The sequence below is a fragment of the Macaca nemestrina genome, chromosome 17 (assembly GCF_043159975.1).
Source record: "Macaca nemestrina isolate mMacNem1 chromosome 17, mMacNem.hap1, whole genome shotgun sequence".
NCBI lineage: Eukaryota > Metazoa > Chordata > Mammalia > Primates > Cercopithecidae > Macaca > Macaca nemestrina.
In genome coordinates this window covers 21,139,610-21,210,228 of record NC_092141.1, presented here as the reverse complement: position 1 = coordinate 21,210,228, position 70,619 = coordinate 21,139,610, and the positions used below count along the sequence as shown (strand labels likewise).

General features: G+C 56.4%; 1 protein-coding gene across 1 annotated transcript; it reads right to left on the bottom strand.

Annotated features, from left to right (window-relative positions):
• Positions 1–18,593: 18,593 nt before the first annotated feature.
• On the bottom strand, positions 18,594–61,150 carry LOC105493309 (potassium inwardly rectifying channel subfamily J member 12). The gene is made up of 3 exons (XM_011760861.2): positions 60,926–61,150; positions 29,611–29,732; positions 18,594–23,095 (listed from the first exon to the last, which is right to left on the bottom strand). The coding sequence occupies exon 3, from the start codon at positions 23,037–23,039 to the stop codon at positions 21,738–21,740; it is 1,302 nt and encodes a 433-aa protein (XP_011759163.1). The 5' UTR covers positions 23,040–23,095; positions 29,611–29,732; positions 60,926–61,150; the 3' UTR covers positions 18,594–21,737.
• Positions 61,151–70,619: the final 9,469 nt, after the last annotated feature.

Sequence of the window (70,619 nt, the reverse complement as noted above, 5' to 3'; positions counted from 1 at the left end):
GGCAGAATCTGAGGGCAGAGGCAGCAGCAGGAGCTGGGTTGAGGCCGAGGCTGCTTACCTAACCCCATCATGAGAGTAGGAAGAAAATGCGCTAGGAATCTCTTAATCCCACTATTCATTATGACCCTCCCTCCCTCCCACACCTGCAGGGGCTCCCTGCTGCCTGCAGAGACAAGTTATTCAGGGCCTCATCAGGAGATGACTTGGAACCCCTGGGGTCCTGCTGAGCCAGGCCATTTAAACCACATACACTGAAACTTCCTGCTTTTCATCCTTTGCTCCCAGCTCCTCTCCACAACCCCACTTGTCCCGAGACTCTCTCCATGGGACACAGAGGCTGGTTTACTCCCTCCCATCTATGAGTTCTCTTAGAATATCTTTGTGTAAACAAGGTCTCTGTAACTAAATCCTGTTTCCATCTCCCTGCATCAGTGTTCTCTGGCTGGGTGGGCGGAGCTCCTTTGGCTCGGTCCTGCTGATGTCCTTAAAAGCCTCAGCCCATGGAGTCAAAGCCTGGGGCCAGCGGCTGCAGGATTCTAAACACTGTGGGCGCTCAGTTGTGGGGCTGGCTGTGGGACTGTGTGATGGCAAGAAGCATCCAGAGGTGGATGAGGCAAGGATGGGAGGAGCCATTGGAGAGATGGGCAGGACAGCGACCAAGTTCCCCAGGAGAGGCGAGTCTTAGGAATTCAGGAATTCAGCCCCCATGACCGTGGTGAGTGAGGAGGAAGAATGTGGAATTGCGAGACGGAAGATAAGGAAGGCATTGGCCCCAGCCCTGGAAAGCCGTCCCTCCTCCTGTCCTGAAAGCCGACTTCTCCCACCTGGACGTGTGTGCCGTCTCCTCGGGAGGCCCCCAGAGCATGGCTGTACTCTGGCCTGCGCCCTGCCCCATGTAGCACGTCCCTCTTGTCGTTGCCATAGTCACTCAGCAGTCGGGCAGTGGCTTGTGGGGCGTCTCATGCAATAGATGCTCACTCCATTAGGACGAGTACAGTGTCTGTAAATTCCTGCCTGGGTTCCCCTTCCTGTCACACATGCAGAAAGGAAAGTCGTTCCGGGGACTCCGCAAGATTCTCTAATTCCAAGAGAGTGCCCAGGAGCCTGGGAACTTCTAGGCAGGGAGGGGAGGCCAGGAGGCTGACCATGGCCCAGTCAAGTTATTGAAGAGTTTTGAGGGTTCTTTATAGGTTCTGGATGTGGGTCCTGGGTCAGATTCCCAGCCTGTGTTTAGTCATTTCATCCTCCTAAGAGGGTCTTTCATAGAGCACGAGTTATTTTGATGACTTCTGATTTATCCGTTTCGCTTTACAGATCACGCTTTTGCGGTCAAATCTTTACAGATCTTTACCTAGCCCTCGATACCTAACTTTTCCTTAGAATCCTTTTCCCCTAAAGTTTTCCAGTGCTGCGTTTCACATTGAAGTGTGTGATCCACCTCGAGTGAATGTTTGCACAAGGTGAGGCTTCAGAGTCTAGGTCAAGGGCTTTCTCTCTGCCTGCCTGCTTGCTGTGCCTGTGATGTGCGATTTCCCTACTTCCATTTGACAGAGAGGCCACCTTTCCTCTGACGAATTGCTTTTGCACATTTGTCAAAAATCAGTTGGGCACTTTAATTTGGTTTCCATTCTGTCCTGTTGATCGAGGTGTCTGTCCCTCTGCCTATGGGCACAGTATTTATTTGCCGTATAATAAGTTGAAATAGGGGCAACTTTATTCTTTTTTTTTTTGAGTCAGAGTCACGCTCTGTTGCCCAGGCTGGAGCACATTGTTGTAATCTTGGCTCATTGCAATCTCTGCCTCCTGTGGTAAAGCGATTCAGCCTCCCAGGTAACTGGGATTACAGGTGCGTGCCACCACACCCGGCTAATTTTTGTGTTTTTAGTAGAGACAGGGTTTCGCCGTGTTGGCCGGGCCAGTCTCCAATTCCTGGCCTCAAGTGATCTGCCCACCACAGCCTTCCAAAGTGCTTGGATTCCAGGCATGAGCCACCTCCCCTGGCCTTGTTTTTCAAAATTGCATTAGCTTTGCCAGTTCATTTGCCTGTCCATATGAGCTTGTTTTAAAAGGCAAGTATGCCTACTTTCAGGCAGGGCTGTCTTGTGGTCGGGGGAAGGTGGTGGGCTGTGGGTTAATTTCCATGTCTCTAGCATGGCATTAGCTCCTTCCAGGGGCTGGAGAGCAAACGTGCTACTGGAAGACCTGTGGGGCTCCCTGTGCTCTTTGCCCCACCTGGTAACAGCTTCTCCTTCCACTGCCAGGTGTGCCGGGGCTCTGCTCTTCCTGCCTGCCGCTCAGCCTCCCTCCCTGCCATCAAGACACAGGCTGGGCCAGGAGTGCTGCGTTCCCACACAGGGGGCGGGCAAGGGAAGCTCGGGGTCAGCTAAGGCTAAGCTAAGAGTCGCGGAACAGTTCTGGTGACCCCAGCCTACAACTGGGGTGGATGTGATCTCGGGGGACACGTGAAAGCAGTTCTCCTCCCAAATATTCAGTCATGGCCATTGTTCCTCACCCTTCTGAACTTAGAGCCTCAAAACTCCCAAATCTTAGCTCCATGTTTGGGATAGGTAAAGGTTCTGGTCTCTTTTTGCCCTGGAGACTGAATAATAGAGGTGTGACCGTCTGGTTCCCGTGCAGCCCCGGCACCCTGGTGACTGTGCAGTTTGGTAGAACAAGGGCGCAGAAGGACTGACAAGACCGGGTCCTGACACTTGTTCTTTGATGGGTCTTCTCACTGTCTAAGTCCCTGAGTGCTTGGGTTTGTTTGTTTGTTTGTTTGTTTGTTTGTTTTGTATTGTTTTCTAAAGGCAGTATTCACAGAGACAAGTGAAGAAACCTGGGATGACCATGGGTGACCCACGCGGCTTCAAACCCCCTGCCAGGTGCTGGTCAGTTTCCAGAAGTCCAAGCCGGCTCTCTGAAACAGCTGAAGCCAACCTTTTCCCCCAGCTCCAGGTCCTGGGATATTCTAAACTTCCCCCAAACTCAGCAGAGAGAGGAAAACACACTGTCCTTCCTTGGTGAAGAAATGCATCCATTCAGGAAGGCTCAGTGTGACTGGCAGTGAGAAGGAAGGCCATCATTTTGCTGGGATTGGGGATGGAGAAGCACTTTCTGGGTGACTCAAGGGAACTGCCAAGCGTGAGCAGGTCCCATGGCCCTTCTGCTCTGGTTCAGGCTGTCAGGGCCTGGCTGGGAAAACATTCCCTAGAAGCCTGGGAGTGGGTAACTGCAAGGTTGCTTGGTTTCTCGGACGCTGCCTGTGACCTTCTTACTGTGGAGCTCTCTGATACTCAGGCACACAGAGGTGCAGCCCTCTGCCCTCTGCTGTGCTCGGGGAGGTTGGTGCCCTGTAATCACAGGGTGGCTCTGCCTGGGCCCTGAGCACCCCCTTGGGTGGACTTCCATGCCTTGTGTTGGCTCCAGGCATGAGCCTGTCGTCCTCTGGAGGCTCCAGGCAATGGCTCACTTGTCTCTGGGTGTCCATATGCCCTTTGCCCAAGAGAGAGCTTTGATGCTCAGTGGGCCTGGGCTCTGCCCAAGGCTTCGTGCCATGGGTGGGTTTACCCTTCCTTCTCTTCAGCACAAGAAAGCACTGACACTAATTTCCTCTTATTGGATCCCATGGCAGGAACTGGGGTGCAGGACCTGCCCATCTTCTTGGGCGAGGGATCTCGAGTCCTGCATGCCTGTTTCTCCGCCCACTGCTAAGGGTCTCTTTGGCTGCTCTTGAATCGATGACAGACTCTCGTCCTGTTTGCTGCTCTCTGCAGCCTGCGGAGCCTCTGCCAGCCTGTGAGCAGAACGAGAAGGGACATTCTCACAGCCTGTTCGCCACGGAATCCAGGAGGCAGGTCCGTCTCGGTGAGTTTGAGATCCTGAGAGAGTGGGATTAAGAATCATGTGATCGGCCGGGCGCGGTGGCTCAAGCCTGTAATCCCAGCACTTTGGGAGGCCGAGATGGGCGGATCACGAGGTCAGGAGATCGAGACCATGCTGGCTAACACGGTGAAACCCCGTCTCTACTAAAAAATACAAAAAATTAGCCGGGCGAGGTGGCGGGCGCCTGTAGTCCCAGCTACTCTGGAGGCTGAGGCAGGAGAATGGCGGGAACCCAGGAGGCGGAGCTTGCAGTGAGCTGAGATCCGGCCACTGCACTCCAGCCTGGGCGACAGAGCGAGACTCCGTCTCAAAAAAAAAAAAAAGAATCATGTGATCAACAATCTTACATGCATTTCATTGAGATCTGTCTCATTTCCATGTTACTCACTTTTAAAATTGATTGATCCTGTGTATAGTGTAGTTGGAAAACTAAATAAAAAATAAATACATACATACACACATAAAAATTGATTTTAAACATACGGTCTTCTGATCCTTCTCCACCGATCTCAAATAAAGAATTCTTTTCTACATGGATTTCTAAATTGTGGGGCACGGAATCTCAGCTGTTCAGGCACATGCAGGCTGCATTCTGCAGGGTCTAGCCCCTGAGGACAGCTCCTGTGGGTCCCACCAGCCTTGCAGAGTCCAGCAGCACTATCCAGCCCAGCCCACCAACAGGGAATGGCATGGCCCAGAGACTCCCGCAGTGGGCAGGTGGCAGGGGGCAGGGAAACTGGTCCACAGCCTGCACCGCAGTGTGGGGCCTCACCCTGGAAGCCTGATCCATGCCTAGCAGGTGCTCCCTGCTCAATCTATTCTAGACTACTGCCCTGCTCAACCTCTGCCCTGCTCAACCTGTTCTTGACTACTGATGTTTAAATCTCCCAAGAGTTCCCATCTCTAGGTCTTTCCATCCCAATAATAGATTTAGAAAAATGGGAGTTGGGAAAGGAAGATGAAAGCCTACTGCTTCAGTGGACAACCCCTGGGTTTCACACATTACCCGATTTGGGTACATGTTTTTTCCAAACTGGCAAATGCGGACACCACCGAATGCAGTGAGATGGCAGAAAGATGATCCCAACGCCATACAAATGAAAAAATGGAACGAAAGCTCCAGGACTCACTAAAATTCAGGAGAAACCAAACAAAATGCTTCATTATCTGAAGTTCTCACAGTAACCTCAGGCACCTGAGCAGAGAATGTGCTCTCCTGACTTGAGTTCAGGCCCACATCACAGAGCGGCAGGATGGTCACGAAGCATCCTGAGCTCAGAGAGGGGATGAAGGAGGCAGGTGAACCCTCCCCACCATCCAGTCCAGCAGATCGCCCAGTCCGCCGGGCCACCAGATCCTCATATCATGTGTCACTGGAGAAACAAAACTCAAATGAGATAGCACTTCACACCTACTAGGATACCTGTAATGTTTTTAATGGAAAATAACAAGTGTTGGCAAGGATGTGGAGAAATTGGAACTCTTGTATATTGCTGGTGGGAATGGAAAATGGTGCATCCGCTGTGGCAAACAGTATGGAGGTTCCTCAAAAAGTTAAACATAGAATTACCATATGGCCCTGCATTTCCACGCCTAGGTATAATCCCGAAAGCATTGAAAATAGGGACTCAAACAGATACTTGCATGCCAGTGTTAATAGCAGCATTGTTCATAACAGCCAAAAGGGGTAAACTACCCAAGTGTCCAGCATCAGATGACGGAGTGCGTCAAATGTGGTGTATACATACAATGGATTGTTATTCAGCCGTAAAAAGAATGAAGTCCTGGCCGGGCGCGGTGGCTCATGCCTGTAATCCAGCACTTTGGGAGGCCGAGGTGGGTGGATCACCAGGTCAGGAGATCGAGACCATCCTGGCTAACATGGTGAAACCCTGTCTCTACTAAAAAAAATACAAAAAAAATTAGCCGGGCGTGGTGGTGGGAGCCTGTAGTCCCAGCTACTCGGGAGCCTGAGGCAGGAGAATGGCGTGAACCCTGGAGGCGGAGCTTGCAGTGAGCCGAGATCACACCATTGCATTCCAGCCTGGGCCACAGAGCGAGACTCCATCTCAAAAAAAAAAAAAAAAAAAAAAGTCCTGATACACACGACTACGTGGATGAAGGATGCTGAAAAAATGATGCTAAGTGAAACAAGCCAGTCACAAAAGGCCACATGTTATGTGATTCCACTTACACAAAACAGCGAATGTCTTAGTCTGTTATGTGTTGCTATAAAGGAGTACCCGAGGCTAGGTAATTTATAAAGAAAAGAGATTCATTTGGCTCACAGTTCTGCAGCCTGTACAGGAATCATGGCACCAACACCTGCTTCTGGTGAGGCCTCAAGGAGCTTCCACTTGTGGCAGAAGGGAAAGGGGAGCCAGTGTGCACAGAGGTCACAGGGCGAGACAGGAGACAAGAGAGAGAGGGAGGAGGTGCCAGGCTCTTTTTAACAACCAGCTCTCCTAGGAACTAGTAGAATAAGAGCTCTTTCACCCTAAGGGAAGGCATTAATCTATTCACGAGGAATCCACCCCCATAACCCAAATACCTCCCATTAGGCCCCATTGCCAACACTAGGGATAAATTTCAATGTGAGATTTTTAAGGGGTCAAACATGCAAACTACAGCACATAGAATAGGCGGATTGTCCCCTATTGAATGCTACCAAACATTTAAAGAAGAATTAAAGTCTATCCGTTCCCCTCCAGGTGGCTGTCTTCACAACATGGCTTTTCCTCCTTCAAGACCATCAGGAGAAGAGCCTGTATCTTCGCATCTATGGAAATCGTCTTTGTCATGTGATGTGCCATAACCACGGGAGTGACATCGCATCACATCCCAGGGCCACTGCTAAGGAGAAGGGTGAAGACCATGACCCTCATCTTCAAATTCTGCCCTGCCTGGCTTCCACTCGTCCTCTTCGAAATCCATTTTAACTCATTCCTTTGGTGCCTGTTTTTACTGCCTAAATTTTGGCAATAAAGGGAGGAATAAAAACACATCTTTTTTTTTTCTTTTTTTGAATTCTCATTACATCCACACACAAGAAATGTGTCACATGAAGGAAGTGTATTTAGAATACCAGTTTTCCTATTTGGTTCATGATATTTTTCCAGGGTAAAATTGCCAACAGAATTTGGAAGCCCAAAACAGGACATGATATAAATTAATGCTGGTGATCTGTAAATTATATTTTATTTCATAAAATGGTAAATTTTCCCCTTTAGTCTGGTCAATTTTATGCAATTTGGCACCACATTTTATAAATGTATTACCCTTTTGAACATTTACTGAACTGAATGCACAAAGAGAAGTATAAAAGAAAATCTGGAAGCACTTGTTGGTTTTATTTTAAGGTTGGAAAAGAATATAAAATGGAATGCATGTATTAATTTTGGCATGGGTATATTCATTTCCTGTGGTTGCTGTAACAAATTACCATAAACTTGGTGGCTGAAAACAACAAATATTTATTCTCTCACAGTTCAGAGGCCAGGAGTCCTAAACCTGCCTCACTGGGCTGGAATCAAGGTGTCAGCAGGGCCACGCTCCCTCCACAGGCTTCAGGAGACCCCGATCCTAGCCTCTTCCAGTTTCTAGTGGCTGCTGGCCACCTCCACCCTCTGCCTCCGTGGTCACATGACCATCTCCTCTTCTGTCTGTAGTAAAATCTTCCTCTGCCTCCCTCTGATAAAGACACTTGTGATTGCATTTAGGACCACCAGGGTAATCTATCATAATCCCCCATTTCTCAAGACCTTAATTTAAATCACATCTGCAAAGATCTTTTTTCTGTGTAAGGGAACATTCCCAGGTTCCAGGGGTGAGGGCCTGGATAATTCAGGGGCTGTGATTCCACCCACTGCAACGTGTCTTCTCTGACCCTGCTTGAGTGTGCCGGCCAAGGACTGCTGCCTTGTCATCCATTCGTATTAGCGTCTGCAGCATTTGGCAATATGGTGTTTCTATTGAGAGAAAGTCATAATCAAGTAAAGTTCTTTTTTTTCCTTTGCCTCAGAGAGAAAAATCTCCATTCCACTATTTTCTCAGATGAGCTGCTTTTGGAAGGCAGGGAACATGGCAGCATCAGTGAATTCCACAAGCACTAACCCATTGCCACATTCCTTTGATATACAGTGGCTTCCTGAGTCAGAGCAATTCTGGGTGGGACACCATGATGGTGAAAAGCTCTGTGGTTAACAGATCATACTGCCATGGAAGCATTACAGGCAGAGAAGATAAGCCCATATTCAGAGTAAGTGCCTCTTCCAGGGAGAATATCTGGCTGCCCTCTTCATCCTGGAAGTGATCAGATGCAATCAGTCTGCCACGGGGATCCTGGGAAGCGGTGTCACCTCTGGTTTTTCCTTGGCTTGTAGATGGCGTCTTCTCCCTGTGTCCTCACATGGTTGACCCCTCTGTGCACACCTTCATCCTAATCTCTTCTTATGAGGACATCAGTCTGGTTGAATTAGGGTCACCCTCATCACCTCACTCCACTTTAATTACATCTTTAAACACCCCATCTTCAAATGCAGTTACATTCTGAGGCACCGGGTTAGGGCTTCAACATATGAATTGCAGGGACACAGCCCATGGCATGAGGCAAACAGCTCCCTTGCATTTGGTGGGCGAGCGCAGGAGGAGCCAGGGGTGGCAAAGTCTTTTGATAAGTGGGGGATGATTCAGATGAAAGGGACAGAAAATGCAATTTAGAAAGTGGAGTTCAGGTGCAGACTCAACGCGGGAGCTGCCCTGCATTCTCGGGTCGTGCAGGCTGGCATCTAATGCCAACTTTCTCCTGTCCATCAGCGCCTGTAGCCTCCACGTCCTCCTCACCCATGGTGGCCTCCACAGACCCCACTCAGCCCCTTCCATCAGCACCACCTGCTCCCCATCTATCACTTCTTCCTGGGAGAGCCCCACTCTCCGTCTTTTCTAAGCCTGCTTCATAGTAAGTGGCTGAAACCTGTGGGATAAACTCCCATGAGGTTGTAGATTCTGCTGCCATAAATGTATGGTCTGACCATTGGTCAACTCCAACACTGTGTGGGAACTGTCCATCCGTCCATGCGTCCATCCACCCATCTGTCTGTCCATTCATCCATTACATACAAATTCGGTAAGTGCCTTCCTTATGAGCTAGAATGTCTGTGCACAAAACAGACAACGTTGGCTGTGCTTGGAGCTTACATCAGAGATCTCCAAACTTTTTCTATAAATGGTGAGATATTAAATATTTTAGGCTTTATAGGCCATATGGTCTCTGTCACAGCTACTCAATTCTGCCATGGTTTTGCAAAAGCAGCCATCAACAGTTCATGAACAATTCATGAAATGAGTGTGGCTCTGTGCCAAAGGACATTGGGATTTCATTTCACGTTCACGCATCATGAATACTATGCTTCATTTAAAAAGCACAAAGGAAGCCTTCCTTTGACCCTAAAGAGCCATGTTATCTGCACATTACAATTGCTTTGATTCCTCCTGTTTGTGTCTTCATGCTGCCATTGTGGGTACCTAGCACACTGTCAAATAAGGCTTTATTGCCTCTTAGCTCACGTAACAAAAATACTTCTGTCTTGTAAGTTCCCTTGTTTAAAGAGAAACGCGCTTCATCTGATTTATATGTATCAGTCTATTCCAACTTAATCTGGAGTCTTAAAAATTAAGGATGGCCAGGTGTGGTGGCTCACGTCTATAATCCCAGCACTTTGGGAGGCCTACGTGGGAGGATTGCTTGAGGCCAGGAGTTCAAGACCAGCCTGGGCAACACAGCGAGACCCTGTCTCTAAAAAAATTAAGGATGCATTTTTTGAACATCTACTTTACTATTTTAGAGATGACAGTTTTACTTTTGTATCTTAAATACTGATGAATCGATGTTTAATTGTTGCCAGAGTTGAATGAAGAGCCCATGTTACTGGTGGTGGTGTCAGTTGTTGCAACTAGTTTAGACACTGCTTAATCACTTATCTTCCAAATGTCATTCTCTTTGCTTAGCAAATGTATTTCTGTGAATGTACAATGAGTAGATAATGAAACATAAAGGAAAAAAGACAAGCTTAAAATGGGAATCTCAGTAAAATATTCATTCTGTTTTGCTATTTACTGCCTAACCTGACCCCACTGGACCTTCCATGCTTTTAAAGTAAATTTTTGTGATTTTTCTACCCTAATTTGAATAACTTCACTGTGTCCTCTGATATCTCGTTGCTGGAAAAGATATTTGGCAGACTGAGTGCTGGTAAAAATAAGACTTCACTGCATTCATCAAGGATGTGTGGGCCTGCTACAGATCCTGGAGTCATGTCAATTTCACAAATGCACAAGAGCCAGACATCAGTGCCTGGAGTTGAGTCCCTTACGGTGTTCCCCAGATGAAGCAATATATCCCGATGACTAGCGTTTTCCTGGCCTCCACGGGTTCCGGTTGGGATCCCTTGCCTAGATACATTCCAGGAAAATGGCTTCAGGGTACAATTATCATGAAAGTTTCCCCTTAAACCCAAACAAGCAAAAATAAAACAAATAAAAATATGGAAAAGTTGATGTATGTGCTTAGTCAAACAGTCAAAGAGCAGGAAGTATTCTCTTCCCACGTTAGTGTTGAGATTCGCATGGTTTGGCCCTTTATATCACTTGAACATCATGAAAATGGCAATACTGAGCCCAGAATCTAAGACTTACAATTAATAGTGGGGTTCACTAATGGCTCCTTTTGGGGCCATGACTTCCCTCTGCCATTTTCTGAGCAGAGTGCCTTCACTGCAAGCCCTCACAGAAAAACCCTTTTCAAAGGCAGACAATGCAACATGTGCCACATCCCAGTGTAGGTCAGCTGACTTAGGACTCGCAATGCTTTCATGGATTCTATCCACGTCAGCACCAGGATTTTCACTGCTGAAACCAGTTCAGGCAAACACACACATACCCAGGTCACACAGGGAAAAACACATAGTGGAATACACACACACACACACACACACATGACACAGGATGGCTTCACGGCCAGCTAACCCAAACTCTCCCAGGACTCATTTGTGGCTCCAAGTTTTCTGTTACCCCAGAAAATAATAAAAGTGACTCTAGCTTCCCTTTCTCCAGTCACCCGCCCCAAGTTCTCCAATGCAGACCTTGTTCCTCCCTTAGCATGAATGTTCCGGAAACAGATGTGGCTCCACGCCCCAGCTCATCTGCATGTCCCTGCACCTCCATTTCCCAGGCATGACCATGGGAAAAAGTGCGGGCCACAGCCGGTTCAGAGCAAGGGGGACGGGACGCTGATGAGAGCTGCCCAGGCCTGGGACTGGGCTCTGATTTTTGTCCTTTTTAAATGTACATTCCTGCTTCTTGTCCATAGCTCTTCACTGGCCAGTCTCCCCAATGGAAAAGCAGGGGCTTTTGATTTGGGTCATTTCAGCCAAGGGCCAGCCAGGGGCTGGCGAGGGCCTGGGGTGCAGAATCACTATGGATGTGTATGCTATGTAACTCAGGGTAAAGTGTAACTTGGAAATAAAATATTCCGTAAGTCAGGAGTTATTTCTAGTCAGTAAAAAAAAAATTCAATAATTAATTTTGCACATTTTAATGAAAATACAGTCAATACGAGCCATCCTTCATAATCCCTGCAGATGGTCTTCCTCAGGCAAGCTCAGAGTTTCCTGTTTTCTCTGTCCTCCTCCTCCCCGCTCCCCAGCACACATCCTACTCCAGATGATATGCACTGACAGGCCTCTTGAAACCCTTTACCGCCTTTACATGGCCCACATCACCTGGAGAGCACCCTTTTCCCAACTCAGGAAATGGCCCGGGGTGCACAGCAGCCCAGCCTGCCTTCCTGGGTCCCTGCCAGGAGGGATTTCTGCAGCCACTTGGGCAGCAGTGGCCGCTGAAGGGATGCGTGGAGCAGGGCACTGAGCTAGAGGAGTCATCTCTGACTCCAAAGAGGACATAAGTCAATGCCAACGCCATAGATCCAAGATCTAGGAGAATGCCCCAAAAAATCAGGACAGGCTATTCCATGCACTCGTAAGCCACGACATCTGTCTGCACTTCTGTCTGTGTCCACCTGAGAGCTACCCTGAGCTCCATCCATTCACTTACGCATCTTTCAATCTTTACGGCATCTTTCTGTCTACCTGTTGCTCAATTAGTGGATATTTGTCTCTGTCTCCACTTTCTGTCTGTTAGTCCACTTCTGTTTCTCTGCCTTTCTGCTCATCCAACTGTCTCTTTTTATCTGTGTGTCAATCTTCCTGCCAATTTGCCTCTGTCATTCCCAATGCCTCCCACCCCCGTGCCCTCCCCCAACCTCACCTTGCCACATCCTCGGTGTCCAGGTGTCTGATGTCTTTAATGTCTCAGTTACTCGGCTCCGTCCACAGCTGGTGACTCCCCAGTCTCAACCTGCAGACCCAACCTCTCCTCCAATGTGTCTGAAATCCAGACAGGTTGGTGGCTCTACATACAAGGTTTTTGTGGCAACTTCTTTTTCTTTCCCCCTTTTAAAAAAAATTTAAGGTGTAACTTACCTATACTCGTCCTTTGCTGCGCACCATCCTGTGCGTTTTGACAAAGTGCACATATCCACGTAGCCGTGATCAAGACGCCAAGCCCCAAAACTGCCTCCTGTCCCTCGTGGTAACCACACCTCCACCCCAGCCCCTGGCAGCTATGGATGTGTTCCCCGTCCCCCACCCCGTTCACAGCTTCCATGGACACACATGGGACCCACAGCAGGATGTGGCAAGGCCTGGCTCCTTCTGCTCCTCCGCTTCCTTTGGGACACGCTTGTGGTGCCAGGTGTCAGTATCCTCCCTTCTCCCTGCTCAGGACGCTTCCATCTCGGGGGGGGGGGCCACGGCTTGCTTGCCCCCTCACCAGGTGAGGCACAGGTGGACCACTTCCTTGTTTGGGTGATTACTGGTAAAACTGCTATAAACATCCACTTACAAGTTTTTGTGTGAACATGAGTCTCATTTCTCTTGAGTAGTACCTACTTGGCAAATGGTGGGATTGTCTGACAAGTGCATGTTTATCAAGAAACTGCAAACCAACCTCCAAAGTGGCTGTGCCTTTGTTTCCATTTTAAAGCATCCAGAGAGGCCACCACTCTCCGCAAGCTTCTCCTCGCTAGTCCTGCCCATCCACCTGGCTGCTCCCACCCAAGTCCACAGACCAGCCTGGATGCCGCAGCGTTTCCTCGGGCCCCTTCTTTGGCTGCACATTCAGCCTCCTACCCTGGTCCCAGGGCCCTCCTCCCTGGCCTGCTTCCTACATGGCAACAGGAATGATCCTGAAAAGTCAAACATGTCAGGGGTCTTTCTTGCTCCCATCACACTTGGAGTCAGCAGATCCCAGCCCAAACCCCAGCCTATTCCTCCTCCCTGGCTCTAACTGGCCCAGCCCCAGTGGCCTTCCCTTTCTCCTCCAGCCACAGAGCACCAGTCCAGGGTTGCCCTGCCTGGGAAGCTTGTCCCCCAGATCATGGCAGCAAGAGAGGAAAGCTGGTACTCAGGCAGTGCCCATGTGCCGGGCACTGCCACAGGCGGTTGCCTACTTCTTACCCGTGGCTTTATGATCATCAGCTCCATTTTACACAGGAGAAGACAGGCGCAGAGAAGTTAGGGCAGCCAAGGTCTTCAGAGTCCTCAGTTGCCCTCTCTGAGTGGCTCCAGGACTGGCATAGGGTCATGCCCAAGAGGACCCCTAGCTTTCATTCCCTGCTGTTCACTTGTCCATGGCATTCATAGTGTTTATGGCTTCTGGGCCAAGCACAAAGGGAGTGCCCTGTATCGACCATGAAGTGAAACCCACGACCCACCATGGCAGCCTCCAAACAAGTGCAGGGTGAAGGCCTTGGACTGTCCTGGTGCTCCGTAGACAGCACCCCATCTTCCCTCAGGCCCAGCGGACTTGGGGGCAGGGGGTTGGGGTGGGCAGGAGTGCTCTGACTCTGAGGTTCAGTACCAGATTCAAGAAATTACTCTGGCCCAGCCCAGCCCCTGTGGCCTGAACTCCCTCAGGGTCTGGGGTAAGCCTCGGGGCACGTGCATTGGGAAATGAGAAGCGTTCAATCTCAACGGCACCTCACTCTCAGAGTTTTGCAATTTCCTCCTTTACAGACAAGGGTGAGCAGTGCCCAGTGATTGCTATCCTGTTGCCCACAGATCAGGAGGCATTCCCAAGGCCTGTGACGTTGCTGGCCCCCTTGGGAGGGGCTGCGTTCACCAGCCAGGGATGCAGGGGCCATCAGCATGTCCGTGAGGAAGTAGGGCCATTGGTATACCACCAATGTATTTGTTCATATTTTGATAACTGCATTTCAATAAAACAGATTTCCTTGGAAACTCTGTGTTTTACTTTTCGCTTTTTGAAATGTTATTCTGACAACACAGTGGATCCCGGTCAGTGGGTCCCTAATCTGAGGCTGGAGTTGCTTGTGTGGCCCACTCCCCAGCACCTCTGGCATTAGCTGTGCAGAGGAGCCCTGGGACCCCTTGTGGACCCTGTCTCTTCCTGCTCCCGGTCACTGGTGGTTACCTCCCTACCCTGCCCTGCAACAGGGTCCCCGGCACCCCAGGGATGAGCCCACACTGCACCGACTCTGGCTTGGAGGTCCTTTTACATCTTGGAGCAGCTAAGGATTTACTGAGCGCCTACTGGGTGCTGGCGCTTGCAGTTCTGGGGGCTGGGATCCAGCCATGGACAAAGCAGAGCAAAAAGTCCTGCTATCAAGGGCTGACATTCCGGGGTAGGCAAGGCAGCCACGATGTGGCTATGGTGGAGGCCAGGGAGGGTCTGGGAACAGGACTGAGGCTGGGCCCTGCACAGGGTCCTCAGGCTCTCAGTGACCCGCCCACCCCAGCCAAGCCTGCTATCTCCCACCACAAGGTCTTTGGTTGTGCCTGTCCCTCTCCCTGGGAAGCACTTCCCCGTGTGGCTGGCAAACACCCACTCATCCCGCAGATCCCAGAGGAACTGTCACTTCCTTTGGGAGGTCCCCGGTCCCTCCAGCCAGGCCTCCCTGCCTCGGACGTAGCCCCTGCATGTGTCCCGCTGGAGCCCGGGACCACGATGCTCTGTATCTCCTTGCTGCAGTGGACATCGTTGGGGCCACCCAGATCCGGATCCTGGGAGGAGTGCCCGTCTCCCCACTACCCTTCTCTGGAGAATAGTCCTGGATCCATAGGGGCCACCTCCTCTCCCAGGGTGGCTGCAGGCGAGGGCTGACTGATGAGCGCAACAGCCGTCCCCGCCGCTCCCCCCAACCCCACCTAAGGAGGACAACCCCTTGCCCCTCTTCACACTCCTCGGAGTGCCAGACAGTGATGGGCTCCAGTGGCACCCACATTCCTCCTCAGCTCCTTCCTGCCCGGGCTGCTCCCCTCTCCCCTATCCTTCCTCTGCACCAGAATCCCCACTTCTAGAGGACTCGGGCCCAGACTGTTGCTCACCATCTGCTGGGCCTGGCTTCCTTCCCACCTGGCCCCTGACGCCCACAGTGGTGGCTCATAAATACTTGTTGAAGGAATGAATGGAGCTCTTGTTCCGTAGAGGGAAACTGAGGCCCAGTGTTGGCCAGTCATAAACACTTAAGGGCAGAGTCCAGAAGCCAGGCCATCCAGGTCCCAGTCCAGCTATGGGTGAAAGGGGGGCCGCCTTCTATGTTTTCTTGGCAGCACGGAGGAGAAAAGCGGGTGGAGTACTCAGAACCTTCCATGGGCTCAAGTCGCCTTCAGCACAAAAGCCCTCACCGGCTCTGTTCCTGGTTTCCAGTTCCAGCTGCCCCAGGCTGGGCTGCTCTCCCCTGGGCGTGGCCGGTGGCTGGGCCCCAACCAGGCTGGGTCAGCAAAAAGGGGGCCTCAGGTGGCAAGACCTGTAGAGCCCTCTGTGTGGGAGAGACGCCTGCAGGGCCCACACTCCCCATCCAAGCACATATGGAGCTCCTCCGTGCCCTGCTCCTGGCTCTGGGCACCAGTGGGGAACGAGAGACAGTCCCTGCCCTGCAGAGCTCGCAGCCTGGTGAGGGCAGCAGACAGCAAGCCTGGGGGTGACGGCTGCCTCCGGAGGGAGCATCTGCCATCCCTCACACTGGGTCCAGGAAGCTCTAGACTCGAAAATTGAGGGGCTGGATCTGCTGAGACCCGAGGGGAAAGTGTCAGGCAGAAGGAAGGCATGCACGAAGGTCCTGGGGTTGGGGGACATGTGGAATGTCAAGGAACTCAAGGGACAGGGTGCCTGCAGCAGAGGGGCAGGAGCGGGAGGGAGAGCAGGGAAGGGTGTGCTGCACGGGACGGGCTTGCAGAGGTGAAGCGGGCGGGGAGCAACTGGGATTTTATTCCCAGTACTGGGGAGAAGCCAGGGAGGGTTTCAGGCAGGGGGCTGCAAGACCTGATTCTGGTTGTAAGATCACTCTGGGCTGGGGGCGGTGGCTCACGCCTGTAATCCCAGCACTTTGGGAGGCCGAGACAGGCGGATCACAAGGTCAGGAGATCGAGACCATCCTGACTAACACGGTGAAACGCCGTCTCTACTAAAAATACAAAAATCAGCCGGGGGCGGTGGCGGGCGCCTGTAGTCCCAGCTACACGGGAGGCTGAGGCAGGAGAATGGCGTGAACCCGGGAGGCGGAGCTTGCAGTGAGTGGAGATCGCGCCACTGCACTCCAGCCTGGGTGACAGAGCGAGACTCCATCTCAAAAAAAAAAAGAAGATCACTCTGGTGCTGGATGAAGAGTGAGCTGAAGGGGGTGAGGTGTGTCCTTGGGGGCCCCCACTGCTGTTGGGGAGCACATGGACAGCTCTGATCTGGGCTGTGATTCCTTCCGAGTTGTGGGGGTCCTCCCTGCAGACTGGTTTTAGGAAGGGCAAAGTGGAGATGAGTCCAGGGCAGGCTCCAGCTGGGGCATCCCTCCACTGGCCGAGACCACAGCCCAGCCCTGGTCACCAGCAGGTGGAGGCCCTGAGGTGTCCAGTGCCCAGCAGGGTGGCAGCATCTGGGTCAACTGACCCAAGGGCCCAGGGCCTGGCTTAGATCCCAGCTTGAGGAACTATGCTGTGAGGGCCTCGAGCAAGTCCCTTTGCTTCCCTCAATGAACCTCCTCTAAAACATGTTAGCAGGGCCTCTGAGGCCTGCTGACAGGGTCCAGCTCAAGATCAAGGGCGGGGCCCGACAGACCTCAAACTTCAAGTCCGCAGACGCTCAATGAACACTCACAAGCTCTCCAACCCCATGCCAGCTCTACCCGTTTTAAAGCAGATTCTGAGTTGGGCTCACGTCATCCCTGGAGAGGCAGGGAAGTGCACAGAAGTCATGCAGACCTGGGGTTAGGCCTGGGCTGTGTGTTCTTGCTGTGACCTTGAGCCAGAGCAGCGCCTCTGCGTGTCCCTCAGGAAGGCAGGCAGTGCCAGTGCAATCTGACTTAGCAGGAGGCAGGCACCGAGGAGCACTCACTATGTCAGGGTTCTTTCTCCTTCTTTCCAACAAATCTGCAAGCTGGCCATTCTTATGAACACCCCCTTTTTGCAGATGGGGAGACCGAGACCGGAAGGGGAAAGTAATTCACTGGCGGTCCCCCAGCAAATGAGTGGCCTGGATTCTGACCCAGCGTCCTTTGCAGCATTCGCACAGCCAGGACAGAGCACCTAGAGACTCTATGATAAATATTTGTTGAGCACCAACTGGGGCCAGGGCCTCATGCCTATCAGTCAGGGCCGTGGGAATGGCCCGGAGGTCTTGAGTGGAGTGGAGACAGATGCCACCATGTTTTGGCCCCAGTTGGCTTAGATTCTGCTACTGGGGTCCCAGGAGGGCTCCAGAGTCAGACAGGAGGTCCCCACCAAACCCAAGCCACCTCCAGGGTCCCCCTGTCATCCCAAGTCCAACCCAAGGGAATTCCCACTGGGAAGCCTTCATGACCCTCTAGGCTCTGGCACCCAAGCCCCTTCTCCACGTTCTGCCATGCACGGCACCATCACCCGGGAATGACTCGGGCAGGGGATTCTTATCTGGGGTTGTCTGGAATCATCATCTAAATCCTGCAGAAAGAGGGTTCCCCGAGTCCTTTGCTGACGCAGAGGAGTGGAGAACTCCCCACTCACATAGTTTGGGAAGGGAAGGAATTCTCTCCCCACAAGTCCTTACTGAAGACCTTGGAGATCTGAGCCTGAGCTTCAAGGTACAGATGAAAGTCTAGTTTCCAAAAAATAGGCCATGTGTGTTCCCCCACCCCACCCCAGGCTTGTCTCGTCACCTCAGTGGAGACACCAGCATGCTCTGAAACTCCTCAGCCCCTGCCTGCTACAAGCTGGAGCAGGGCTTCCCCTCCTGGGAAAGGAGTTGCCCGTCTCAGGTCAACTGAGGAGGTCAACTGGGGCTGGGGAGGGCGCTGCTGTAACAGCAGGCACCCAGCACATCTTTGCAGAAGGAAGACAAGGCGGGAGGCTCGGCCCCGCCACCTGGGAGGGGTGACATCATGGGACAAGCCCTGTGTGCTTGCTGGAGACCACTGGGAGCTGTGAGGAGGCTGAGTTCTGTTTCACCTCCCAACAGCTGCCGCCATCACCCATGCCCCACCCTCACCCATGAGGAAGCCCCAGGAACCCCCAACCCCAAGGCAGAGGCTGAGGAAGCCGGGCGGACGCCCAGCACGCTGTGGAGCCATGCAGGGGAGCTTCAGAAAACACATCCCGACACAGGGGACCTCAAAGAGATCAAAATGCATTTAATGTGGTCTAGTCTCATCGCCTACGTCTTTAGATACTGCTATGTATTGAAAATAACATGAAAATTCTCCAGTTTCACCATTTAAAATAATTTGACATTCTTTGACCTCACGCAGGGCAGACACCCTGTACAGGGGCCTCCCAACAGTGGCTCCTCCCCGCCCCCCAGGACCCTCTGGGCGGGGACCAGGCAGCACAGCACCAGCAGAGGCTCAGGGGGCGGCCACCGTGCTCTGAGCAGCAGGCACAGGCTGCGCACAGACACACACTCAAGTACACGGGTTCACATGGGCACACACACAGCCTCCTACACACAAGCCGGATGCACACGCTCACCTCCAGGTGCCTCATCCTGGAACACAAGCTCCGCTCAGGCGCAGACGTGCGTAATCAGGGCAGAGGGTTGGGGACCGTGGGGTTCAACTGTGCCAGTGCCCACCCTCATGGGTAGGTGCCCACCCTCACAGGAAACTTCCACACGGACACACCTGTGGGTAGACAGACACAAAACCACCTGCATACACACACACACGTATAGATCACATATCTGTATTACTAACCCAGTCATACACGTGAAGAGCCGAGTGTGCATGTGTGCGCCACACATGTATGCTATGCAGGCTCACACAGGCACATGCCTCCACACACACACTCCCCAGGGGCCAAGTCTTCCTCGCTCCTGGCTCATCCCATCCGCCCTCCCGCTTCAAGTGCACTAAAGAGGGAGACTATTTTGGTCTTTAGCACAAGCAATAAATAAATAAATAAATACAGGGGAAGGAAGAAAGAGGGCAGGAGAATCAAGCATCTGCCTGCCTTTGGGGAGACGAGGTGCTGGGGCTGCTCTCCTGCAGGGTGGGGGCTGGGAGGCAAGGGCACAGACCTCCAAGAGGGCCAGGGGGTGGGCCTGGGGCCCCTGGACTCAACTCTGGGTCAGGGGAGTAGAAGGCTGGCTCACTGGCCCTGGGAGGGCACAGGCCCCTACACCAGCACCAAGTGACCAGGGTCACCACTGTCCCTCAGCATGGCCATCAGGGAGGTGAAGGGTCAAGCTCTCCGCTGCCAACTTCACCCCAGCACCCAGGGCTAAGGCTGAGAAAGCCCCTCAGGCTTCGGGGCCAGGCCTGGGAGCAGGAACCGGCTGAGGCACCCCCGGCAGACCCCGAGAGGAAAGAGCTGTCTCGACGGAATCTTCTATGCCAGAAATGAGTGTGGGGCTGAAGCTGGGGCAGGATGCTGAGTCGGGCCTACTCCAGGGTGTAGGGGCCGGGTGTCTTCACTTCCATGGCCCCAGACCTCAGGGCTGAGTCTTCAGCTGCTGAGGAGCGGAGGAGGTGGAGGGAAGAGGCAGACGCCCCCACCGCAGGCCCCCGGCCCCTCTCTGCCTCCCGCACCCCAGCTGCTCACTGCATGACCCCCTCTGCTCTCTGCCTCAGCTTCCCCACTTGGGCCAGAGTCCTTGGTGCCTTCTGGCTCTGAGCTGTCTCCGGGGCAGAGTTGGAGCAAGAGACACATCCTTTCTGATTACCAGCTTCTGGAGAGGTCCGACTAGAGAGCAGTTTTTCTCCGCGGTCCTGGGAAGGGCCTGGCTCCATCACAGACCTGACCCAACCAGCTACCATGAACAAGATGGAGTGGCAGAGCCAGCGGTGACAACAAGGGGACCCCAAACCTCTTCCTGATGAGGGTGCCACAGTGCCTCGACCTGGGGGAGGGTGGTGGAGGAGCGACCCCGGAAGCCTCGGCAGGAATTCTGTTCCGTGGCTGGTTTCTGATTCAGCTTTGAATGGGCGTGGCACTCCCTGGTCATCCCAGTTGATGGGAGGGGGTGATGATTCCTCTCCTTTCCTAAGATCTTTCCTCTGCCATTCAGCGCTGACCAGGGCCTGGCTGTGCCCTGCCTGGACTCCGCTGTGCTGCCCCAGGTGAGAGAGGGACACGACGTGGTCCTATGGCAGGCAGACCTGGCCCCTGCCACCTTCACAAGGCAGACAGAGGGGCTGGAGGAAATTCAGCAGTGGAGGTACGGGCGGGGAGGGGTGGGACAGGGTCAGGGAGACGAGCGAGCCCAGAAAGAACAGGACAACCCGGAGTCTCTAAGGCACGACTCACACTCTGGGCCCGGTGGGGACAGGGCTGCCAGCTTCCTCCTAGCCTGGGATCCCGACTTCCCTTCCAAGGAGCCATCGCGGCCTATGGCTCCTAACCACCCCTCGCTGTGGAAGGGGTGGAGGCCTGGACAGAAACGGAGAGAGAAGCAAAATAGGAAAATCGAGGGTCGGGGGAGGAACCCTCGAAGGTAGGTCCCATGCCTGGCCCTGAGACGCATCTCTAAGGTACAAAGTCAAACTCTAAAAGCTCAAACCAGTTTCTTCCCAGCCCCCACCCACCACCCCAATGACAGTAGAAAGCTTTTCTTATGATCATTAACATGGTCTTGATTTTTCTATCACAAACAGAGCCTAGCTGGTTCGTGAGCTCGACGAAGTGCGGTCCCAGAGCACCCTGCTTGCCCAGGGACTGCGGTGCCCACACACACAGGGAGAGGCCAGTCCCACCTCGGGGAACCCTCTGGAGCCTCCAGCCAGCTGCTGCATCCTGGCAGACCCATGGAATTCTAATTGTTCTTTTTGCCCCCTATGAATTAAAAAATTTTTTTCAATTGCATGGTAATTTTTTTTTTTTTTGTAAACAGTCTCACCCAAGCTAAGGTCGAGAAAGCTGAAACCCGGTGTTTCTCCCCAAGTTAAAAACCAGCAAGGAGCACCGCAGCCGGACAGCCTTGGACAGCAGAGGCTGGGCCCACCATTGAGCTGAGCTGCTTCCCCGCAGGCTGCAGCTCCATCTTCAGGCAGAAGCCCTGGCCCCCGTGGCCTGGACCCCCAGGAGGCCACTTCTTTGCCCTGAGCCTGCGATAGCCTCTGAGGCCGGGGGCTGCCGCTCTGGCTGCCCCCTCTCCGGCCAACCTTCTGAGGCTGTTGCAAAGAAACATAAAACGACTAAAACGCTACTGAGTCTGCAACCCAGGGCACCGGGCCCGTTCTGCTCAAACCCGGGGCCCCTGAGCGATGGCGGGGCCTCTCCCCGGCTGGGGGTGGATGCTGCATGTTGGCCAAGGCTGGCTCAGATCTCTGACTCCCTTCTGTAGGGCCGCTGCTCCAGGGCCCCGCTGCCAGCCTGGAGTCTGTCAAAGTCATGCCTGGCCTGGGGGCTGAGGCCGTCCCGGCTTCGGCCATCCTGGTCTCCGTCCGCCTCATCCTCCTCGTCACGGCTCAGGAAGGCCAGTTCGTTCTCGTAGCAGAAGGAGTTGGCACTGGGCAGCAGGAACTTATTCTCCACCAGATCCTTCGCGCTGCAGCGAGGCGTAGAGGGCACCTCATAGGTCTTGTGGAAGTGCGAGTAGTCGATCTTGTACTGGTTCTTCTCCTCAAAGAGCACGGGCTCGAAGCGGTGGCCCCACAGGATCTCGTTGGCCAGGTAGGAGCTGCGGGCCTGGGTGGTCATGGCTGTGGCCTCCACCATGCCTTCCAGGATGACCACTATCTCAAAGTCGTCTGTCTCCAGGTCCTGCCGGCTGATGCCGAACAGCGGGCTGGCCTCGTCAATCTCGTGCAGGATGGTGATGGGCGACACGAGAAAGATGCGGTCCAGGCCCTTGTCGAAGCCCACATCGATGTCGATCTGGTCCAGCGGGATGTACTCGCCCTCCTCGGTGACCCGCGGCTTGATGAGCTGCGCGCGCACATGGGCCTCCACGATGTGGCTCTTGCGCAGGTTGCCCACGCGCCACATGAGGCAGAGCTTGCCGTCACGCAGGGCCACCACGGCGTTGTGGCTGAACAGCAGCGTCTGCGCCCGCTTCTTGGGCCTCGCCATCTTGGCCATGATGGCACCGATCATGAAGGAGTCGATGATGCAGCCCACAATGGACTGGGCCACCACCATGAAGACGGCCACCGGGCACTCCTCCGTCACACAGCGCAGCCCGTAGCCAATGGTGGTCTGCGTCTCGATGGAGAAGAGGAAGGCCGCCATGAAGCCATGCACCTGCATCACACAGGGCGTGCGGCCGCGGCCCTCGGCCGGCTCCAGGTCACCGTGGACCACAGCGATGACCCAGAAGATGACGCCGAACAGCAGCCAGGAGGCGAGGAAGGCCAGCGAGAAGATGAGCAGCATGTAGCGCCAGCGGATGTCCACACAGGTGGTGAACATGTCAGCCAGGTAGCGCTGTGACTTCTCGTCCATGTTGGCGAACTCAATGTTGCACTGGCCGTTCTTCTTGACGAAGCGGTTGCGGCACCTGCGCCGCGTGTGCACCTTGCCGTTGCCGAAGCCGTTGGCGCCTGACATGGTGACCAGGTGCAGCCCGTCCTCCTCCGATGACACGATGCTGTAGGGGTTGGCCCGGCTGGCCGCGGTCATCCCGGGGGTTGGAGGACCCTGGCTTGCCCCCAGGCTACCTCCAGGCAGAGCGGCTCCTGCAACAGAGAGGAGGGCATGTCTGGCTGGGCTGGTGGCTCCAGGCTCCTCCACTCCCATCCCAGGGCCCCCGGACATGACTGGAGGACACTTCCACCCTGATTGACCCATGAGTGCTCTGGTCTTGCCTAAGCCAGCTCCCCACTCCACCTTCCCAGTGCAAGTGGCCACCCACTTTGTCCCCCCAGCAACTCCAGCCAGAAACCTCAGCTCCACACCTCACTCCCACACCGAGGGCTCTGAAGAGTCTATTTAGGATCTGACCCTTTCTGCCACCCTCAAGGCCTGAATCTCACCAGTGCCTGCCCAGCCAGTTCGGGGGACACCATGCCAGCCTCTCTGCCTCTACCCGTGGCCCCCCAGTCTCCATGCCAGCCATGGAGAGCCTATGGAAGCTGAGTCGGTGCCTGTCCCTCCCCTGCTCAATGCCAGAGGCTCCCCAGGACATGCAGGACCTGCACAGGGAAGCCACTGACCCCTCAGACCTCACCTCCCAGCCTCCTCCAGCAGATTTCCCTTCCGACCACAGCCCCTGGCCCCAGGCTGTAACTCAAATCCACCCTGGACACCCTCCCCCAAGACATCCTGCCACTGCCTCACCACCTTGGCACCAGAGGTCTCCCTGTGCCCCAGGTAGACCCATGTCCCATCCCCGCTATAGCCACCGCACTGCCCTTTCTGAGGGCACAATGGTGGCAGCAATAACAATGTAGCCGGGGGCACTCACCCATCAACCCCACCCTGAGACCACCACTCCCCAAGGGCGGCACGTTTTCTTTTTCTTTTCTTCTTCTTTGTTTTTTTTAAGACTGAGTCTTGCTCTTGTCACCCAGGCTGGAATGCAATGGTGCGATTTCAGCTCACTGCAACCTCCGCCTCCTGGGTTCAAGCGATTCTCTTGCCTCAGCTTCCTGAGCAGCTGGGATTACAGGCCTGCGCCACCACATCCAGTTAATTTTTGTATTTTAAGTAGAGACGGGGTTTCACCATGTTGACCAGGCTGGTCTCGAACTCCTGACCTCAGGCGATCCACCTGCCTCAACCTCCCAAAGTGCTGGGATTACAGGTGTGAGATGTTTTCTATTTTGCTTCCTGTTGTCCCTCCTAGGGCCTAGAATGGGGCCTGCCACCCCTGTCACCACCCACTTTGAATACCCCAAGCTGGGTCCCACCACCCTCCTGATACCCACACGCCCCAACCTACAGTGTCCACCCACATGCCATGCTTGCAGCTTCTTGGTCACCAGCAGTGCCAAGGAGGGTCAGATCTGGCACCCAGACATGGGCGCTCCCTGGCTGACCTCAGTCGAGGGCCCTCCCCAGCCCCTGCTTCCCATGTCTCTAAGGAAGATTGCAAGGCTACCACCCTGGCATCTGGGCAGTGTTCAGGGGTGTCACCTGTTCCCAGGACCGCCCTCAGCTCACTGCAGGCAGCGCCTGGCTCCAGGCCAGCCTACTGCACATTCAGGCACCCCAAGACAGGCTCTGCAGCAGGGCATCCATGCCAGCCAGAACAAAGCCTGCTCTCAGCCACCGACGTGTCCACACCCAGGACACACAGGCTGCACTGCCCCCACTAAAGGCCCCACACTGGCCTATCAGTGACAGGCTAGGGCATCTGCAAGCTGGGGGCTATGGCACCGCCTGGCCCGCAGCCGCATCCGGATGGCCGCCTGCCTCGGCTAGGCTAGGCTGGAAGCAGGGAGACCTGGGCCTTCCAGCACTAGCCCCACACTGAGAAGCTGGACAGGCCCACCCTTCCCCGCTCACGGGGACCCAGCACCCCCAGTCCCAGTCCAGTCACACCATGACCTCAGAGCTAGACAGAGCCTTGCCCCTTGCATACCTGCAGCCACGTTACTCAGTTACGAAGACACTGAGGCCCCAAGAGAAGGTCCTAGGGGGCTGGGACCACTGCGGACCGGGCGCTGCACACAGCCTTCTGCCGGCCTCTCAAGCCCTCCAGGGAGGGGTGGGCCACCCTGCTTTACAAACAAGGACCTGGAGGCCCAGAAGCCAGAATGGCCTTGCCCCAGTCCCACAGGCAGGAGGCAGCAATCCCAGGATTCAGCTCCAGTCTGGGTGACCCAGCTTCTGGCCACGCCCACACTAGTCCCGGCCTCAGAGCAGGCGCGGCCTCTGACCTCTGCTCCAAACACCTGAGCAACAGGTGACGGTGGAGCCGCCTGCCCAGCCAGGCTGTAGAACACTCCTGAGGGCTGCACCGGTTGCTGAGCCCCGAGCTGGCCAGTCCGAGCAGCACACAGCAACTGCCACCTGAGAGAGATCCAGGGAGAGCAGGCGGGGTCCTGAGCGCCTCGGGGAGCAGACCCACAGGAGTTGCTCTCAGATCATCTTCTCAACAACCCGGGGGTGCAGGTTCAGAGAGGTTAAGTGACTCCCCCCAGGCCACACAGCCATTAAGCAGGACAGCTGAGATTTAAACCACCTCTAGCGCAGTCTCCCACCATGGGCCCCCAAGCTCTGCAGCGGGCACCTCTCCTCACTCTGCCGTCCTCCCCCAACACCGCTGCAGCTGACCACCTCACCATGACGCTGAGGAGCTGGGACGCAGGGCCGGATTGGTGGACACTGCTTCTGCCTGGGCCAGGAGGTGGGGAGCCGGTGGCAGGGGGGACCCCTGAGGCTGTGCTGGGAAGGGGGCTCAGACCCAGATTCCTGGGAGGCAGCCAGGGCCGGGGCACTGAGACGCCGGCGTGAGGCCACCAGCTGACAGGGGCTGGATTTGTGTGGCCCAGGGGCCTTGAGGGACTTCCAGCGGGTCATGGTTGCTCCAGCCCCTGCTCGGAGCAGCTCAAAGCCTGCAAGGAACAGAATCACAAGAATCAAAGGCCAGAGAGCCCGGTCTGCACGTGCTCCCAGCAGCTGGCGGCCTCGAAACTGGCCAGCTACCAGACTGGTGAGGGTGCTGCCACAGCTCCTGGCATCTCTGCCAGGGCTGAGCACCCCGGACCTGCCCAGACGGTGTCGCACAGGCCTGGAAACCCCCACTTCTGTTGACATTCCTCTCTGTGTGGTTTTACCACACAGAGACCATCAACAAGGTCAAGTTCACGCCCCACTCCCTCATTTCCCAGAGCCAAAAACTAACAGACACTTGTCCCAGGACCCTGGAAACTGAGCAGAAGAGAGAGTTGAAGCCCAGAATGTCAGTCCTCAGCCTCACACAGCCCTGCTCTGCCGTGTGTGCGTGTGTGAGAGAGACAGAGACCCTCCCCGGGGGTGCTGGGAGCTCCCCTCACTGGGTACTTGGTGAATCCAGCACCATGAAGACAGACCCAGAAGGGGACCCTGGCATAGAAACCCCAGCACCACAAGTTAGACAATGTCCCAAGAACACTCCTGCATAAACACAGGCGTGGCAAGAAGTTACACAACCATGCGGCCTTTAAGGACGCAATTTAAAAAATATAGGACAATATCCTCCACCAGGGACACATAGGCCTTTTTGGCTCCTGCTCAATGGGGTGCATATGGTGAAATCAGACAAGACATGAAATCAGAGAATTTGTTTTGCTGCAAGAGGGCTTTTAGCAAGCAAGGAGGCCGGCTCCCCATTTCACAGATGGGAGAACCAAGTCCAAAAGAGAAAAAGAGACTTGTCCCAGGTCACAAAGGAATTCGAGGGCCGGGACAAGGTGCTCACTCCTAAAATTAGGATTGTCTTTCGCAGACACCCAGGTTGGCCTTCCAGGGTCCCATGGTCGCTGGGAGGGGAATGGGAGAGGGGTGCTGGGGTACACTACCTGAGCTAGACAAGGCGGTTTCAACACCAAGGGGCGTGAAGCAAACCCAGCAGGCAGAGAGCAGGCAGTGGGGAGAGAGCACAGGCCCGGCAGATCCCCGGAGATCCCTGCTTTTCTGCTGGCCACAGTGCCTACAGATGCAGCCTCCCAGCAACCAGTCCACTTGAAGAATGGACCAGGGCCTGGGCTGGGAGCTTTTAGAGAGGATGCCAGACGGCAGCTGCCACGTGACCTAAGGGTAGGGTCCAGGAGTCACCGGGAGGTGCTTCCGGATGGAGCTGGATACCCCATGCCCACTGCCCTGAGGCCCTGGGCTTCTCAGGTTTCGGTGACATCCGGGAGGAGCCCAGGGCGAGGCCTGGACTCACATTCCCAGACACCAAGAAAACACTGACCGGAAGGGAGAGTGCAGGGGCCTGCACCACCCAGGCTAAGACATAGGGACTCAGAGCGGGAGGCGCCATCAGCCCCCATCCCCCACGCAGAGACTGTTCAGCTAGCTGGGGCGCCTCCCGAGGCACGAGCACAGCACTCAGTATCTATCAAGTGCTTACTATCTGCCAGGTGCTCTTCTAAGAGCTTTAATAAACTGATTCATTTACTCCCTACCATCACGCTGTAACTAGTATCCCCATTTTCCAGATGAGCAGACAGAAGCTCAGAAAGACTGAGTCACTGTGAGGGTCACACAGCCTTTCAGGAGTGAAGCTTCCAGACTAGGCTGTGAGGGCAAAACCAGTGCCCCACAACACCAACACTGGAGGCCTGACTGTGTGCGTGGCACTGCAATCCTTTTGGTCCCAAGCCCCTGCAATCCCAGGTGGTAATGAGATGTAGACTGCCGCAAATCAGCACTCAAAAGCACAGGTTCAAGGGCCCTCACCAGCACTCCGACCCACAGCCATTCACCCTCATTCGGAGACGTGGCACTCAACCTCATGATCGAGCCTCACCGTTCGAAGACCCCTCAGAGATCACTCCGGGCAGGGAAGGCTGGCACACGCCCCCCGCCCAAGGTGCCTGCTCCAGCCTCGCCCAGGCAAGCACCATTCCTCAGCCACAGAGCTTCATCCACTGCATCCAGGGCAGCTCAGAATCTTTCCTAATCCAGTCACCATTCATCAGATGCAGCACGGGGGCCTGGAAAGCCCAGCCCTTCCTCTGCAGATGGGGAGACTGAGGCTCTGAACCAGTGAGAGGCAGGGCTGGTTGCAGGGTTTGGGGCTTTCCCTCATGTCAGGCCCTGTCCGGGGTGTAGGATCACAGGGAGGCTAGGCTGGGCACAGGCAGCCAGGAGGGGCACTCCTGGGGGGCACTGCCAGAGTCAGGAGTGGGGGGCAAAGACGTGCTGGGCACCCTGGGGGCAGTGAGGAAGCTTGGCTGGATGGGGGAGAGCCCAGGCTGATGTGGAGGGGAGAGGGAGAGTTGGGGGTTGCATTCCTAAGTCTCATAATCTTAGAGGAAGATGATGACCTCTTGCACCCAATCCCCTTTCCAGGCCAAACTTTCCCACCAGAGACTCAGCTGGCCTCTGTCCACCAAGCTAACCCATGGCCCACAAACATTTGGGTCCAATGCCATGCTGGCTTCCCATGCCAAACGCAGGCTAGGCCTGAGGAGAGAAGTAGCAGCAACACATCACTGTGTGTGGGGCATGGGGTGGGGGGTGCCCTGCTAGTATCCCAGGCCCTTGCCATCTCAGGCCCACCTGTCTCAATTCCTACACCAACCACAGTGCTTCTCTGCCCAAAAGCTGTCTCTAGCCATGGGCATGCTCTGCCATTCAGAGGGCAGGCTGGGGAGCTGATGCTGCCAGGACAGCTTTTGGTCAGTGACTGACAGGAACAGGTGGCTGGGCCCCGGCAAGTTGCCCCTGGGAGGGGCACCACTTCCCTGGCCTCCCCATCGGGACTGGGCTCCAGTGCCCCAGCAGTAACTGTATCAATGACATGCCCTTTATTACCTCCTTCTCTTTCTCACCTCATTTCCTTACTCCTGAGATCACCTCCCAGGAAACTACTTGCGCTGGAATCTTTGTCTCCTGGGCCTTCCTCATAGGGTCTCTGGTAGCCTCTCCACAGCAAAGGCTCCTTAACCCTGGCATCCCCTCCTGGATGCCCCAGACATCAATTCTCCTCCTCCTCCTCCTCCCCTGGCCCCCTTTAGGATCCTCTAGCACTGGGCTTTTCCCGTTCAGGCCAGAAGCTACTTCCCACCTCGTGTGAGAGTTGATCTTGCCCAGGCCCTTCTCTGACAAAGCTCAGAGGCCCAGAGAGGCTGATGCAGGTACTAGCAAAGAGGGGCACCCAGGAAATGCTCCCCAGCCAGATGAAGGGTGAAGGACTAAGCGGCTGAATGGGATGGATGAGGAGATGGGTGGAATAGTGATTTAATTAACAGGTGGGTGGTCGGGCAGATGGGTGGATAAATTGGATTGACAGATGGGTGGGTGGACAATAGGGGTGACCAGATAGATGGACTGGCTAGGTGGGTGGAAGGGTGAGTGGATGGATGGTTGAGCAGATGAATGGGTGAGGGAATGGGTGAGGAATGGATGGCATGGGCAAGGGAATGGGTGGAGGGGTGGAGGCATGGCTGGGTGGATGGAAGGCTGAGCAGATAAATGGGTGGGGGAATGGGTGATGAATGGATGGCATGGTGGGTGGAGGGGTGAAGGATGTGCAGATGAGAGTCTGGTGGAAGGAATGCTTAGATGCACAGGAGCACATCAATGACTTCACTCTTACCTCTTGAGTTCTGTCTTCTACGTAATGGTGCTGAGTGGGCAAGGTACTGTCTTCAAGGCTGAATTAGTAGTGGCTGCCATTTCCCAGGCACCAGCTAGAGAGGATCCAGTCACTAGAACACCCTAAAGTTAACAGAGTAAAGCCAAGTTACTGCAGGAGGCGCTGCTCTTCCCAGAGGGGCTCACAAGTAAGACATAACCACATGAACCCACATTTCTGCTCACTTCCCCAGGGCTCCGCAGGAGGTGGAAGAGACTCTGGCCTGCTCCTTTGATGCCCCACACCTTCACAGCATAGCAACCATCCAGAACCAGAGAAGGGCAGAACAAGATGGGGTGTCAGAGAAAAATAACAGCTGACAATTATTGTGTGCCTATTGCATGCCAAACACTATAGTAGGCAGTTTACATACATCATCTCACATAATCCTCACAATCCTACAAGGTTGGAACTATTGTTGTTACTATTCCAGAGAAGTAGGTAATGTGGTAATTCTCTACTGTCACAAAGGAATTCAGGCCCTCAGCTTGTATTCCTAGCCACCACCTGCAGAGCCTTCCCAATACCAACCTTGGAGCAAGTTGTGAATAGCTGGGTAGGTAAATGAATGAACAGATGGATGGATGGATGATGGAAGGGTGGGTGGATAAATGAATGCAAGGATGAATGGGTAGGTGGATGGATAAATGCATGGGTGGGTAGATGGATGAATGAATATATGGGTGGGTGGATGGATGGATGGGTGAATAAGTGGTTGGGTGTGAGGGTGGATGGCTGGATGGAGGAAAGAATGGATGAGTGGATGAATGGGTGAATGGATGAGTGGATGAATGGATAATAGGATGGATGGATGGATGGATGGATAAGTGTGAAAGTAGATGATTGGATGGATGGATGAGTGGAAGGGTAGATGGGTGGGTGACTGAGTGGATGGGTAGATGAATGAATGGAGGGATAGATGGATGAATGTGTAGATGGATGGATGGATGGATGGATGAATGGATGGATAAGTGGATAGATGGGTAATGGCTGGGTGGATGGATGGATAGATGAATGGGATGGATGGATGGATGGATGGATGGATGGATGGATGGATGGATGGATGATTGGGTGGATGGATGGGTGAGTGAATGAATGGATGGGTAAGTGGAGAAGTGAATGGATAGAGGGATGGCTGGATGGATGGGTGGGTATATGGGTGAGTGGGTGGATGAACAGATTAATGGATGAATGGGTGATGGGTGCATGGATGGATGGATTTTTGGGTGATGGATGGGTGGAGTGGATGAGTGTATGGGTGGATGGATGGACAGGTGGATGAGTGTATGGGTGGGTAGAGAAATGAACGGATAGAGGGATGGATGGATAGATGGGAGAATGGATGGGTGGGTGGATGGATAGATGGGTGAATGAATGGGTGGGCAGATAGGTGGGTAGATGGATAGATGGATGGGTGGATGGATGGATAGATGGATGGGTGGATGGGTGCATAGGTGTGAGGGTGGGTGATGAGTGGGTAGATGGATGGATAGGGTGTTTGGGCGAGTGGGATAGATGACTTGATGGATGAGCGGGTGGGCACATGGCTAACTACATGAATGGGCACACATCAGTAATTTGCCAGAGACTTGCCTTGGGTGCACACACATCCTGCATGGTCCCTGCAATCCCCAAGATGCAATTTCCCCACCTGTCAAAGGGGTACCCTGCCTTCCTATCCAGTGTGCCGTGAGAATCAGAGAAGAGGATGGTGGGAAGGGGCTCTGAGGATCTCCAAGGTAAGCCACGTGACATGCAGCTCACCTCCCCACCACCCAGCCAGGGAATTCATGGGGCCTGCCCTTTCCAAGGTTACAGCCAAGGCTGGTTTGTCACACTGGTTTTTCTGGCTGGGATTAAGCAAAGTGTTGGTGAGTCATCCCCACCTCATCAGCCTCCTGGGACAGGGGACAGTGGTTTAGAGGCACATAGACCTAGATTCAAATCCAAGCTCTGCCCCTCATAAGTTGTGTGACCTTGGGTGAGTCACTTCTCCTCTCTCAGCTTGTTCTGAAAGGGGATGGCCTGGCTGGTCTCTAGTGGCCCTTCAGTCCCTCTTCACCCTCCAAGTCCCCCAGTCCCCAGCCCCTGCTTCCCCCTCCCTCATCATCCTGGGAGCAGATGCCACAGGCCCGCACTTTGCCTCTCTCAGTCATTCCACTCTCAAAACTGATGGGGACACAGAGGTTCAGAGATGGATGGGTGGATGGACAGACAGGTGGATGAGCTGCAGAGGTTCAGAGAGGTTCTGTCACAAGCCAACGTCACACAGCTGGGAACCTCCATGGCAGGGACTTGGGTCCACGCCCTTCCTCGAGTGGGCCAACACTGTGCCCGGCCCTGCATACTCGGCAGCTGGCTGCAGTCATCCCGACACTCACAGCCCTGCCTTGGAGAGGGACAATTCTCCCCTCTGGGCAGATAGGGAAACTGAGGCTGAGAGAAGCTAAGTCACCTGCCCAGTCACCTGGAGCTGGAACTCTGAGCAGTGAAGGTGGATGTTGCCACAGGGCCATGGGAAGCCAGGCAGGGGTGGGGGCCAGAAGCGTGGGCAGCAGCCTCTCCCCACATCCTGCTGGTCACCTGGCCTGTACCAGGCTCTCCCAACCTCGTCCCTCACTCCCTACTACCTGGAAGGGGCATTCTCCAGACCACAAGTCCAGCTGGATTTGTTCTTATCTAGGAGGAAGGCAAAATTAGCTCTACTCTACACAGAGCGTACTGAGACATGGGACAGAGAAGCGACTTGCCTGAAGCCACAGGGCAGGGCAGGACCCTGTAAACAGGAGCCAGCTTTCCAGACGCCCCGGCCAGAGCTCCCACCACCTGCAAGGGCCACGGCAGCCACCACGTGAGCTCACCCTGCCAAGTGTAAGTCCCACTAATGTTTCCCGGGGTTATGGTCACAATCCTGGATGGGGAGGTGCGCTGCAGGGGCACTGCTTCCCCATGACCATGACTGAGGGCCAACAGGCCGGGCTGGCCCACAGCCTCCCGCAGGGAAGGGCAGGGCCTGAGCTGAGGCTGGGGCTGAAACTGCCCACGGAACAGGGCAAGGCACTTCCCCTTCCTGAGGTTCAGCTTCCCCTGAAAAACGAGGCTGGTGACGCCTGCCAGGCCTCCCAGAGGATGTGCCATGAAATTGAAGGCGGTGACGAAGGTGCAGGCCAGGAACTGGGCCTGGTCCCAGCGGGTCTCTGGGAGGTGGCAGCTGTCACCCTCCCTGGAGGGGTCTGGCGGCCCCCCAGCTCACTGGGGCCTGAGACTCCTCATCTGCAAAATGAGGAGACCCCACACACCTCAGGAGACTGTCCTGAGGGTAAGCCATGCCCTGGCTTCGGTGTCTGGCCCGCAGAGACTATGCAGCCGTGTGGGTCCTGCAGGCGTTCACTGTGACGGGCGTTCCTGACACCACGCGGGCACCGAGAGCAGAAACAGGCTTCCCAACCAGAAGGAAAGCTGGCTGTGCCCAAGCCTCCCTGTGGCCTGCTGGATGTCCTCAGAAACCCCCCGGGCCCGCAAGGAACCACAAGACACACAAGCCCCCAGGACAGGATCTACCTCGCTGTTCGATGCCCAAGATGTGCCTGGACCACAGAGGATGCTCAGAAAGTGGAAGCTGCAGGAACCTTGAGTGACACTGACCCCTTAGGCCCCTCACACTCTTTGGCATAAAGATGGGGGCTGGACGTATCGACCCCAAGAAGAAGCTGCACCAAGTGGCCAGAAAAGGCAGATGTCCACCCTTGAGCCCTGAGGTGAGGCCGGGTCAGAAGATTCTGGCCCCACAGGGTGGACGACAGTCACACCAAACACCAGGGAATGTTTCTGACGGTATTTTTATCTTGAGAACATCCTTCTTCACAGAGGGTGGGGGCAGGAGGGAGAGAGGATGTCCTTGGCCCCAGGCCCCTGGGAGAAGCAGGGAGCAGAGGCCCCGCAGCAGCGCCCTCTGCTGGTGTGGCCATCGCAGACACTGCCCCTGGGCTCCGGTAAGTCCCAAGAACAGGGGAGACCTGGAGGGTCTTGGGGCCCTCCTGGAACTCCTGGTTCTGCCCCAACTTGCTGTGTGACCTGGGGCAGGGCTCTGTCCCTCTCTGGGTCTCCCTCTTCAAGTCCTCACTGGGCATCAAGGACTTGAAGAGGAAGCACTGGGAGCCTGCCTTCATGGGGCACCCTGCCTCACAGGGCAGACGGTGAGAAGTCAGCAGTCACAACTCACTGGGCCCTCAGGAGCCCAGGGGAGGTGTCTAACCCAGTGGCAGGAGGGGTGCTTCCCAGAGGAGAATCTGCCAGTGGGGAGGCAGCAGCAAGCAGCAGGGGAGAGAACCCCGCCTGAGACCAACCGTAGCACAGTGACACAGCTAAGAACAGCTCAGGTCACCCTGGGGGGTTGTGGGGAGCACCAGAGTCCTGCAGTCTTAGTGCAGATTCCAGCTCCATTCTCCAGGCACTGAGCCTTGGGCAAGGCCCTCCCTGACTGTCTGCAAACCAGGGGGCTGGCCCAGCTACCCCCACAGAAGCCCTGCCAGCCCTCCATTCCAGGATCTAAACTATTCGGGGTTTGTGGGGAAGGTGCTAAGAGATGGGCACAGCCTTGACACCATCCTATCAGGGAAGCTCAGCGTGTGCAGGCACAGAGGCCGAGGCAACCCAGGAGGCCTCGGATGTCATATTAATGAGCCCAGACTTGATCCCAAAGGCAATGGGGAGCCCAAGGGCCATAAGAGAGCTTGAAACTGTAAGAGTTCTGGGGCAACAAGGCATGAATTCAAATCCTGTCTCCATCCCTTCCTGTGTGGCCTTAGGCAAGCCACATAACCTCTCTGAACCGCAGTTTTCTCACCTGTAAAATGGAACTAATTGTAGCACCTATCTCATGGGGTTTTCATGAGTGAATACACGGAGACTGGCCAGCTGGGAGCTCCCTGTCCGCACCCCCCTCTCCCCTCATCACAGCTATGAGGCTCTGCCTCACCCTGCAGAGTCACAGGCCCCTTTAGGGCCTCAGCTGGACCCCACTCCAGGCAAGAAGGAATGATGGGCAGGAACCCCAGCGGGAGGCACAGGTCAGCAAAGGCGCCCTGGCTTCTGATGTTCATACAGCTGTAAATTTTCCAGCTTCAACTTAATTTGAGTCTCAGACATGTCCTGAGCAGCCAGCATGTGCACAGGAGAGCAAGGACCCCAGGTAAGGACACAAGAAACATCCTGGGACCAGAAAGACCACGAAAGGAAAGGCTGGGAAATTTGCCTACGTAAAAATATGTATGATGTTGTCAAAACAAATCATAAGTAAAATAAAAGATAAATAATAAGTGTTATTAAAAAGAACCCATGTGCTTAATATATAAAGAATTCTTATAAATCCAAAGAAAAAAGGACACAGTAGGGATGAGCAGAGAGCTAGGGTTGGGCTTCCAATGTCTGTGGAATGTCCCACACCTCAGCCTGAACTGTCCCCTCACCATGAAATGCCTTTCTCTGTCTCTCAGAATGCAATGCATCCTCCAAGCTCAAAGGCTGCCTCCTCCATGAAGCCTTCCAAGATTTCCCCAAGTCCCTTGCTCCTCCATGAGTACTCCTAGCGTGTTTCTTGAGCCCCTAAGACCCAGTACTTGGCTTCTGCTCACTGCATCAGAGACGTCCCAGGTGAGGTGGCCCAAGCTTCTTTGAGAGAAGGAAATGAAGTGCAGAGAGGAGCCATGCCCAAGGTCACCAGGCTGAGCCGGAGCTGGGCCTAGCACCCAGGTGTCCTGCGTCAGTCCCTCTGTACTCCAGCCACCAACCCTGCACTGAGCCCTCCAAGCCTGTCTTGCTCCCAGCAAGGAAGTCCCCAGCTTGGGAGGTACATTGATCTATTCACAAAGGGCCAGCCAGGATGAGGGCCTCAGCCCCCCCATAACCTGACTGCTCTCTGTAGGGGAGCACATGACAGTTGCTTCCTTAGCTTCCTTCTTTTGGTTCCCTATTTTGTAAATCTGGCCTTATTTCAGGTACAGAAGATTCCCTGGGAGGACCTGACAGACTCTTAGGCTCTGGGGTTCACCCTACCATGGGCAGGAGGCTGACCTCAGAGATGTGGAGTCCAGGAAGACAGGGTAGTGCTTTCCAGAAAGCCTATCGCTCTGCCCCAGGCCCCATCTACAGCTCAGATCATGAGCGCAACATGGCCTGGCTCTGCTGCCAGAATCACACTCAGCATTGACTCACTCGCTCGGCGGCGTCTGCCCAGCCTCTACTATGCGCTGACATCGTGCTTGGGGGCCCACCTGCTGCTGGGGCAAGACAAACCAAAAAAAAAAAAAAGGCTGGGGAAAAAAAAAGAAATTGAGTAAATCCAGAGACGGGTGGAGACTATTCCAGAGGTCAGGGCAGACTGTCTGAGGAGGTGACATCTGATGGAGAGCTGGTGAGAAGAGAATGAGGGAAGAGGGTACTCCTTGAAGGGGGAACTGTAGCCACAAAGGCCTTGAGGCTGAGGCCGGGGAAGGGCAGTGGGGCTGGAGCCGAGTGTGCCAGGGAGGTGGAGGAAAGGGAGGCAGGGACAGCAGATGGATGGCGAGACAGAGGCACACGGCTCAGAAAGGGAGCGGACTTGGCCGACGACGCGCAGGTTGCTGGGCAGATGGGAGCACCTCTTCATCGACGGTGCTCAGAGGAAAGGCTTCCCATCCCTTGCCTCGCCACATGCCAGACGCTACCCAAGGCCCTCTCTTCCCCATTCTCCCTCAAACTCCTATGCATCCTTCAACACCCATTTCCAAGCCCATCCTTTGTGCTTCCCTCTGTCTTGGACCAGACTATGCTGGGTACAGCCTGTATTTCTGAGTCCACCAGGCCAAGGGTCTCCTGAGGGTAGAACATGGGTCTGACTGTGTTGAGGGGCCTCAGCACAGAACCTGGTCCCTCGGGGAAGTTAAGGGATTGGGAACTAGGATTCCGTCCCTGGGCTCCAAGAGTGCACTCCTTAAAGTCTGCATCACAAGACGCCAGGCAGCGCTGCAGCCCACCCAAGACCACTCCAGCTTCAGCACACCACGGGACCGCCCCTGTCCCCGTCCCCTCTGGGGGGACCGCTCCTGTCCCTGTCCCTTTAGTTTCCCCATTTGTCAGATGAGAGGCCCCAAAGCTTACAGGGCGTCTCCACCTTCCTCCCTTATGAACTGCTCACAGCAGGGTGGTCCCTGCAGGGGGAAAGCATGGCTGTCACTCTGACCCCTGCTGAGCTCTGAGCTCGGCCCACAGGGCAGGAAATGTCAGCTTTCTGCCAGGCCAGCAGGAGGGTTCCAGCTGAGCCTGGGGGTGATGGGAGATCCTCTCTGCTCTATGGCCTTGCTGGGGGGACTCACAATGCCTGACCTGGGCACTTCACCCACATCGGCCAGGTGTGGGGGCCTGGGGATGCAGCTGACCCCGACCACCTCTCCCCCACCATGGCTGGGACACTAAAGCTTAAGTCACAGTCGGGATGCCTGCCTTGGTCCTCAGACCCACAGAAGGCTGCCCAAGGACCCTGGAGGCAAGGCAAGGCAAGGGGGCCGGGCAAAGCAGGGGCAGCCTTTGCAGTCCCCGAGACAGTGGAGCAGGTTCCCAGAGGTCCTGCCGCAGGGTCCAAGGACAGAAGCCAGGGCTTTGTGAACTCAATGGAGGAAAAATCATCAACTTGCCCGCCTTCAACCTCTCTGTGAAATGTATGTTGGACACACCGAGCCCAGGCTGCCCCCGGGCCCTATAACAATGCAGACTGCTGGAGCTGCACGGCTCTCCTCCCCGCTCCCACGGAGTCGGTAGGACGGCTGCCGCCAGGTCTTGCTAGTTAAGGCGCTCATATGCAACAGCATGCTAATTACTAGATCACACATTTTAAAATAATGTTTTGATAAGTACTGCAACACTTACTTCTAGTTTCCTCTGTAGCCCTATATGGGTTCTCTCTTGCATTCAAAAGTGTTATTCTGAGAAAGAGGATGTCAAAGGCATACCTAGCACACGAACAGCTCAGCACGCTGATCTGACGGAGAAGGGCGGAGCATCTGGCAGCTCAGGGCCAGGGCCTTGTCGGGAAAGGACAGGGCAGCCTGACCCCTCGCCCACCCACCCAGCCACTTGTTCATTACCCGTTTATTCCACAACCAAGTCTCTCCTGATCACCAAACCCGTTTGAGGCTCTGTGTGGGGTGTAGCATGAAAAAGGGGGTCAGCCCTGCGCCTGGCTCCTCACAGATCGGGGGAGACAGACATCCCGGGAGAAACTGGAGAAACACAGCAGATTCCGGCTGCAGGAGGGGCTGTGTGACCACCCGGGAGGAGGGACTCGAGGCCGGCTGAGGGGCAGTAGGGCTGCAAACAGGAGCAGGGCCCCCGGCCCAGGACACAAGGCAGGGTGTGAGGAGACAGGAGGGAGGGGCAGGGAAATGAGCTCTGAGAGGGGACAGGGCTGGGGCAGGCCGCTCAGAGGCCAGGAGCTTGGTCCCCACCCCCAGGTCGCCTCTGCATGTGCAGCCCCACCCAGGTGGGGTGGGGAGCCCTTCAGGCCACAGGGAAGGGTCTGGACAGCATCGGCTGCACTTCTTCCTGCACTTCCTCTAGTACTAGGTAGCAGGTGGCTCTGCATGGCCTCATTTCACAGTGAGGAGACTCAGGCACCCCACAGCTAGAAAGTAGCGAGCAGGGCCCCACAGAGGCTGTTCTGACCCCATGCCGCCTTGCACGGACCTCTTACTGCCACACACGCTTTCCAACCCCAGTAAACTGGGACTGCGCAACTGCTGTGCATCAGGAACACCCGTCACTGTGACACATGCCACTTCCATTCACACCAGTTTCTTTTGATAGAGGCAAGAAACTGGGGCTCGGAGAGGGTGAGTTCCGTGCGCCCAGGGACACGCAGCCAGTCCATGGCAAAGCTGGGATAGAAATTCAGGACTTCCAGGGCTGGGGAAATAGAGACCTAGGACTTGACCATGCACGTTGGCCCTGGTGTCTCTAGGAGACACCACAGCCTCTCCAGGTACGGCTTGGACCACCTCCTCCAGGAAGCCTTCCCTGACTATGTGGTTCTTGCCTGCCTCTCTCCCATTCCTTTGGTGGCAGCTAATTGATGATGTGAGGAGGCAGGGGCTGTGGGAGTGGTGGGGTAGGGCCCTGGTGCCTGGCCCCTGTTTGGTCCCTGCTGTGCTGTGTTGACCTGGAGCTACGGTCTTTCTCTGAGTTGGGTTCCAGCAGGACATTTGTCCCAGAGCAGAGGTGTGACCAGCAATGTCTGCTCAGAATGCAGGTGGGTGGCTCATGCCTGGAGCAGGAAGAAAGGACCTACTTTGTGCATCTCTTGACAACCCCAAGAGACATGGCCAGGGACTATCCTTGCCCCAAGAGGAAGAAATAAGCTCAGAGAGAGAATCCAGAGCCCCAAGGTCACACGGTCGGCCAGCATCTGGGGGCCAGGCGTCCTGGAAAGGGCACATGCACCCAGTCACTGGGGTGCAGGGCCAGAAGCAGGCATGGGGGACGCCAGCTTCGCTCTATGGGATCTGAAGATGAATGCAGCTGCTGCCTCCTCCAGCCTCCTGCCACATCTGCACGGCTTGGGGTGGGTAGTGCAGCAATGCTGAGCGGGTGCGCAAATTCTCACTTCCTAGGGTGGGTCCCAGCTCCTGCGAGGGCCCCACCCCCAAGGCACACCTTTATGGATTCATCGTTACCTCAGTTTCCACATCTGTGGAATGGGTCTAATCATTCTGCCTCCCTGGTCCAGCAGACGTTAGTCTATGCACAGTACCCAGAACAGGTCCAGCACACAGTGCTATGTGCTATGCACACTACACACTACGTGATACATGCTAGCATATGCCTGCTCTCACCACCACAGCTCTGTAAACGCATTTTTGCTGGCAACATGTCACATGTGTACACGGGTACACGACCTGTGGTAAGGGTGTGTTCTCTTCTAGTCCTTTCCCCAGAAACAGATCTTGAGTCAAGGATGTGGGAGTAGGGAGTTTACTTTGGAGGTGACACCAGGAAGCACCAGGAAGGGAGTGGGGACTTGAGATGCGGACAGGACGGCAGCCAAAAATGATTGCATAGATGAGCAGGTCACCACTGAGGATACCTGGGCTCCAGCCTCCTGGGCATAGAACACACCTCAGAGTTATCCCCAGCAAGGAAGCCCTGTGCAGGGATAGCCCAGCATGCTGTGGGCAGTGGGGGTCGTAGAGGTCTGGCCTGGCGTCGGGATGCTGCTGGCCACGGGGGCTGCCAGGCGGGGGAGGACACGTTCATTCCCTCGGCTGCACATGCAGGAGGCTCCAGTGGCCAGAAGAGGCACTGGGCAGGGCCTCGGGTGCCAGAGAAGTGTGGGGTATAACCAGGGAGCTCCTGCATGGGCACATATGGGTGTGTGCAGTCCACCTCCGTGTGCCTCCAGCGTGCACACAGACTCAGGCCTGCATCCTTCCTCAAATGATGAATCCATGCCCACATTTGTGTGGGGCTGTAGACCCGGGGGTCTCTGCATGTCTGCTCTTGTACACATATGTACATAGGTGTGGACACAGACACGCACACGTCCAGGGCTATGTCCCTCGCCCAGCCCTGGCAGTGGCCGCAGGGTGGCAGGGATGGTCTGGTCACCTTGGCAACGGGGCAGGAGCAGCTAAGTCTGGGACAGCCTTGGTTCAAAGGCAAAAAACCAAACCGAACCACTGAGCACAAAGAGGCCGAAAGAAGAAAAGGAGAAGGGCGGGGTGGGAGGCGGCAAGTCTTGGCCCCCAGGCTCTGCTCCTGGTTCACCTGCCAATCCCTGCTGTGCCCTGTGTCAGTCCCAGCTGAGGGCTGCCGGCGGAGCTGGAGGGGGCGGGGCAGAGTGTGAGGCCCTGAGTCAGGCCGCAATGGCTGAGTCCTCCGGCTTGGGGTCCTTTCCCAGAGTCGTGGGGGAAGGCATCCCAGACATCAGGCACTCTGCAAACCAGTGGACTCTGGGCCACACCCTCACAAAGTCATCCTCTCTGGACAATTAACGCACTAATTGCACACACTGCCCGTGGCCAGTGCATTAGCCCAGCTCCCACAATGATTTATTCAGGAGCTCCCATCTCCTTCCCGTCCCCAGGCCAGCTCATCAGCCTCTGCCGGGCGGGGAGGACGACCCACAGACGCTTCCCTAGCCTTGCTCGAAAACATCGCGTGCTATTTATATTTCATCAGACAAGAGTGCACGGGGATGAAACTGCCGGTGATCTGCTCCCCACAGGCAGCCAGGCGCTGAAACCCCACACGGCAGCGATCTCAGGCAGGAGAAGCTGAGGCCTCCTGCATTCTTTGGGGTGGCCCTTGCTCAAGAGCCTGCGGCAGGAGCTGTGATTGCAGCTACAGGGATGTTACATTGACTACCTCACTGCGCCCTGAGAAAGCTCTGCAGGGAAGAGTCTGCTATTATCCCCATTGGGCAGATGAGCAAACTAAGCTTCAGAGAAGCGAAGTTTCTTACCCAAGGCCAAACAGCCTGTAAGAGGCAGATCTGGGGAACAAGCCCAGGCCTTTACTGTCAAGCATCTGGCCTCCCAAATTCAGTCCCTGAGCATCCCTATGAGGATCTCTGTTTTACAGATGAGGAAACTGAGGCCCAGAGAGCTAAACGGACTTGCCCTGGCTCACACAGCTGGGAATGGAGGCCAGGCAGATGACAGTGATGGACAGTGTGCTCCAATCTGTGCCCTGGGAGACCACCTTGAACTATGACCCCTGGCCAGAGCCTCCCAAACACCTGCGTGCATCCAGGAAGCCTCCCTGGGAGGCTCTGCGCAGTCCATGCCCACGGCTGCCTGAGGCCATAGCCACGGTGGGCCACGAACCTGATGCCTTAGCCCCGCCCCCAGACGCTGGGTGGAGGCTCAGCTTGGCCGGCTCTAGTGACTCCAGGGGTCCAGTGGTTAGAACAGTGATCACTGTGAAGAGCCCTTGAATCATATCCTCTTGGCATCATCCTCACAGAGAAAGGGCCCCTCACCCCAACCAGGATGGCCCTCCCCATCAATCGGGGCTGATATCCACCCCCGGCATCCCATAACCGCTGGTTCCTGAGACTGGTACGTACTAAGCTGGCTAGAACCCCGGCCAGGCACGGGGGTATCTCTGAGCCTCGGTGTCCTCATTTGTAACATGCGCACTGATAGCCCCTTGGAGGACTGGGATGGGCATGCCAAGGCTCACTGCCCGGCACAGACCCGTGCACAGCAAGCACCAGGCAAGCAGAAGCTGTGGTCGCCATCAACATCATCTGCAAAGCAGGAGCAGACCTTTGCAGCGAGCTAGCTCTGTGACTCCCTGGCTATGTCATCTCAGATTCCTGGCTGCCCCTCTCTGAGCCTCAGTTTCCCTGCCCGTTAGCTGAGGATTTCTCAAGGTTGTAGGAAGAACAAGGAGTCCAGGTGCATGTAGCACTCAGCTCTAGCCTCAGCAAGTTCTCGAGAGCCCAGCTAGCCCCTCACCCCCATTCCAATCCTAAGGCCAGGCAGCTGGCACCTTGGAATGACCCCTGGCCCCTGTCTGCTCCCAGGGGCCCAGGGCAGCCACCATAACAAGCCTGGCAGGGACCCAGGTACAGCAGGGCTGTGGCCCAGCCGAGAAGCCTGAGGACATCCTGGGCTGGCTGCAGAGGCTCAGAGCCCAGAGAGGGCAGGCCACGCCTGAGCCACACAGCAGGGCAGGCAGGGCACAGCAGTACACGCTCTGGAAATGGCCCTGCCCACCAAGCAGAGGGGCTCCAGCCACTCCTCTGCCTCAGCTGAACCCCAAATACTCTTCCCTTCTCCCCAGGCCAGTGCACAACCTCTATCTGACCTCTGTCACTCAGTCGTGGTGAGACCTTGGGCAGGTCATTTCACCTCTCTGGCATCAGTATCCCTATCTGTAACATGGGGGCGATATGATGTAATTGTCATGAGGATTAATGACTTCATAAAGAGCTTAGAGCCATGCTTGGCATAGAGAAATATTATATTTATATCACCATCCCTGTTATCATCACGTCCATTATTTCCTTTTTTTTAGAAAAAGTCTCGCTCTGTCGCCCAGGCTGGAGTGTAGTGGCGCGATCTTGGCTCACTGCAACCTCCACATCCTGGGTTCAAGCGAGTTTCATGCCTCAGCCTCCCAGAGGCAGGTGCCACCACGCCTGGCTAATTTTTGTACTTTTAGTAGAGACGAGGTTTTGCCACGTCAGCCAGGTTGCTCTCGAAATCCTGGCCTCAAGTGATCCACCCGTTTCGGCCTCCCAAAATGCTGGGATTACAGGCATGAGTCACTGTGCGCTATCTTTTTTTTTTTTTAAGACAGGATCTTGCTCTGTCGCCTAGGCTGGAGTACAGTGGCTTGATCAGAGCTCACTGTAGCCTTGAACTCCTGGGCTCAGGTGATCCTCCTTCCTCAGCCTCCCAGGTCGCTAGGAATACAGGTGTGCTCCAGCAAATCCAGCTAATGTTTCATTTTTGTAGAGATGGGTCTCACTATGTTGCCCAGGCTGGTCTCGAACATCTGGCCTCAAGCAATCCTCCTGCCTCAGCCTCCCAAAGTGCTGGGATTACAGGTGTGAGCCACCTTGCTCAGGTGTCATCAACACTTCTGTGCCAGGCACTGGGTTGACGCAGGACATAGCCCATGGATCCCATGTGGTCATGGTCTGTGTCCAGACCTGCCACCCTCAGTGGTCCCTTAGCACTTCCAGGGACCCGCTTGCTGTGGCCCCAGCAGGGCCTGGAAAGAATTTCTGGAAATAAGATGAGCAATTTCTAATGGTTTACCCCTGGCAACACTGAACTCCCAGCAGTTCCCACCTCCAACGCCTCATGCCAGGCTGGTCCCCTCCCCGGGTGCCTATGCCAGGGTTTCTCTCTGTCACATCCCTGACCACACCAGGCAGTCTCCGTCTTCACCTTCCCCACCCTCTGCCTCGAGTTGAGCCTCCAGTCCTCATTCATCTCCAGAATCAGTGCATCCCCCAGCACAGGGCAGGCACAGAGCCGGGGCCCCGTGTCTGTTTTCAGAACAGCAACAGTGATCTATGATGAGAGCTCAGGATGATTGAATATTTACTATATGATGTGTCAGACTCAGCTCCTGAGTACCATACAGTCATGCCTCGATTAACGATGGGATACCTGCTGAGAAATGTGTCATCAGGCAATTTCATCACTGAGCGAACATCATAGAGAGATTTACACAAAGCTAGATGGTACAGCCTACTGCATACCCAGGCTGTGTGACGGAGCCTGTGGCTCCTAGGCTGCAAACCTGTAGAGCACGTACTGGACTGAACACTGTAGGCAACTGAAACACGATTGTAAGCATTTGTGTATCTAAACATAGTTAAACATTGAAAAAGTACAGCAAAAATACAGCATAAAAGATAAAAAGTGGCACACCTGTATACCGCAGCCCCTTAGTGATCTTATGGGACCACTGTCATATGCACCCTCCGTCATTGACTGAAATATCATTAGTTGACACGTGACGAGATCCCCATGAGATAGATATTATAATTTTACAGATGAGTGCACTGAGGCCCAGCGAGGTAGCCTTCACTGGACAGTTCAGGTAGACCACGGCCCAGACCAAAGCCCTTGTTATTCCAACCTGTCCTCCTTTGCCTGGGTCCTGTGGGTGGGGCATAAGAGGCCAGCACTAGAGACCAGCAGTGCCCTGAGTGGCACCCTTGGCCCCAAACTTCGGCCACATGCTCCATGGGCCCAAATGAGTGGCCCTGGGAGGATGCGCTCATCCTCAGGCCACTGGCCAGGTGTTTGCCCTACTGCTCAGGGTGGAGGCGGGCGGTGAAGGCCTGGGGACTTGGGGCTGGTGTCAAACACATGGGATTGAATGGTGCCTTCCAGGCGCCTGTGGCTTCATCTGTAACATGGGCCACGAGGGGACTAAGTGAGACAATCCCAGCGCCTGGTACGGAGCAGGTGCTCAGCAATTGTGGAACCATGAGGTGGAGCCCCAGGACCCAGGGCCTGCCAGGCAGGCTGCCCTCAGGCCTCCACCCTTTGCTGGCAGCTTAACCTGCATGGGGAGGGGTCTGAGGCTCCCAGAGGGGCATTACAGGGTTAGCTGGATAAATGACCAGCAGGCAGTGCTGGCCTCGTAAGCGAGAGTGGAAACATACCAGAGGCAGAGGGGAGGGCGCACGCAGAGGCCAGGGGCTGTAGAGGCTCTAGCCATGGGGCAGGGTATACAGGTCAGCCCCAGGGTGCGGCCAACCTCAGGGACAAACTCAGACTGTTTGAGGGCCTGAAGCAGGGCCTCTGAGAGCTGCCACATCAGCCAGAGCCAGGCCCCTCTACTGTGGCTCAGGAAAGCACCATGGGCCCCAGAAAATTCCCTCCACCTCTCTGAGCCTCGGTGTCCCCATCTGTAACATGGGGACAAGCACAGAAAGCGATGAGTCAGCACCCGAAACTCCTAAGCAGCACAAGCTTCTGACAAACGTCCTTTCCAGTAGGGGAGGGCAGGGGAGGGCAAGGGAGATTGGTACGGCCGTGCAGGGAGGCACACAGACTTAAAATTCCAGCCCAGGCCTGGGAACAGCCTCGGCCCCTCCCCAGAGAGTGGGGGACTGGGCAAGAAGGGGCAGAAGTTAGGAGCCCATCCTGTTCCCAGAACCAGGGACACTATCCACATCTTCCTGCCCTGGCCTCCCTGACCCCCACCATCTGTCCATCTCCACACACACCCCACCAGCCCTGCCTACGAAATTCAGACACAGCTACATGGCCTATGCCCGCACTCACACCACCAAGGTTGCCCCAACCGTGCTGCCCACACCCACCTTCAGGCCTTCCATCTGTCTCCACAATCCACCTCCCCATCTATACTGCCCAAATGCTGTGGCCACCATCATGGACCACAGGTGTCTGCCATTTAGACAACCCATCTACACAGCCAGTCTCAGGCCTCATTCTCTGAACCCACTTGAGGAGGGTGGGGGTCCATGAAACCCCCACCCCATAGAACCAACACTCCCAGGCCAAGGGAACCTGGCGGCTTGGAGCCCCTCCAAGGGCTCCTGGTGGGGCTCCTGCCGGTCCTAAGTGCCAACAAGATGATTAAGGAGTGGGGACCAGCTGGGCCCCTGCCCCCTGCCTCGAGCAGCTGCAGCCTGGTGGGGCCAGAGGCAGAAGGCCCCTGTTGCGGGGCGTGTGTCCCTGTCCACCTTTGCTCCCTGCTGCAGCGGCCAAACTTGTCCTTTCCGGGGAGCCCAGCCCACCGAACTGGGTTCTCGGAACAAACACAGCCGGCTTCCATGACCCACAAGTGAGCACACACTGAGCACCTACTATGTGCCTGGACCTCTGGGAAGCCCTTGACACAGCACCTCCAGTGGGTCCAGTGGTCCAGTGGTGCCATGTGCAGCGGGTAGGGCAGCTTCTTATTCCCACTCACACCTGGGGACACTAAGGATCAGGAAGGCTCTGCTAGAGCCTGGACCACCTCCCTCAAAGTCACTGCAGCTCAAGAGAGAGGGAAGGAAGTTGTCCAGGAGCCCACAGGCCCCACCACCACACTCAGCATAAGTCACCCGGTTCCACCTCAACCACAGCCGCAGGAGGCAAGACAGGGATTCCTGTAGCCACTTTCAGATGAGCGGCCCCGGCCGGTAACCTGGAGCCATGCAACGCCCCACAGCGGGGAGGCCACCTTGCCAGACATGACCCCATGCTTGGCCCTCCCACCCACTGGCCAAGGCAGACCTGGTGGCAGGGGAGGTCCTCGGCCTGCCCCCCTTCCAGTGACAAGGAGACTGGGGTGAGGGGACCACAGGCTCAAGGAAAGTGGGAGCCCAGTTCTGGCCACGTAGGATCCAGGTGCCCACAGACCCCAGGGGAGATGTCACCTGGGCTGGTGGGGGAAGAAAGGCCTGGGCTAGACATGAACCTGGGGCTGGAGGAGGCCAGGTGTGCAAGGGAGCGAGTACGGATGGGAAGATGCCTGGCCTCCGGAGAAGAGGTGGAGGAGGAGGAGGAGGAAGAGGGCTGGGCGGAGCGCGCAACGCTGGCGTTCCCAGAGGGCAAACCAGGTGACTGGTGACCCTGTCCTAAATGTTTCTGAGGCATTGCAGGGGATGGCCGTAAGGAGAATCTGGGGAGCAGCAGGACAGTCTTGTGAGGAGGTCTGTGGTCCTGGGGTACAGCAATAACGCAGGCTGGAGGGGTACAGGGAGGGTGCCCTGGAGTCAGAGTCTCTTCCAAAGGTAACAGCCCCTGCAGAGTTTGCTGGGACTGCCGCAGGCCCAGCCACTTCACCTCTAGGTACATGGAGAGACCTAGAAACCGGCATCCAGGGGAACCTGTGTTCCATGTCCATGGCAGCACCGTTCACAGGTGCCAAAGGCCGAGCAGCCCAGCGTCCACCACTGACAAATGCTCAGGCAGAGTGTGTCCATCCACACCCAGGCATCCCTCAGCCATAGCAAGGAAGGTGGTGCTGACGCACGGTGCACCACGGCCGAGCCTGGAGGACATGACGGAGATGGAGAAGCCAGTCGCGGAAGGTTGCCCGTGCAGGGCCCCACGCACACACGACGTCCAGATTAGGAAGATTTACAGCCACAGCAAGTGGTTTAGTGGCTGCCAGGGGATGGGGAGGGGACCAGCAGTGACTGCCAATGGGACAGGGCTTCCTTTCTGCATGGTGGAAAGGCTTTGGAACTAGACAGAGGTGATGGCTGCACGACATTGTGAATGCACTAAATATCACTGATTTGTTCACTTTTAAATGGCTACTTTCATCTTATGTGAATTTCACCTCCAAGAAAAAAAAAAATTGAATTTCACCTCCAAGAAAAAGAATTGGGGGGAGACACACAAAGGAGATTTGAAACCAACCTCCGCCTGACAGATCCAAGCCCAACGCCTCCCAGCAGCTCAGCAGAGCCACAACCAAACTCTGGACCAGGGAGCGGGAAGAAATACTTATTGTTACAAGAAAGGAGGGAAGGAACGAAAGAAAACCAGAAATGCTGCTGCAGCCTCCAGACCCTGCAATTGCTCCCCCTCCCCATCCGGGTGCCCCTGCCCCTTGGTCAGGCTCCATCCACCTCTGGCCACCGGCCCTGCTTCCCTCAGATGCCCTCCCAGCTCCCGCCCTGACTCCATGCGGGTCTGGGCCCCTTTGAAAGCGAGTCCCTGTCACATGGAGTCTATGGCCAGTGGTCCGCTGGCACCGCAGCTCTGTGGGGCAGGACTTTGTCTTGTGCCTTGCAGCATCCTGGGGCCTGGGGAGCAGTGCCCGTCCCGGTGGGCCCTTCATTGTCACCGTCGGAAGGATTCACTCCCAACCAGGGTGTAGTGCAGGGTCCAGCAGAGGGAGGGAGACTCAAGACAGCGTTAGCCTTGGGTAGGCAAGAGGGGTGGGCCCTGTTGACGGGTGACAGTCCATCATGGGGAGGGGAGCTGTGATGGGCATGAGTTGAAACTCTCTTTGATTTTCTCAGTGAAAGAGGTGATCACCATGCTGGTGGGGAGTCAGGGACCTTTGAGGGAGAAAGCCAGGCATGGGGCAGGAGTGGGGGCCTGGCGGCTGGGCCCAAGGAAGAGAGAGTGGGTTCTAGAACGAGGCAGGAGGAGGAGGGTCCGGGACCAGCACCCCAGCTCAGAAGCAGGACGTGCAGTGAGAGCAGAGGCAAGGCTGATGGCCAGCCCTGAGCAGCAAGCCCACAGTTGGACTCGGGGTTTCGTGCCCTTTAAGTCTTGCTCCCTTCATGTCACAGGGAGGGCTAGGAAGCACGTGGCTGGGGCCCTCCCTGCCTAGGGCCCAGGGATGGTTTTGAAAGGCTCTCTAAGGGCTCCCCTGAGCTGAACACTGGTGCTGAGGGACACTGGTGCCACAGCAGCCCCCAAACCCCCGCGGGGCCAGGATCCAGGGCCTCTTCCCCAGGAAACCGTCCCTGCCCCACAGCGGCACCACCCTCTGCAGAGACCTCCACTCAGCCATGGGGCTCTGAGCGAACAGCTGCTTCCCCCCCAGGACTGGGGGTCCCCGAAGTTAAGTGAATGAGTGAGTGGGCAAGTCATCGACTTACTCCCCAAGCAGCGAAGCTACCACCACAACCTGTGGCATCACACAGGACCCACAGATTCATGGGAAGCCTGAGCTCAGCCAGGGGGCAGGGGCTCCGGGATGCGGCACACATGGAGACAGGCCATTTCACCTCCAGGGAACAGGCGAAGCGGCAGGCCCCACCCTGAGAACAGGGTCTCTCCCTGCCTGTGCCCCCAGCACACAGCAATGCTCAGGCAATGGCCTGTCTTCCTAGCTTGATCTGGAGGCAAGAAAGAGGCGCCTGGACCAGCCATGCTCTGTGGCTGAGGTCACAGGTGGGAGGCAAGGCTCTGGGCAGTCCCTCCCCTTCTCCCAGCCTCCTTTTCTCCACCTGTGAATGGCAGGATTCAGACCCCGTCATCTGGAATTCTGAAACAGCCTAACGCCTGGCCGGGCAAGCTCCCCGCACAACTGCAGTTTAAATGGGGTAAATTTGGCTCCATTTCTCACAGTAGGGAAATGAGGTTCAGAGAGGTGATGCGGCTTACCTCATGTCACACAGCAGATGGGGGTAGGAGAGCAGCCCGTGCCACTGCAGGCCCCCAGTGCATGCCCCCAGCGCTGCCATTCCAACACAGAGACATTTCAGTGGCAAGATACCTCCTGCATCCCGGGCCCGGGACGTCTCTATCTTCCCTCATGAGGGAGCCCAGCGGGGCCTTCTTCAGAGAACCGAGGCTTCCCGATTGGGGTTCAAATTCGACTTGGCCACCGCCTCCCCCAGTGGCCCCATCTCTCAAGCCCCACTCCTTGCCTGGCTGGGACATTTTGAGAATTAAGTGAGATAATGTTCGGGAAAGCACTGAGCACAGCGCCTGGCACCAGCCGCCGCCGGGTAAGCAGTCATTTTCATTATTGTTTCTGGGTGCCAAGCCTCAGCACGACGTCACACTGCTTCCTGAGAAATAAAGGCACCCGGTGACACCACAGGCTGCCGGATTCACCACCGGGCCATTCGTATTGCTGGGGCTCCCAAATTTCCTAGTGGCAACTGGGAGCCACAGGAGGGGAGGGCCAAGGACACCCAGGCTCCCTTGGGCTAGGGGCATTACAGCGATCCCACCTACACCCACCTCCAGAGGGACTAGGGCGTGGCAAGGGGGTCACAGGTGTGATCCCAGCCCCTCCCTCCAGGCAGTGAGGAGCCCCACTCCGGGGTTCCATGCACAGGCAGGAACACTGGCATGGGATGGGGTATGGCAGGTCCTCCCGACGCCCCGTTCAGGCGTCTGTGAAGCGAGGCTGCTGCTCCCCATCCTTGGGTGAGCCGTAGAGACCCAGGAGGATGAGAGAGGGCTGGCCCGTGGCCAGGGCATCCCACCCACTCCCTGAGAGCTTCTCCGCCGGGAAGGATAAGGTCAGGAAACACCCTCCCTGCAGGAGCCGGCAGCTGCCGGAAATGGAACTACAACAAGAGGTTTTAACTTGAAAAGCCACTACACCTCTAAAACAAAGGAGACGCCAAGCAAAACGATGGCAGCGGGGGTGCCATCTTCACGGCCAGGACTAGTGGCCTCAGTGGGAGGAGTGGAAGGTAGGGACCCAGCGCACACGGACTCTGCCAAGGGGGCGACCCACCAGCACGACCCTCTGGGGGCACAGCGGTGACACCTCAAAACCACAAAGGCACAGCCCCTCAAGCGAACAGGCCATTTCCAGAACTTTCTCTTGGACAGCCGGGGCAGGAGGACCTCTGTGTCCAGGTACTCCAGCAGCATTACATCACTGACAGCTGAGGGTGGGAGGGAAACCTAATAGTGAGCGAATCATGAGGCAGATTGACTAAGCAGAAATTCAGACTCCTGCGGGAAATACCAGTTAGATGTTCAAACCAGTTGTTCACGGATATAACAATACAAGGTGTCATCTCCCACACCCTCCGACAGGGGAAGGACCATTCAGAGCTCCACTTCCCAGGTGAGGAAATTGAGACACAGGGCAGCTGGGAAATGGGAAACCCGCCCGAGGATGCACTGCTGGTAGCTGATCCCAAAACACCTCACCCCAGCGCTCGATGTCTCCAAAGTATGGTTCTAAAACAGAGCACGTGTCCTTTTTTTTTTTTTTTTTTTGACGGAGTCTCGCTCTGTCACCTGAACTGGAGTGCAGCGGTGCGATCTCGGCTCACTGCAAGTTCTGCCTCCTGGATTCACACCATTCTCCTGCCTCAGCCTCCCAAGTAGCTGGGACTACAGGCGCTCGCCACCATGCCTGGCTAATTTTTTTTTTATTTTTAGTAGAGATGGGGTTTCACCGTGTTAGCCAGGATGATCTCGATCTCCTGAACTCGTGATCTGCCCGCCTTGGCCTCCCAAAGTGAAGAGCACGTTTCTTAAAAGAGAAAAAGGATGCAGGGTGGCGTATCTGTGTTGGCCATGAGTAGTGGCTGAATGGTGCCCTCCCCAAAGACATGTCCACACAGAACCTGTGAATATGACCTTATTTGGATGAAAAGAGCCTTTGCAAATATAGAGTTTGGATATGAGATCATCCTGTGTTATGGTGGACCCTGAATCCAATGACAAGCATCCTTAGAAGTAGAGGTCCTGGTGCGGTGGCTCACACCTGTAATTCCAGCACTTTCGGAGGCTGATGCAGGAGCACTGCTTGAACCCAGGAGTTTAAGACCAGCGTGGGCAACACAGTGAGACTCAGTCTCTACAAAAAAAAAAAAGAAAAAATTAAAAATTTGGCCGGGCGCGGTGGCTCACACCTGTAATCCCAGCACTTTGGGAGGCCAAGGCAGGTGGATCACAAGGTCAAGAGATCGAGACTATCCTGGCCAACATGGTGAAACCCCATCTCTACTAAAAATACAAAAATTAGCTGGGCGTGGTGGTGCGCACCTGTAGTCCCAGCTACTCAGGAGACTGAGGCAGGAGAATCTCTTGAACCCAGGAGGCAGAGGTTGCAGTGAACCGAGATCATACCACTGCACTCCAGACTGGCGACAGAGGGAGACTCCATATCAAAAAAAAATAATAATAATAGTTTAAAAAAATAAAATAAAATAAAAATGTGCCAGGCATAGTGGTGCACATCTGTAGTCCCAGCTACTTGGGAGCCTAAGGCAGGAGGATCACTTGAGCCTGGGAGGTCCAGGCTGCAGTGAGCCATGGTTGACAGAGCGAGACTGTCTCAAAACAGTAAGAGCAAGAGAGAAGAGAGGGAGAGAAAGCACAGGGAGAGGAGACCATGTGAAGACAAGAGGCAGAGACTGGAGTGATGCCCACAAGCTGAGGAATGCCTGGACTGCCAGGAGCCCCCAGAAGCTGGGGGAGAGCCCCAGAACGGCTTCTCCCTCAGAGGCTCCGTGAGGAACCAGTCCTGCAGACACCGGTTTCAGACATCTGGCCTCTAGAACAGATGCTGCATTTGTACTGTTTTAGGCCACCCAGTCTGTTATGGTGGCAGCAGCAGGAAACCGACACAGGGTCTCACTGGCTTGCCGCCCTCTGATCCCTGCCTCTGCTTTCTTTACTGGACTTGGTTGGTGGTGCTGCCAGACTCCCACCCCAGTGCTCCTTCCACATCTCAGATGCAATGATAGGCGTGTGGGTTTGCCCAACCCACTTTCTCTAGTGTTCTCATTTCACAGGGGAGGACACTGAGGCTCCCAGGGGCTCCTGCTCCTCACCCACTGTCCTCCTAGTCTCCTCTCTATTAACTGCCTTTGATCTGGGGCATCCCCACCCAGCGGCAGCGGGTCCTAAGGCCACCAAGAGCCTGGTCATGGGCCCTGGAGCTGCAGTCAGGGCATCTGCCGTGGGATGGAGGCCAGGACCCATGGGTGGCCTGGAGGCTGTGCTGGCAGGACCCAGGCCAGCCTCCATCCCACAGAGGAGGAGGGCAGCAGGGTCTCCTCTGTTACACAACCCCCAGGGAGGGCCTCAGCCACTCCACGGTTGCCTCCTAGGGCACCGCCTCCAGTGGTCTTCAAGGCTCCCAGGGCCTGGGGAGGGACCTGGCTGCTCCGGCTGGGCAGGTGCTGCTGACAGCTTGCAGCCCAGCAGGCCGAGGCGATGGCAGGGCTGAGCCTCCGGCCACACGGCAGAGTGGGGATCAGGGAGGCCAGGAAGCTGCCCTGTCCTGCCTGCAGTGCCCAAGCCCAGAGGGGAGGAGAGAACAGATGCCCAGACACGAGAGTGGACTGGCTCCCCATTTCACAAACAGGGAAACTGAGGCTCATAAAAGAAGGGCGTCAGGTTTATCTGATCCCCACAGACACTGAGACAGCTACTGAGAGTGACCACAGACTGGTCACTCTCCCAATCAGTGTATCAGATCGTTTCTAATAAGGGGCCCCGGTAGAGCAAGGCGGGACCATCCTGCTGCGTCTCAGGCCAGGTTCCAAGGAACCACAAGGAGGGGACAGACAGTGAGATGCGGAAGCTTGGAGACAGGTCAAAGTGACATTCCCCACACAGAGGCCTGCCCCAGCCTGAAGACAGTGAAGAAGCAAGTGGCCCCGTTTCCAGGAGGTCAGGGCTAAGGGAACAAGAGAGGCAAGGACCTCAGCGGGACCAGCGGTGAGCACTTCCCCTCCGAGCTCCAGCGTGTCTACTCCGCCCTGAGTGGGAGCCGGTTTGCCCGGAGGTCCCGAAGCCCTAGGGGGCTTGACTGCAGCAGGGGCTGGGCTGCGACTCCCAAGCCCCCCAGACCCTCTGAGCTCTGGGGATAGAGGCAGGGGATCTGGATTATCCCGACTCCCAGAGGGATCTGAGGGAGGAGACACCCAGGCGAGGACTCGGATACCTCTCCTGGTACTTAAAGCACCAATCCTGCAATTCCAGGATCTCCGTCTCAACGCCGCTAAAATGACAACGAAAAGAACCCATGACTCACGGACTTCGGTGGCTCTGTGCATTCAGATGCCACAAAGATCCTACGGTCCCAAGACTGAGTCCTCAACCCACGCCCAGGAAGACAGGATGAGACCCCTGGGTCCAGTGGGCACGGGCACCACACAGCAGCACGCATGGTGCAGGGGACACCATGACATGTATGCAATGATCCCACATGAATAAAAAAACAAAGGCAACTTAGATGTTAGCACATTTCTATGCCTCTATTTACATATTCACGTCTGCATAAGCACTGAGAAACCCAGAAGGCTCTCTAATGATGGTCACCGCAAGGACATGAAGCTTTGGGGGTGGGGGAGGCAGGGGGTGAGAAGGAGAAATTCACTTTTCCCCTTGCAACCGTTTATCACTTTACTGTGAGCACATAACACTCTTATAATTAAAAACTGTCATATTCAACAAAATACGACAATGTCTGTGATGGCTCATGTGTTTCTTGTCTATTTCATCCTGCCCCACCCACTGAGATGTCAGTCCCCCAGGGCAGGGGTCTTGTGCAGGCCACATCCCCAGCCACCTGCTGAGCTCAGGAATGAGGCCAAACTCCTGCATCCTCAAAGCCCACCACGCAAATACCTGACCTCTAGGACCTCTGGGATTCTCTGGGAAGGATGGAGGGGATGGAAAGAAAGGGACACCCAGGGGACAGGCTGGGGGTGGCTTGTGAATGGGGATCCCCAGGGCCAAACAGGTGGCTATGACCCCTGAGTTTGCCCCTTCCAGGCCCTATTTCTACAAGACCCAAGACTGTCAGAAGCCCTACTTTTGAGCATCCCCAACCTGCCCCAGATCCCAGCACCCCTGAAAGCCCCAGGTCTCCATCTGCCTCTGCCCTCCCTGTGATCAGGCCAGAACCCGCCCCCTCTGGCCACGCCAAGCTCCCCTGGGCCTTCCCTGGCCTCGGTAGCCCCCAGGCCTGAATGGAAGCCTGACTTGGCCTGGAACCAGAAACCCCGAGGCAGAGGGTCGGGGCGGGGGCGGCTCGGCTGCTGCCACACAGAACGCCAGCTGCTGGCAGCGATTTATTTTTGCTTTAAGTGCTGGAGAATTGCAGGCCTGGAGCCGCCAGCTCGGGCCCGGCTGCAGCTGGAGCAAGTGGGGCGGGCAGGGGCAAGGGCACGCCTCCGGCCACCAGGCCACCCCATCCCCCTTGACCTCTCCTGCCCCCGGCCTTTCAGCCTCTCTATCATACACATCCCAGTCTCCACACACTCCCTTCTCCCCGGCCCTCCCCTGTCAAGTCCCCAAACAGCTGCCTGGAGGCTTCAGGGACAGAGGGTCTGTGGCCTCAAGGCTGCGCCCCAGCCTTCCTCTGGGAACTGTGTGACCTCAGGCTGTGGGGACCCTCTCCGGCCTCAGGCTGCCCACTGGGGTGGAAGCAGGGAGGGCTGCGAAGTATCCCTGCCGCCAATCCCCATGTTACCTGGTTTCCCTTTCTGCCCCCACTCCCCAAGTGAGCCTCAGGAGACAATTCCCCACGTCCGCACACCTGGCCACACACCTGGCCAACCGGGCACACCTGGCTGAGGCCCAGGACCAGAACCTGTCTGCTCCCCACAAAAGGGGCCGCCAGCCCTGTCTTTTCTGAAGCAACGTGGACATTCAGAGGAGGAGGGACAGGCTGTGCTCAGGCAACCAGAAGGCATTCCAGTCTCTATAGTTGCAGAGGTGATCACTGCTGGTCACTAAAGCCGCTAGAGTTGATCATTGCAAATCGCAAACATTTTTAAACATTTTAAAACCTGGGTGTCCTGTTCAAAAAAAAAAAAAAGCCTGGAAAGGAGAGATGAAATGCACTGACATGAAACTCAATGACCATTGGGAGTTTGGAATGCTTAACTGGGCAAGAAACAGAGTCACTGTCCCCTCCCTGCCAGCCCCACCCCCTCAGTCGCCCTCCACACATGTGTGCTGAAGGCAGGAGAAAGGATTCAGCCATCAGCTGAGATATGAGAGGCCCCACAGCCCAGGCCTCAGTTTGCTGGGATCTGCAATGGGAATGGCTTGTGATCCTGGGAAGGAATGGGGTGGGGACGTCGTGAGCTGAAGCAGGCCAAGTGCTAGGAGACACAGCAGGGCTTGGAGCTTGAAGCAGTGAGGCTACAGATACAAAGCACTCCACCCAGAGCGAGGGCCTGAAGGAAGCCTCATCTCCCTCCCGCTCAGCCAGACAGAGAGATGGCAGGCCAAAGACTCAGAGAAAAGGTCAGAATCCAGCTATGTCTACCGACAAGCGCCACAGTTCTTGGACAGTGACCTCTCTGAGGCTCAGTTTTCTCATCTGCAGAATGGGCTGATAATGCTGGCTACCATTGCTACCAAGCACTCACTGCATGTCAGGCACTAGGCATGGCGGAAGCAGCCAGTTCACTCTCTGTGTTTACTGGGCGCCTGCCATCTCCTGCCTACCGCTTAGGCACTGGGGACACAGCTGTGGTAGAGCAGGTCCAAAAAGAAGAGATCCTATTCCAAGGGAGAGATGGACAGTAAACAAGATCAACAAATAAAACATATTGTGGCAGATAGCATTAAGTTTTACAGAGAAAAAATAAAGCAGGAAAAGGAACATGGGGGAAAGGGAGGCTGCAGTGTCCTACAGGGGAATCAGGGGAGGCCTTGGAAAGAGGGTGGCATCTGGGCAAGACACGAAGGTGGTGAGGGAGGGGCCATGCTGAGATCTGGGGAAGAGCATTCTGGGCAGAGACAGCAGCACATGCAAAGGTCCTGAGGTAGGAGTAGGCCTGATCTGTTGGAAGCACAGCAAGGCAGGCAGAAGGGTGGCCCCGGGGAGGGAGCAAGAGTCCTGGAAGTGAGGCCAGACTGTGCAGGGCCCTGAGGGTCCCAGGGAGGAGTGTGGTGGGAATCAACAGAGGGCCCTGACGCCCAGAGTGCACCAGGCACATAGTAGGTGCTCAAGGAACAATGGCCCAGAGTGGCTCTGGTAGAAGCCTCTACTCCATAAGCTTTATTGTTTGTTCCCTGGCCCCTCTCCAAGCCTGAGTCCTTTAAAGAGGCCTGGGCTGCAGGTGAGGGCAGGAGAGGGAGGCTTTGGCTGCCCAAGCAGGAGGGAAGGCTCAGTCTAGGTGGGTGGGGGTAGTCAGGCAGGATCCAGGAAGCTGTGCCCACCGATCCTAGGACAGCATTAATGGACAGCCAAGGCGAAACTGCTCCCTGGGGCAGCTGAGAAAGGGGCTTCCACTCCTATCTGGCCAAGCAAATGGAACCATGTCCAATGATGCATGGCTGCAGGCTAATTAGAGGGCTGGGCGGGGATCCCCCAAGGTCCCCACAGCCTCATGCTGCCACTTCAGCAGCCAGGCAGGAAGGGGTGAGCGATGGAGCACCAGTGGTGGTGGTGGTGGGGATTGGGGGACTCTGAGGATGCACCAGGAAACAGGAGGCCTGCATCGGGGCCCACTGGCGTCTGGGGCCCACTGCTGCAGCAAATCACTGCCCTGCCCTGGGCCTGCTTCCCCACATGCCCAAGGGCAGGTTGGATGGGGAAATGACGAGCTCCCCAGGCTCTGGCTCCACAAATGCTCACAACGCCTCCTTCCCAGATACCCCTCTCCACACATCCGTTTCTACTGAGACCAGCCCCTCCCCACCCCCAACTCCCAGAGGCACACTCCAAGTCTCACATTCCTGCTGCCCCATCCGGGGCGTTCTCGGGAGCCAGTCCCACTTCACAGATGATCAACTGAGGCCAGGAAGAGCGACGCCATCTTGGGTGCAACACCTGTCTCTCTTGCCCCCCTGAGTCTGTGCAAGAGTCTCCTCTGAGAGAGTGAAATCCTTGAGGGCAGGGGCTGGGTCTCCCCATATGCAATGTCCATTTATTAAGCACTTCTGTATGCCTACTTTGCACAGGGGCCACAGCTAGGCAACAGGGCCTGGGGTCTCCAGCCCCAGAACTCAGCCCCCACAGCTCTCGCCAGCACAGCGAGGCCTCTGTGGCTGGAAGAAGCAGTCCAGACATGGAATCTTCGAGCATTTACTGAGCACCTACTGTGTGCCAGGTGCAAGGAATACAGCTTCACTAGGTGCAAGGAATACAGCTCCCAGGAGCTGGGATGGCACGCAGGCCCCAGGCCCTGTGTGGGACCCGCCTGGTGGTAAGGCAGGGAGAAAGCTAGCCTGACAGTCAAGTGCCCCTGAGCCGCGCGTCTGTGGAATGGGGGAAGGTGCAGTTCTGTCCCTGGGAAAGCACCAGGGCTCTGGGTCTGAGCCCTACAGGCTGGTGCCTCTGGTGCCTCCCTCGGCCTCCAATCCCTGTCTGCACAACAGAAGCTGATGCCACTCTCTGCACTGGCAGGCCATTAGGAAATTAAGTCAGCTGACCCAGGGCTGGGTCCTTGGCCGGTGCCCAGCGGGGACTCTGGTCCTGCCCCGAGCCCAGCACCTCAGAAAACCCACCTGCCTCTGCCAGCCCCCCCCACCCCCAACCCCATGGTGCCTCTGAAGCTCTGGCCAACCTGCACACGGCCCAGTTTCAGGCCGGCTCTCTTTCATCTCCAGCCTTTCCCTGTTGCTGTGTCCCCATCACGCTGCCAGTTCCCGGCACAGCCATCCCGTGGGGCTGAGCCCCTGCCCACTGCACCTTCCATGTGGCTGGCCAAGCCTCCAGCCCTCCTGCTGCCCATGAGCTGCCCCCTCCCTGACTCTCCTCCGTGCCAGCCTGTGGCAGGGCTCCAAGGGCAGGCCCAGGGGAGGGGCAGGTGTGCCCATGTGTCGGTCACAGTAAAGCCCTGGCCAGGGCCCAGCCACAGGCACCAACTGCACCTGTTGGAGGAAGGGCCCTGCCCAGACCTGGGCCTGGGAGCAGGGGTTGAGGGTGGCCACTGGGTGGGCACCGTGTGTACCAGTAGCCTTCTGCCTAGGGACCTGGCGAGGGCCACAGAGGTTGATGACAGTAATGATGCAGTCACTTCCGCCCCAGCTGTATGCCAAGGCCTCCGGGTGCCATGCTTGGTACTGCCAACTGTGGCCCAGAGTACCGGAGGCCTGGCTGGGCAGAGAAAACTGCCCATAGGCAGAACCGGCCCCAGTGCTGCAGAGCTGCAGGTGCTGCTGCTGCTGTTACTACTGTTATCACTGCTGTCATTATTATTTTGCTGTTGCAGGGTCACTCAGTGTTACCTTGTCCTGCTTCAAGGAGACCCAGGGATGGGGACACCATGGCTCTGGGGCAAGAAGGCTGGCGGGGTAAGTCCCTGGCCTAGAGAGAGCTTAGGTGAAGGCATCTGTCCAAACCCAACCTACTGCGTGGCTTTAGGAAATACCCCTCCGTCACTTCCCAGGCATCTCTTCCTTCCAGCACAGTTGAGGCACAATCCTGGAGGGGTCCTCTCCGGGGCAGCCTGGAAACACTATGGGGGTTTGACAGGCTAGCTGCAGGGGGAGTGTCCAGAGATGGACTGACAGCTCCGGTCCTGCCCCTCCCAGAGAAGGCTCCACCCCTTCAGTGCTGGGGATGGGGGGTGTGAGCCATGCCCTCCCCTGGGAGGGGAAAAACGAGGTGATAGAGGACTTGGAGTCCCTACCTACCAGCTCTGGGTCAACAGCCCGCATTTACAGACTGCCTACTGTATGCCCACAAGGGCACTCCAATGGAGAAGAGAGGTGTCCCTGTGGCCCAGCACTCTGGAGCCACCCTCCTTGTCTCCAGGATGCTTGAGTGAGTGCCCTCCCCCCTCACTCCCTGCTCTCTCTCGGGGGGCTTGGCCCCACCAAATGGCAGGCCCAGGGTCCCCCTTCCTAGAGAGGCCAACCTCGGGTCCCCTGTCTGGTCGGGGGTGCCACCAGAGAACTGAGGGGCAGACTTTGCTGAGAAGTCTCTTGGGGGGGGGTCCCAGCGACACTGAAGGGCTCTTCTTAGAATACAAGAGGGATACCCCTCAAAAAGAGAGCAAGCCTGCGGTGGCGCCCAGGGCTGAGTTGCACCTCCCCTCCCTGACCCTCGCCCGCCACAGGGCGGCGGTCCAGGGCGGAGCTGCGCGAGGAGGGGCCGCGGAGGTGCAGCGCAGCGCGAGGGAGGCTGAGGTCCAGCCCCGCGGCCAGGGACCTGCCCTCCTCTGGCATCTCAGAGAGGGCGAAGGCTAGGCCCAAGGCTAACGCCTACCGGGTTCGCACCTTCCAAAGGCGGCTGCCGATTTCAACGGCGTGTGGGTGCCTCGGCGCTCCAGGAGACGGAGCCTGTGAACCAGGGTTTGGGGGCTCAGATGTGGGGGCCAGGAGGTCCCCCAGGGCTTTATTGCAGGGCTCGAACCTGGGTATAGAGGAGCAAAAAAGAAACTAGAAATGGCCACAGGCAGCGCGGCACTCTAAGATGGGAACGCCCCCTGGGAAATGGGGAGGGGGAGGTCCCAGGTGCCGGCGAGTCCAGGCTGTGAAGAGGCAGGAAAACCTCCCAGGACAAGACCGTCCCCAGAGAAACACTTTGACCCCCATTCCGATCACAGGTTTTAAAATATTCACATGACATGAGCACGCTGGATCAAAACCGAGGCACAGACACTCGCTTGGGCCTCAACTCCCATCTGAACCCCCCCAAGAGCGCCCCACCCCAGCTGCCTCTGCCCAAGAGCCCCTGATTCCCGCCCCGCTCCCCCAGAGCACCCGGAGAGGCCATGTGCGCGCAGGGTGGACCCTGGCCCTGAAACCCTGGGAGCTTCTCAGCCAGCGGCCATCCCCTCGGAGATCAAGGCCGACTTCTAAAAGCAAAAGGGAGCCTCGACTTGGCTGACTTGCTGGCATGGAATCATTTCCAGAATATTTTTACTCCATTACAGCACAGGAGGTGAGAAAGAGACACGACTCCAAGGACCCGCAGGTCTCTGACGGGAGGCATTCTCCGGGCGGCTCATATAGCCCGGGCGCCCATCTCCGAGCCCCACCTCGATCGCGGGGTCTCCGGGAAGGTCACGCGTAGGACCCGTGCCGCGCGCCAGAGTGCTTCCGCACGCTCCCTCCCGAGCCCCCTCGTGCAAACCAGCCAGAGGGGAGCCGAGGGCTCCTCAAAGTTTCCTGGAGCGCCCCCCAGGACGAAGGTTAGCCAGGAGCAAAGTTCCTTGTGGTGGTAGCCGGAGACATGGCAGGAAAAGAAAAGCTCGCAGTCAGCATTTCCTCCGATGTCTCACCAAGGGAGGAAAAAAAATGAAAACGAGAGGAAGAAAACACCCTCCCGCTCCACCTTCCCTGTTGCTGCACCACCTCGTGCTCGCTCCGGGCCGGGCTAGAGGCGGGGGGCGGCCTGAGGGGAACTGGGGCCGGGTCCGGGAGGGACCATGCGCCCGCGGCCGCGCACTTACCTCGGTCAGTGGCCCGGGCGCGGCGCGCTCGGCGTCCTCCCAGCTCCGGGCGGCCGTTCCTGGCCCCGGCAGCTGCCGCGCTGGCTGCATCGCCGCCGCTGCCGCCACCGCCTCAGGGCAGCTCCCGGGGGCGCTCCATGCCGAGGGGCACGTCTGTCCGCAAAGCGGATCGCCCTGGTCCAGCCACGGGTCGGGGGCGCGCGCCTGGACGGCGCCCCCGGCCGCTGGGCGCTCGCTCGGGCCGGGGCGGCTGGCGTCGGTCCCTCGGTCCGGCTGTGAGCACTGCCGGCCCACCCCCTCCCCCGCCGGCTGTTATCTGATCTCGGGCAGGGCCCGGCGAGCTCCCCTACGCCTGGGCGCCCGGCACCTCCGCTCAGGCTCCGACCGCGCCAGTCCCCCTCCCCCGGCTACTGTTCCCAGGGAGGCGGCATCAGTGGCGGCGTGGCCCGGAGAAGACGAGGAGCGAGGAATGGAGGGCGAGGAGGCGGCGGGAGGCAGAGGCTCGGCGCGCACCCAGCTCAGCGCCTCGCTCCACCGGAGCTCAGCTCGGCAACTCCTCTAACTCTCCGCGGAAAGCACGCCCGCCCCGCGCCGCGCAGCGCCGCGCCGCCGCTGCACCCGCCTACCATGGCTCTGGCCTGGCCCGGAGCCCCTCCTAGTCCCGGGCCGCCCCCTACACATACACCGCCAGCCACTTGCGCACTGGGACGCGCGCGCGCGCACACACACACACATACACACACACACACACACACACACACACACACACACACACACACACACACACAGAGGCACGTCTTCCCGGGGACATGCGCGCACACACACATACACACACATGTAGGCACGTCCTCCGGGGGACACGCGCGCACGCACAGGTGCATGACGAGCACACACACAGGCATAAACATACAGGATACATGCCCCTATATGCATGATGTTCGCAGGTGCACAGGTGCACACTCGCTAGTGTGCACATGCAGGATGGCATCTGCACGTGTGCATACGCACACACAGGTCTAAGCTTGTGCATTCCCACAGAACCCTTTCCCCCTGCACACCAGGCACGCACCCTCTACACACACCATCCCACCCTAATAGCATTTTTCTCCTCTCCATCTTGAGCTGTTTGGCTTCTCCCATCTCCTGCCTTCTCTGTGCTCGTCCCTGGACCTCTGACCTCTCTCTGCTGACCCGATCCCCATGTGACCCCCTTCTCTTTCGAGCCCCTGTCTCTGGAGACTCAGGCTTTCTTCCCAACCTGTCCCCAAATGCCCTGCCCTCCCAGCCTTCTGAGGCCTATTGTCTGGTCCTCATATCTCTGAGCCTCCCGCAGGGGCCAAGCCTTTCATCCTGGCAGACAGACCTGCTCGCCTGTACACTGACCCAGGGAAACCCCATTTTGTCACCAGTCTGACCCCCAGCTCGGCCCTAGGGCCTCAGAATTGGGCCGAGGAGGCCAGTCTGTGCCCAGAGCATGAGCCTCAAAGGGCTCCTTGGCCCCCTTGGCCTCCAGCTTCCCCTTTAATGTGAAATATAATTATGTGTCTGCACAGCAGGGAGACTGGCTGCAGGATTCTAACCAAGGAGGACGGCTCTCTGGCCCGCGCCCAGATTGCTGGCGGCTTAGAGCAGAGTGATCTGCAGGCCCCACCAGCCCCAGGATCCTGGCCCCAGGCAGCGGTGGGTGCAATCCAGCCCAGCACTCACCGACATCAGTCTGCCCCGGGTTTGAATCCCACCTCCTCAACTGACTAGCTGTGGAGACAGCTCACTTCACCACTCAGTGCCTCCGTTTCCCTGTTGTCCGTAGAACTCACTACACTCATGGAGCTGTAGCAAGGATTAAATGAGATGAGTCTATCTAAAGTGCTTAGCACTTGACCTGGCTGGTAAAACAGCCAGGCGGAGCGCTCAATATGTTCTGAGCTCTGTGCTGCAGACCCAGCTAGAATTATTTCATTACCACTGTGGCCCCCTGGGATAGATAAGCTCCTTGGTTCCATTTTACAGATGAAGGAACTGAGGCACAGAGGGGTGGTCACTTGCTTAATTACAGAGCTACCAGATGATGGAGCCAGCACTCAGAATCAGGTGTGTTGCCAACTTAGGGCTGCAGTGGAGAAAGAAGGGGCGTCGCAGGAGCCTGCAGCCCCCACCCTGCCCTGCCTGGCACACTGTGTCCTGGTTTCCTCCTCCTCCTGGGAGAACAGCCTCTCAGGGGACCAAAAGCTCTCAGGAAACTTCCTCCTTCTGCCTCCAAGTGACCAAGGAGGGAAATGACTCAGCTCCCCACCTGCCCCTGCTCCATTTCCCAGATGGGGAAGCCCAAGTCAGCTGCGGAAGAAGCCTCAAACCAGCTCCCACCCTCAGAGGTCACTCAGCTGTCCCAAGAGGAATGGGGCCTGAGACATCCCTCCCTCGAGGCCTTACTCTGGGGGCCCAAAGAGGGGCAAGGAAATGGACGGGAGCACCTCAGGTCTCCTCTGGGTCTAAGATTCTGACAGCTCCTGGGACAAGGAGCTGTGCCCAGGGCATCCGCAAGCCTGTAACAGCCCAACACACCACACACACACACATACACACACACACACGCGCACATACACACACACACACACACACGCACATACACAGGGCCCCTGCCCAGGGGCGCGCCACCCAAGATGGCCAGTGTGAGTCAGGCCAGGTCGCCCCTCCCCACCCCCACCCCCAGAGCCATTATCAGACCCATTTCACAAAGAGGACAAGTGTCTTGCCCTAGGTCACCCAACAGAGAGGCCAGCCTGAGTCCCTGGGCCACTCCCTTGGGTTCCACATCCCACCCTCCCAACCCACTTGCAAGGTCAGAGTTCAATTCTTAATTGTAGTTGCAACCCATAAGCAGCCATTAAGGGCCTCTCAAAGCAAACCCCCTCTGCCAGGCCACTGGGCACCAGCCTCCCTCCAGGACAAGCTGGGACACAGAGATATAGGCACATGTCTTTCTAAGCAGCTCACACATCTGCCCCAGGGATCCCCACGTGGGCAGAGGGGCTCACAGCCCTCCCGGGATGCTGCCTGAAGCCAGAGCAGGGGACATCCTGCCCCCTATAGTCCTATAGTGTCGAGAGTGGCTGGGTGAGGCCAAATGGACTGAGCCCAGTGCCAACACTGCCCAGCAGGGGACCTGGGACACGTCCCCTGCTGAGGCCCCGCTTCCCTCTCTGTAACATGGGGGTGATAGCGACAGCCGAGGCCGTGAGAGTAGTAACTCCCTGGCACAGCCATGGGAGAGGCCAAGGAGATGAACAGCAGTCAGCTGTTCCACCACACACCCACCTTCCGAACGCGCCGAACTGTGTGCCCTGCACCTGGCTTTCCCTTGATCCCAGATTCTTTCTTCCCCTCCAGGATGGGAGCTTCTCCAAGGCCCAGCTTCGGGTGGGCGTGTTGGCTGTTCAAGACGCCTTTGCATATCTATCTGAGTGTCCTCGGAGCCACAGGCCCAGGAGACAGAAGAGCTCCTCAGCTCATTTGGAATCATGCCTTTGTTTTGAGGAAAGCAAGGCCCAGGGAGGGGAGGTTGCCACTGTGACCACTAAGCTGTCCGGGGCAGGTGTCCCGAAGGCTGGTTTTGCTGCCCTGTGTGTAGGAGCCCCAGAGCTGCAGCCTCTTGACAGCAGCTGCCAGCTCTTGTGGTAGTCACATCTTGACGCCACAATGCCGATGCGCTTGTGGGAGGCACAAGTCCATCACCGAGTGAGATGTGAAAACCATACGGCCCTTCCCCGGCGGCTTTGCTCGTCCCACAGGCAGCTGCACCCAGTGCCCCCCATAGTCCCAGCATCTCCTCCCGTCCAAAATGCCTCCTCCCGAGAGCCCACTGAGACTTCCCCTGCCCACCCTAGACCTTGGCCCGGCTTTGGCCCTCACGTCCTCCCACTATCAAAATGTAAAATGAGCTCTCAGCACGGCCAGTTTAACCCTTCTAGGAGCGATAGCCAAAGTCCCTGAGGCCCCAGACACCGTCCCCGTCAGCCACTCTCATCCAGGCCCTTGGACAGCAGGAACCTGATTCTGTCACTGGGCCTTGGTGCCTGCCTCCCCCTCAATCAGGAGCACTGTCTCTCTGAACTGCCCTGCCTGCAAGGGCAGCTGCGACGGCACGGCTGTGAGAGGCCTGCCGACCACCAGGACTCATCTGCTGTGCCCAGCTTGCTTTCTTCCCGAGCTAGCCACTCTCTAAGGTGTCTGGCTCACTGTCATCTCCTGCACCATCACGGCACCTCCATGAGGGCGGGAGCGTGTCCTTCAGGCGTGTCTGCAGCCCAGGACCTCGCACGCCGAGGGCTTGCAGGGAGTGCAGAGCAAGTGCCAACAGACCCGGCTCAGGAACGTCTCATCCAGTCTCATCCATGAGGGATTCTGCCGCCCTGCTCTGCGCAGCTTGGCTCTCATAGCTGCTCCCAACTCCACCTGCACCATCACAGAGCCACGCCGGCCCCTGCAATCACAGGCTGTCTGTCAACACAAGCCTTGCCCCCTCCTCCAGGCAGGTGGCCAGGGTCTCACCCTGCCTCCCACCCCCACCCACCATAAAGCCAGCAGGAGGACCTGTGCTGGCTGGTTCTGGGGATACGCACTTCTGGTGGGGTTGCTTTCCACCTGAGCCGGGTCCACACGCTGGCTGGACAAGGCAGAAAGAGGCTCTGTCACTCAGGCAGTGAGCCACAAAGCAAAGACCAGTTCCAGCAGCCCTGCCCTCAGCCCAGTCTCTTCCCTCAACACCTTTTGTCACTAGACATTCCGATGATACTAACAACAGCAAAGGTGACAAGGGCCAATGCCCACTCTCCACTTGCCATGCACCAGGCTCCAGGCTAAATGCCGACCTGCACCACAGGCCACAGGCAGATGGACAGAGACATGATACCCGGATGGGTAGAAGCACTTGCCCAAGAGGACGTGGCTGCCCCCAGGAGCATTGTGGGGACATGACTCAGACCCAGGACACAGTCACACCCACATGCGCACGTGCATGCACACACGCCCCTCCCCCTGCCCAGGTGCCCGGGGGCCCCTGGCTGACCCTGCAGCATTGATCCGAGGCACACAGAACTTCAGTAACGGTTGGCGGCCCTGGAAACAGGACACTGAGTCCCTCCTGCCCCGTCAGGAGGCAGGCATTGATCAGCTGGGCCTGGAGCTGACCAGTTGACTTATTTCCCGTGTGCCCGTGTGCGGGCTCCGGCACTCCCATGGCCCCGCCCTATGATGGAGGAGCAGCTGGGAGGAGGATGCGCTCACTGTGGCCAGGAGGGAGCCACCAGGGCCAGAGCTGAGGCCAGGACGTTTAGCCATGTTCCATCTGGCATCTCCTGGGCAGGCCTGGGTGTCAGGGTTTCTGTCCTGGCTGAGAGACTTAGAGGCATGCTGGACGCTGGTCCAAGTCCTCCCATGTCCAAGCTGCTCTTCTGAGAGCCTTGTTCGCAGGGTCTCCCTACTCCTATACCATACTCTCCACCATATGTTTCCTGTGGGCCTGGGGCACCCCCAGGGCCCAGGGGTGAGTGAGTGACCCAGGTCTGGCTGTGAGCATCACAGCAATGGTAGAGGGATGGACACGTGATTGAAACCAGCCAATGAGAATCAGTCCTAGGACTTTTACTGGGTCTGCAGGAAAACAGGAGCTGTATTTCCCAGGGCTTTGGGGCTGGCCAGGGGCTCCAGGGACAGCTTTGTCCCCAGATAGGGTGAGTCTGCATGAAATGAGACCCACCCAGAGAAAGCAAAGCTGAGATACTGCGAGAAACAAGGTTCTGGGCTGGTGTCTGAGCCCCTTAGGTCCACCCGTGGGCTTTTTATTATAAGCCAAAACCATCCCTTTTTTAATTTAGGAAATTTCTAACAGCCTCAAGGGGCTGCTGGTGGAGGCAATAGATGTAAAAAGACCAGCAAGTCCTCCAAAATGCCCCTCAAGCTTTCTGAAGCTCTCTCTCCTCCTCTAAAACGGGGCGCACGAGAACCCTGCCTGGCAGAACCATGTGAGGACCATACTCTATGGTATGTGAGGGGAGCGTTTCATCCCTCCCTGCCTGTAAAGGGACAGAGCTTCCAGGAAGGCGGGCAAAGCCTGCAGGCCCCAGGAATAAAGGGCAATAAAGAGAGGGAGGGAAGTGGCTGCAGCATCTCTCAGAGTTAAAAATAGCTTCCCCAAGGAGGCCTCCCTGCTGGGATAATCCGGCCAATTATCAGCCCCTCTCCACCCTGGTGGGCACTGCCTGCCTCCTCCCTGTCCCCACGTGGGGCCATCACTCCACAGATAGGGCCTCTGCCCCAGCACCAGCCCCGTGACCCTCCTTCCTCGTGGGGGCAGGGCTCCAGCCCTTGGCCCGGGGCCCCTCTGAATTGGGCTTGACTGAAATAGAAAGGTCGATCTGCCAGTTCTGACAGCAGTGTAAACTGTCCAAAACACGAACTGTCCAAAACACACTGTCCCCCAACACACACAGAGAAAAAAACGAATCAAGAGGCAGCATGGGGCCTGTTGCACAATTCTGTTTATGTTAAGAAAAACGACAGATATATTTGCATTAGCAAAGAGAAAAATCTGGAAGTTTGGAGGCAAATTGGTGGTGGTTGTGTCCTCCTGGGACCTTTTCCTCATTCACTGTGGTGCAGAGGACAGTGTCTAGACCTGTTTCCCCAGGGTTCTGGGCTCAGACCCCCCTGGTGGGATCCCGTGCCTCCCATCATTGGCGAGAGACGTGGGCAAGCGCTCAGCCCAGCCTCGCTGGGCCCTGAGGAAGGAGAGTCGCTTGCACTTTGGGTGTGTGGGCACATCGTACGCTTTCAGGGCTGTTTGTTGGCATTTTGTACAGCAAGCATTTATTGTTTCAGCAATTATTTTAAGTCAAGTTATTTTATAAATGGAATAAAGCCTGATGACCGGGCACTGGGGCTGGGCAAGGCTTCCCAGAGCTGGGAAGGCTAGAAGCCAGCCTTGAGGACCTGCCTCACAGCATGGCCCCTGGCTCTGGGACCTCTTGAGGCCTCCATTCCCCACTGTCCCCTATCCTTGTGGTCAGGCTGAACTCATAGAGCCTGGTTCTAGAACTCATAGAACTTCTAGCTGGACTGCGGGTGTGTCTGGTCTAGGCTTCCCGAGAAGTTTGCAGTTCTGTGCCTGGAGTTTAGCAGACCCTGGGAGTGACCCTCTCAGGGTCTCTGTCTGTGAAACAGGCTTGCACTTCTGAGGGCTCAAGCCAGCCCTGTGCCCTGGACCTCAGTGTGCCAGGGTCTGGTCTTCCAAGGGGGGGCCACTGGGAGCCCAGTGTGGGCTGGGGATGAGTCAGGGCCAAGCTGGGGCAACCACCCAAGTCACCTTGGTCCTAGGAGACCAGAGCCACAGGAGCAGGGCTGGAAGGCTTGTCAGGCCAGGGCAGCCTCCGTGGGCGCCTGGCACCTGGCCTCTGGCCCTCTGGGGCAGGGCTAGAGGGCTGGCTTGGCCTGGCCACCTGAGGTTCATTCTCAAGAACCAGCTGGGGCCAGACTCCTCTTTATCGGAGCACCCACAGCCTGAGCAGCTCTCAGGGACGGGCCAGGAAGGAAGGAGATTATTTATGGGACCCAAGCCTTTGCCTTCTCCCTCAAAGCCTCGGTTTCCTCAGCTGTAGGATGGGCGTGATGTCCTGCTGGGAGGCTACTGCTTCACTATTTACAGTGCCCAGCACCAGGTAGGCACTCACATCATCCACTGGAGGGGTGAATCAGTGATACAGACTCCCAGGAGATGACACGTGGGAGGTGACCCAGCACAGGGGCTGGCGCACACTGGGTGCTCTGTGGAGAGGCCTCCTCCCAGCCTCGCTGGATGCCCCACCCTCCCAAGCCAGCCACTCACCTCCTCTGGGCACCCACAGCCTCCTGGGCTTCCCCACTACAGCTCCCTGGGGACGCTCTTCCTCTCCGATTCTGCCCCTTCCTCACACTGGGGCTCCTCAAGGGCAGAAGGAGGCTCTTCCCAACCACATCCCACCTCTGGCCCCTGCACCTTCTTTTCCACCCATGCCAGCACCATCCTCAGCCTCCATACCAGCCTGGGGGCACCTCCCTGCCCATAACCTAAACCCTGACGTTTCAGCCGCAATCTGGGAACAGCTGGTCAAGCTAAGAAGACACATCGCCTTTTATCCTAGGAGTTCCACATCTAGGAATTTATCCCACGACACCTGGGGACTCACCTTGAAATAGCAACCACCTGCCCAGCATCCCCAAGGAGGCAACCATGACAGGGCATATGGGTGCAGGGGAGCAGCCCCCAGCTGTGAAGGAGCCAGGCCAGGCCCAGGCTCCATAGGCCAGGGCAGCTGCCTCTGGCCTCGAGAAAGCAGCACCCAGCCCTTGGTAGGTGCTCAAGAAGTATTTGTTGAATGAATCTAGTAGGAAAAGTGCTCTAAGACAAAGTAAAAGGCACAGTGCAGAAGAGAGAGTCTAGTTCACTGAATGTTTAAAAGGTGGCATATGTATACACACACACGCACATGTGCACACACACACACGCACATGTGCACACACACACACACGTGCGTTGGTAGAATATTCTGGAAAGATGCCAGAAACTGGCCACCAGGAGGGCAACTGGGAGGTTAGAGGGAGGAGGAGGGGACCGAGCTGTTCTCTGTAGGGCCATTGTATCTTTAGACCATGTTCAGAGATTTCACGTCTCCTCAAATTAATTAAAAAGCTGAGAGAAGGGGGAGGCTTCCCCTCCTATGGGAGGCTGGACCAGACATCCACCCTTCTCACCTGTCCTGAACTCCTTTCCCGCAGGGTTCCCTCCCACTCCCAGCTCCCGGTACAGCTGCTGAGCAGGCCCGACCCCATCCTGTCTGTGGTGATTAATAAACATGCCATGACGGCCTGAATCTTGCAGAAGCTTCAGGGAGCTGGCTGCCTCTCCTGGGACAGCCTAGCCCCGTGGCCCTAGACCAGGAGGACTTGCTGGTATGAGGGACACGTGCAAGACTTCTCAGCAGGTCCCTAGGACCCACCTCCACACTCTTGACCATGCTGTCCCCTGGGTCCCGAGTGCCCACGCTACTCCTGTCTTGGCCCATTTAAATCCTCACCCTAGGTTTGGTGCAGGTCCATGCTAAGGAATTTGGTCCCAGGGCTGGAGGAAGCCCTCTCCCAGGCTGGCCCATCCACAGTATGGGGGCAATTAGTATCTACTCCATTTAAAATCCATTAACCTACCTAGAAATGGGGATGATAAATATAGAACCCATTGTAAATCTGCAGAGCCCAGCTCAGCCCCAGGGAATGTCCCTCTGTGAATATAGAAATTGAGCAATGACCGTTTCGATGGGTCAAACATCCATTAAACCCCACCTGTGTGCCAGGCATTCTAAAGGGGAACAGTACAGCCTCTGGGGTCAGACCCGCTTGGGTTCAAACCCTGACACCATCGCTCACGAGCCGTGTCACTCTGGGCAAGTCACTTAGTCTCTCTGTGCCTCAGCTTCTTCCTCTACAAAATGAGGACCACAACAGTGGTTGCCTTGCAGGGCTGGGTGAAGGTTGCATGAGGGATGCCCTCAGCCCAGTGTCCGGTGGCTGTTGCTCATCGCTGTCGTTTACTGTGTGTGGCGCTGCTGAGGCTGCTGCTGCCACTGTTCCCGGCAGAAAGCTCTAGAGCTGGGAAATGCCAGGACGG

Excerpts from the sequence above, each read along its gene's own strand:
- LOC105493309 (XM_011760861.2), bottom strand. The coding sequence starts at position 23,039 with ATGACCGCGGCCAGCCGGGCCAACCCCTACAGCATCGTGTCATCGGAG.